Below are 70156 nucleotides of genomic sequence, written 5' to 3' on the forward strand. Positions count from 1 at the left end.
TTTTATTTCATCAATAACACATTGATCATTGAGCAATGTGTTCAGCTTCCAATTGTTTGCATGTTTTCACTATTGTTTTTGTTGTTGAGTTCTAGGTTTTTTTTTAATTTTTATTTTTTTATTATTCATATGTGCATACAATGCTTGGGTCATTTCTCCCCCCTGCCCCCCACCCCCTCCCTTACCACCCACTCAGCCCCCTCCCTCTCCCCCCTACCCCCTTGCTACCCAGCAGAAACTATTTTGCCCTTATCTCTAATTTTGTTGAAGAGAGAGTATAAGCAATAATAGGAAGGAAAAGGGTTTTTGCTAGTTGAGATAAGGATAGCTATACAGGGAGTTGACTCACATTGATTTCCTGTGCATGTGGTTTACCTTGTAGGTTAATTCTTTTTGATCTAACCTTTTCTCTAGTTCCTAGTCCCCTTCTATTGGCCTCAGTTGCCTTTAAGATATCTGCTTTAGTTTCTCTGCATTGAGGGCAACAAATGCTAGCTAATTTTTTAGGTGTCTTACCTATCCTCATATAATGCATTGTGATCAGATAGAATGCATGGGATTATTTCTGTTTTCTTATATTTGCTGAGGCTTTCTTTGTGCCCTAAAATATGATCAATTTTGGAGATGGTTCCATGGGCTGCTGAGAAGAATGTATATTGTGCAGAAGTTGGATGAAATGTTCTGTAGACATCAGCTAGGTCCATTTGATCTATGATGTGATTTAGTTCTAGAATTTCTTTATTGATTTTTTGTTTGGATGACCTATCTATTGGTGATGGGGGGGGGCGTATTAAAGTCTCCCACTACCACTGTGTTGGAGTCAGTATATACTTTTAGGTCCTTTAGAGTATGTTTGATGAAATTGGGTGCACTGACATTGTGTGCATATAGGTTGGTAATTGTTATTTCCTTTTGGTGTATTTCACCTTTTATTAGTATGGAGTGTCCTTCTTTATCTTGTTTGATCAATGTAAGTTTGAAGTCTACTTTGAGATAAATATTGGTACTCCTGCCTGTTTTCGGGGGCCACTAGCTTGGTAAACCTTCTTCCAGTCATTCATCCTAAGGCAGTGTTTTTTCCTGTCAATGAGAAGGGTCTCCTGTAAACAACAGATTGTTGGATCTTCCTTTTTAAACCAGTTTGCCAAATGTCTTTTGATGGGGTGGTTAAATTTGTTAACATTTAGTGTTAGTATTAATAGGTATGTGGTCATACCTAGGTATGTATGTCCTGTCATTTAGTTGTTTTTGTTGTTTAAGGGTTTGATTGTGTGCAGCTGAATCAATGTTACTCTCTACTTTCTTGTCTTTTCTTCTCCTGTGGTTTGGTACTGCCTGTCCTCTCATGGTTTTGTTTGCTTTCATTTTCTGTATGCAGGATTCCTTTAAGAATCTTTTGTAGTAGTGGCTTGGTGGTCATTTATTATTTTTTATTGTTTTTTATTGTTTTAGTTTCTTCTTATCATGGAAGACTTTTATTGCTCCATCTATTTTGAATGATAGTTTTGCTGGATAGAGTATCCTAGGGTCGAAGTTATTTTCATTCACTGCCTGGAATACACTCCATGTCCTTCTTTTAAGGTTTCCATTGAGAAATCTGCTGTGATTTTCATGGGTTTACCTTTGTATGTTCTTGGTTTTTCTCTCTTACAGCCTTCAATATTCTTTCTGTGTTCTCTGTGCTTGTTGTTTTAATGATAATATGTCATGAATTAGTTCTATTTTGGTAAGTTTGGTGTTCCTGGAGGCTTCTTGTACCTGAATGGGCATAGCTTTCTCTAGATTTGGGAAATTTTCTGTTATTTGTTTGTTGAATTTATTACAAATCCCTTTTGCTTGCACCTTTTCTCCTTCTTCAATGCCCATGATTCTCAGGTTCGATCTTTTGATGGAGTCTGTGAGTTCTTGCATATTCCTTTCACAGGTCTTGAGTTGTTTGACTATTAGCTCTTTAGTTTTTCCTTTAATTTCTATTTTATCTTCAAATTCTGAGATTCTCATATGATAAAGCGAGAGCACACAAGGGAGGTATGAGGATAGCTAAGATACCCAAAAAACTAGATAGCATTTGTTGCCCTCAATGCAGAGAAACTAATGCAGATACTTTAAAGCAACTGAGGCCAAAAGGAGAAGGGGACCAGGAACTAGAGAAAAGGTTAGTTCAAGAAGAATTAACTTAGAAGGTAACACACATGTACAGGAAAGCAATGCGAGTCAACTCCCTGTATAGCTATCCTTATCTCAACTAGCAAAAACCCTTGTTCCTTCCTATTACTGCTTATACTCTCTCTTCAACAAAAGTAGAGATAAGGGCAAAATAGTTTCTGACTGCTAGTGAGGGTTTAGGGGGAGTAAAGGTGGGGGTGGAAGGGGGGAGAAATGACCCAAACATTGTATGCACATATAAATAAAATAAAATAATAAAAATAAATTTTAAAAAATTCTGAGATTCTATCTTCCTCTTGTCCTAGTCTGCTGGAGTGGCCTTCCATTGTGTTTTGTATTTCTGTTTCATGCTTTTTTCTGAGGTTTTCCATATCATGGGTCACTTCCCTTTTAACATTGTCAATTTTCATCTTTAATTCATTTATCTCTCTATTTATAGTGTTTTCTGTTTCACTTTGGTGTTTATTTAGGGCTCCTATGAGTTCATTTATTTGTTTCTGTGTCTTCTCATATTCTTTATTTTTGATGTCTTGGAATTTCTTGAGTGCTCTTGTACATTCTGGTTGACCATCTCTAGTAAGATCTTCATGAAATTCTCAGTGATTACTTTCAAGATTTCTTCTTTGAGGCTGTTCTTGTGGGCATCGTTGGGTTCCTTGGCATCGTTTATCTTTGTTTTGTTGGAGTCTGGAACTGGGTATCCACTTTCTTCATTTCCCTCTGAATCCTGTATTTAGTTATTTTGGGGGTGAGAATGATTTCCACCCCTTTTTCTTCTTCCCATCACTCCTCTTGGTGCTGTGTAACTATGTTCTTGATAGGCTGTTGGTGATTTCAGTCCTTGGTTTAATTTTGTTTTATGGGTGTATTGGGTTTTTAGCTCAGTGTATGTATGCTATTTCTGTCCCTGGTCTGGGTGTAATTTAGTATCAACTAACTCACAACAGTAAAACTAACAAAACAAACAAACAAAAAAACCAAAAAATAAAAAATAAAACAAAGAAGTCCTGGGGGGGGGGGGAGATGAACAAACACAGACAAACAAACAAACACAAACAAACAAACACAAAAAAGCTCCAGGTTCAGGAACAATAGACTTTCAGTCTTAGTAGTTCTGGTGTTAATCCTTCAGCATCCAGTCCTGGTGTTGGTATTTAAACAGAATCTCTGTCTTAGTCTTGCCAGGTGGTTGGGGAGTCTCGCCAGTTTTTATTCTGTCTTCCAGTAGCAGCTGCTTAGTCAGCTCCTCCCTCAGTGAGGTGTGGCAGTTTAAGTTTATATGTTGTCCTCAGGTTCCAGAGATCAGCTCTGTAGCACACCAGCAGTCCTGCTTTGGAGGTGGTTTTTGCTGTTTTGGTTTATTGGGGGCTTGTTTCTTTGCCTCGCTCCCTTTCTCTGGGGCAAGATCAGAGATCTGTCATCCAGCTCCCTGCTGTCAGTATGTTGCTGACTGTTTTTCAATTTTGCAGTGTCATTTGACTTTGGATGTTGATCACTGGCTCAGGAGATGAGCTTTGCAGACTGCTACCTGCCCTATTTCAGGCAGCAGCTTATCACTGACCCACTGTCGGCCCTTCTTCCTTTCCAGCCTTTGTTTACTGAAAGTTCATGTGGATCAGCTCCTTGCTCCTCCCCCCTTCTCCGGTGTGCTTACAGCACCCTGACCCCTCTGTTTTGTGTTAGTTTTCAGTTCCTTGTTTATTGTTCAGCTTTTTTTGGGGGGGGGTAGGGGGTCAGTCTGCCCAGGGGCTATGCTGGTTTATCCCAGGGGTGGCTGGGGGAATGCCACATGACACTTGGCCAAAGGTCTCCCAAACAGGTTTGGAGCCAGCATCTGGCAGTGTGGGAGCCCTCCTGTTTTCTCAGTGTAATGTGGCATGGAGAAGCTTTGTACAGGTTAGGAGTTCAGGGTGTCAAAGTTTTGATTCTTTTTGGTGCTTTATTTCTGCCATTGTATGGCTTGAGCATCTCAGCAAGATTTTTAATTTACAGATCTCACGCTGCCTGCTTCTGTGCCCTAATAGCCATCTTGGATCCTCCTGAATTTTGAGCTCTTAATGCACACTTATATTCTTTGGCATGCCTAGGTCATAACATCTGTGTGTGTGTGTGTGTGTGTGTGTGTCTTTAGGATAGTCCCTAAACCACTTTATAAAGTTAATGTGTACAACTGTCTCAAAAGTTATTTAAAGTTCTAACCCCAACCAGGCCTAACTATTCTCTGCCTTAGGACTAAAGAAAATTTATGGACAATAATCTCAATCTCTTTCATTCTATTGTGAGTGTAATTTACATTTAATTCTTTTATAATTAGATTTATTGACCCTTGTGTCCTTGTAGATTGCTATTATTAAAAAAGATGGTTTAATTTAATTTTCTTACAAGTCTTTTAAGGTATAAGGTTACTAAGAGTTTTATTTAAAACAGTGTTATCTAAATTTGGGTTTTTACAAAGGTTTTTTCAAGATACAAATTAAGGTCTTAAAGCTTATAAGTTTATAATTAAAATTTGCCTAAAAGTTTTCTGAGGTCAAAATTTAAGGTACTAATGTGTATTTAAAAATGGGTTTCTGTTTTATCAAAATAACTATTGGGAATTTTTGGTGCTATAGGCTGATATGAAATTTTACCAAAACCAAACCAAAGTTCACCCTCCAGATGGGATATTGGGATTTCTTTCCTATCAATATCCAAACTATGACTCTCAGTCATTGGGTCTCCAACTTTATGCTTACTCCCTTATCTCTGTTTCTGTACTTAATCATTTGAGGTAAATGTACTTGTTTCCTTATTCCCAGTTTACAAGCTGAATTCGGCCCTGTGGCCTGATGTGAAAACTGACAACAAACCATGAGCTTGTATCAGCCAAGCTTACCTTTGTGCAATTTGGATTCTGTACTGGTTGCAAAAGTTCATATTAAGATGTTTCCCTTTTAACAATCAACAGATTGTCCTCCTTTATATTGTTATGTTTTCATTTTACATATTGTTTTTGGTATCAGCCTCTTTGCCCAGCAAAGATGTTTTAATAGTTGGGTTGGCATTCAGGATCAGCATCCCATTGGGAACCCTCATGCAGTTGTTCAAGAGACTGGCCCTTTGGCTGCTTGTTTCACAGAGACATCTGCCTTTAAGGCAAGCCAGGTATAGAGGACCTGCAATCGAGACTTTCAAGATATAAGGCGAATGCCCCAAATATCTTGGAATCGATCTTACTCTGTACCAAAGGGCAACTTTCTCCTTTCCTTTTGTGCTCTCTCTCTCCACCAGCCAGCATAGGGGAATCCAACATATTCACTTGACTGTATCCTTAAGTACTGGGAGATGCTTTGATCCTGGTAACCAAAAATAAGATAACAAGCTCTCTACATATCCCATTGGAAATTATTTACTATTCTTTACATCCTGCTTAAACCCTAGGTATTTTTCTAATAACACTAAAAGAGCTAAGTTTGTCTAAGTAAAAATTGTCTTAAATGGTTCTCATACTCCTAGTGCCTTATATGTGTATCTAAATGTCATAAAATCATTCATAGAGTTAGAAATGTATACGTGTAAACAGCTATAGTTCTTTTATCTAAGGTAATGTCTATCTAATAAAGTCTCTGACATTTCTGCTCTTTATGACAAATGCTAAATGTTCTGCTATTTAGGCCTCACATCTGTCTGTCAGATAAACAGGTTTATCTGACATCTGTTCATCAAGTAAACATTGGTTTATCTGACATTGGATAAACTTTTTGTATATATAATATGCAATTGAGCATCAAAACAGGGGCTATTTGAAATTACTGACACTGCCTTCCCTTAACCATTGGAAAATTTAGGGCTTTTAATTGTCAATACTATATTGACCATACTGACAATCACTAGCTTGTTACTTTACCTAACCAAAATTAAAGGTTTAAACTGCTACTGGCTCCTTTATATGTTATATGTGTCTTTGTCTTCAAGTATATAAGCCTTCTAAAATAGTTATAAAAAAGACACTACAATACCGTTGTATTAATTATATTAATTAGTACTGTTATATTAATTGCTAAACTATTTACCATGGTTACTTTAAGTTTAGTCATTACAGTTCTAATCCTATTGGGACATTTACACACAAGCCAATGGAAAATGACTCTTGACAAGTGCTTATCTATCAACCACATGAAAGCCTTTAGGACGAAATCATAAGGCAACAGGGCTATTGATCTCTACAATGAACGAGATCTTCATGAACAACCCAGCTCTCCATGAGAAACCTTCATTGTACTAAACAACAATTCAGACACCTTCTGTCCAAATGAGTCCCAAGGAAAAGAAATAGGAGAGACAATTTCCCCTTGTAGATAGGGTCTGCTGCCCTTTGTCAGCTTGAAGCAGATACTGAAGATGGACTGCCCCCCTTCAGCAACTCCCAAAAAACAACTTTTTGGAATATTGTGTCTTGGGGAATTTGACACAGGCTAAAGCAGGGAAAGTTCTGGGACTCATAGGAAAAATATTACATCTCAGATTAACCATGCTTTAGCTTGGGAACCACCCTCACCTTCCTGGGAACCACACATGCCCCTCCCCACTCATTAATTATTGGGTAAAAATCACCTGGTTCTCCCCTTCCCATAGGTTATTGAAGGTTTTAAAAGCACCTGAAGAGCAGAAACATGCTCACTCTACTTCCGGCTTCCACCTGGGCCCCACTATGCATCCCTTTGTATTTCTTTTCCCTGACTTTTAATAAAGTCCACTTACACTCATGTGTCCTGCCATGGATTCTTTCTGGTGAGATAAAAAGAATTTGGACGTCTTCTGATCACAGACTGCACCAGTGCTGTTAATGTAAGCACAGAAGATGAAGAGGTCTCGGAGGAGTAATATCTGTGTCCTGCTCCTGGACACATGAAAGTTGGCAGCAATCTGTTGGGAAAGTTTTCAGCATGGTTCCCCATGCCCAGGACCAGGATCAGGCCTGGGGGCACTGCCTGCTCATTCTCCAAGCTGCTTCTCTCCCAGCGTCCTGCAATTCATCTGCTACCAGGAGCACTGTGCTCTGGACCATTCCCCCCTTAAAAGAGTCTTAAACTAATTGCCTGGGCTGGCCCCAAACTTTGATCCTCCACAGTACCTAGAATTACAGCCTTGAGCCATGGGCACCTGGCTGGAATATTCTTTTCCTGAGGAATATTCTCATCAGAAATCCAGATACATTCAGAACCTTTGCTGTATCGGAGCATTTATCTTCTCTGATTGCTCTGTATCTAAGCATCTACCTCTGTTCTTTAAAAAACTTTTATTGCATTCTTCTTTTGTTTTGGTTTGGTTTTAGTTTTGCTGTTTTGTTTGCAACAGGGACTCACTATGTAGCTCAGGCTGGACTCAAATCTGAGCTCCTCCTGCCTCAGCCTTCGGAGTGCTGGGATTACAGGCTTTCACCACCACACCAGCTGAATAGTAAACGCTGAAAATTGTGATCTTCCCTGGATTCATGCTTTGCAATGGAATCCAGTTTTTCCTCAAGGGCTTTGCTATGCTTCCTTTTCCACAACATCAGGCCTAATCTCATCCTCTGTTTCTATTCCAATTTCAAATTCTCAAAAAAATTGTGATCTGGAACCATATGGTCCAAATGACTTGGCTGGGTTCAAGCCTGCTCCTGTCCAGCCTGAAGTCTAGTCTCTTAACCTCAGTAATGTACCTGGTGGCACCAAAGCATTCAGTAGAGCCTAAGCAGCCACTTGCAGAGCTGAGCTCCTGGCTTGAGTTGGAGTCACAGGGGTTCTCTGGTTTCTGGGGTGGGTTCTCAGAAGAAGGCAGCTGATTCCTAAAAACTCCCTACAGCAGAAGGGAAAGAGGCCAGGTTGAAAGATGCCTTCCTGCTTTGTTTTTTTTGGGGGACAGAGTCTCACTATGTTGGCCAGTCTGACCTCAAATTCCTGGACTTAATCCATCCTCCTTGCCTCTGCCTCCCTGATAGCTGGGACTGCAGGCTCAGCCCCATGCCCTCCCTGCTGCAATTGGCAGAGAGCAGAGGAGCCATACGAGTAGCTGAGCCTAGCCCAGGGTGCAACCTCCAAAATTCCTCAAGCCCTTCTCAATTTCCACTCATAATTTCCGGCCTTGGCTCTGGCTTTTTACTAGGCTAAAATCCTTTAACTGCAGGCACCCATCTTCTTCCATCAAAAATGGTGCTATCAGGGCTAGAATTGTGGCTCAAGTGGTAGGGAGACTGCCTAACAAGAGCAAAGTCCTGAGTTCAAACCTCAGAACCAACCAAAAAGAAGAAAACCTGCTATCTCTGGATACCTATGTCAAAAACAGCCCTCCTTTTATTTAGATGAATTAATTCCATGCTTTCACTTTGTTTTTTGGGTGTTTTTTTTTTGTTTGTTTGTTTTTGTTTTTGACAGCACTGGGGGTTGAACTCAGGGCCTCATGCTTACTAGGCAGGTGCTATACCACTTGAGCCACTCCACCACCCTTTACTTCTTATTTGCATACTCTTTATACCTATAGTAGTTATCACATTCTCCCTTCCTCAATAACTATGGATTAAACAATTACTGTATCCAGAAGACTGTATACAATTACCCCAGTAGGAGCATGAACCAACCAAGTCACTCACATTTTTTTTTGGTGGTATTGGGGTTTGAACTCAGGGTCTCACATTTGTCAGGCAGATGCTCTACCTCTTGGGCGACAACTCCCACACCTTTTTGCTTCAGTTATTTTTTCAGATCGGGTTTCACATTTTTGTCCTGGTCAGCCTGAACAGTGATCCTCCTATTTACACCTCTCTTCTAGCTGAGATGACAGGTACATACCAATACATCCAGCTCATTGATTGAGATGGAGTCTCCCGAACTTTTTGCCCAGGCTGGTCTCTAGCCATGATCCTTTTGATCTCCTCCTCCTGAATAGCTGGGATTCCAGGGCTGAGCCACCATGCCTGGCCTTATTATTTATTTTTTGAAAGTTGAACATAGTAGTTTGTGGTGAAAACAATTATTGACAATTAAGTTTCCCTATGATCTGTATGCACCTTTCTCAGAAAGATGAATTGTTCATTACTACAATGGGGCAAAGACAATGACTGAAAAATTGTGGTAAATTTTGGTACAGAAAGAATAATCCTAGTTTGCTATTTCAGGCTGCTAAACAAACAAAAGAGAGAAGAAGAAAAATAGAAAAAAAGTTGGGCGAGGCTGGTGGAGTGGTTTGAGTAGTAGAGTGCCTGCCTAGGTACCCTAATACCATAAAAAAAAAAGAGAGAAGATGCTATCTCCCCTTAATTCTGCTTGAATAGGGGGTGTGTTTATGATTGTGTGTGTTAAAGAAAAGGCAGAGCTGCACAGTTAAAGCAGGAAAAAAAAGATTTTATTCATAAAACTGAGCTCAATTCTGAACACAGGGAGAGTGGGAAGGAAAGCACGAGGTACCAAGGAGCAGGGGAATGGGGTTATCAGAGGATGGAAATATTACAAAGACAAAACCAACAATGATCTGCCGAGTGCAGTGGCTCATGCCTGTAATCCTAGCTACTTGGGAAGTGGCTACCAGGAGGATCAAGATTCAAAGGCATCCCAGGTAAAAACATCAGGAGACTCCATCTCATCACTGTACCAATAGCTGGGTGCGGTGGTGTAAACCTGTCATCCCAGCTATGTGGGAAAGCACAAATAGAATCACAACCCAGTAAGGTCCAGGCACAAAGCAAGACTCTATCTCAAAAATAACCAACACAAAAGCCCAGCAATGATAAGAGATTCCTGCTAGACTGAGTGAGATTTTTATGTGGAGGGGGATTTTTTGTGTGTCTAAGGATTGAACCCAGGGCCTCCCTCATGCTTCTTTTCACTGAGCTACTCCCCAGCCTTGAGCTTGCTAGGCAGGCACTCTACCACTTGAGCCACTCCACCAGCCCTATTTTGTGTTGGGTATTTTTGAGATAAGGTCTCATGAACTAGTTGCCTAGATTGGCTTGGAACTGTGATCCTCCTGATCTCTGCCTCCTTAGTAGCTGGGATTATTGGTTGCGTGGGTCACCAGTGCCTGGCTGCTTTGGTTACTTTTGAGACAGGGTCTGCTTCTGCCAGAACTGGCCTTATCCTCCAACCTGCTTACACTTTAATAGCTGACGTGACCCGCAATCACCACCACGCCCAACTTTTTGTTGAGATGAGCTCTCATTAACTTTTTTCCCCAGTTTTCCTCTACTCATGATCCTCCCAATCTCCACATCCAAGTAGCTGGGGAAGGCACTGTCTTTGTTTTGTTTTGGTAGCACGGGGGTTTGAACTCAGGGCTTTGCCCTTGTGAGGCAGGTATTCTACGGCTTGAGCCACACTTCTAGCATAGAAGGCATTGTTTTTCAGTAAACTCCCAGAAGGCACAATCTGTGTCTTGTCTGTCTTCCTCTCTTCAAGGTGATGGGGTTCAGGACCTTGTTGGTGAGCTAGGCAAGTACTCTACCAATAAGCCACATTTCCAGCCCTCCATGTTTATTTTAATATCAATATATTTTATGCTAATTATTATAGAAGTCAGTTTATGCCTTCGATTTGATAATTCCATATATGAAAATTTTCTAAGGCAGTGGGGACAAAGTGTGGACAATAACATATGAACATAGAGCTATAGCACACTTCCATCACGAAAATTGCCGAGTGGTGGAGTGGCTCAACTGGTAGAGCACCTGCCTAGCAAGTGTGAGGCCCTGAGTTCAAACCCCAGTACCTCAAAAAAAAAAAAAAAAAAAAACCCATACATGAAAATTACCAATGGCATGTCCACCAATAAACAGTCTTTTAATTATAGTATGCCTAAAGAATGACAGTGCAGACAAGTTAGGTAAATATCAGTGATTTGAAAAAATTCTATCACAGGCGCTGGTGGCTTGCACCTGAAATCCTAGCTACTTGGGAGGCTGACATAGGGAGGATGGTTCTGAGGCCAGTCCACATATTCTGAAGACCCCATTTCCCAAATAACCAGAGCAAAATGGACTGGAGGTGTGCTCAAGCAGCAGTGTCTGCTTTGCAAGTTCGAAGCCCTGAGTTCCAACCTCGGTCCCACTTAGAACTCTTTTTCTGCCATATCATATAATGATGAGGAAAGGAAAAACCAAAATTATTTGTACAGTGTGATCTAGATATGTGATTTAGATATCAGATTCTTCTGTTTTATTTTTCTCAATCATTTTTTCTTTTTTGGTACTTTGAGGTTGGGTCTCACTGAGGCAGTTTAGCAGGCAGGGAAAATACCTTACCAGGGACTCTCTTAAGCCCTGAACCATCTCTAAAGCATGAATCCCCTCCAAATTGTAAATACCCTGTCGGTCATAAATATATTTGCATGCCAGTTAGCAAGGGGGTAGGGGGGGAGAGGGAGGGGGCAGGGGGGTAAGGGAGGGTGTGGGGGAAGGGAGGAGAAAATAAATAAATATATATATTTGCAAGACAGAGTTCAGAATAGGGACCTTTGGGTCTGCCTTGTTTAAAAAAAAAAAAAATTACAGGCCTGACCCCAGTTTGACCTCCCAGGCCAAGTCCTTTTACTGAGGACCTCATGAATATGGGTCACATCTCATACAATTTAAGGCCAAAAATTATCATAAGCACATTTGCAGAATTCCTCTTGTTATGTGACAAGGCTGTGTTAATTAAACCTGCCACCCATCCTAGCCCCTCCCTAAGGACTGCCCAGATTTTTCCCACCTTAAGTTGGACTTAAACTAAGAAATCAATGCCTCTGTGCCACCTGGAAAGCACTGCTTCTTTCCTTTCTTTTCAATAAAGTTTTGCTAATCAATGCCTCCTTGCCATCAGGCAGGGGCCCTCTGCTTTTCTGGCAGTGCTTTTCTTCTCTTTTTCCTCACTCTTTCTTTCCTTTTCTTCCAATAAAGTCTTGTTACTGTTTTGCAATTTGTGTCTCTGTCCAGTTCTCTGTTCAGATGACACAAGAACTTGGAGTCTTCTGGACTAGTGTCTTCTTAGACCAATCAGCACATAGACATCTCTATGTAGCTCAGGCTAGCCTGGAACCTGCGATCCTCCTCCCTCTGCCTCTTGAGTGCTAGGCATGAACCACTATGCCAACCTTTTACATTTTTGACACATAACGGGAAACTTTTTTTTTTGTGGTACTGGGGCCTGAACTCAGGGCCTAAACCTTGAGCCACTCCACCAGACCTTTTTTTTGTTTTTTTGATTTTTTTGAGATAAGATCTCAAGAATGATTTTCCGGGGCTGGCTTTGCACCAGTTAGGATCATAGGTGTGACCCACTGGCACCTGGCAGAACTTTTCTTTTTTTAAGGCAACACTGTTAGTCCACGATATCTGCTAGGGAAAGCTGGTGGTGGCAGGAAAACTTATTTAACTTCTCTAAAACTCAGTTTCTTCATTTATAAAGCAGAAATAAGAAGGCCTATCTCAAAGAAAAATGAAATAACATTTGTAAGGTAACACATAGAATAAAGCCTCCTGGTATAAAAGTCTATCAATAACTGCCAGTCTCCTTCCTTCCCAAGTCTAATATGCCATCCCATGCATAATGAGTATGTTAGTGACATTGATTAATACTATTAGGTTCCAGGATTAGTGTACATGTGTGCTATTACAGTCATTAGTAATTATGACAGATTGACATTTCAGATCCAAAAGGTCATATGCAAGACAGTAACTTTATTGGAGGATTCGCTCTGAGAACACTCATGTCCCTCCTTCTGACATCCTACCCACACCCACATTCATCAACGACCATATCTTCATAATGTCGAAGAATGACATTGTCATTATTGTCTTGGTAAAGAATGGAGATGGGAGACAGCTTTGTGGGGATGCAGGTGGCCTGGGGGACCTCAGGGTCAACCTCATGCATCAGTGCTTGCATGAAGGCATAATTGGAGCTGTTCAAATAAGTGGTCAGTGAGAAGGGACAATCTCCATGACAGTAATTTGCCATAAACCCCTTGGGGGCAATGACCCATTTGTGCCAACCCAGATCCTTGAAGTTGATGAATAGCTGATGACGATGGCAGAGATTCTTGCAAGAAACCTTGGGGACAGGAATGGCTGCCCTCCTTTTTCGTGAAGAAGGCTGACACTGCTCAGGGTTAAGAGTCACCACCAGCAGGGAAGCATGAAAAGAACGTCTCAGCCTGGTGCAGATGTCCTCAAGCTGGAAATTTACACCTGACCCTCTGCCTTCTTGGACCATTATCTCCAAAAATAAGCCCAAGTTCTTTTGGGGGTTGCTGTTCCAACCCTGAACCACATCTTGCAGGCTGAAGCGAAGGGCGCCCTGAGGCCACAGTATGGACTGCAAAGCAAACCTTCTGCCTGGTGTAGGGGTGACTTGGCCCCACTTGTGAGGTTCCTGAACTACAGACAGAGCCAGTTCCAGTTCTGGCCCCAGGTTATAGTAGGAATTGGACCCCAAGTCCAGCCTCAGCTGGGCCATCGTCAATTGTTCCTTTGCTTTGATGGCAGACAAATTGAAGTAGAGGAGTTTCTGTAAACAATAGTCATCTTGGAATGGCTTCTTTAAGTAAAGAAAGAAACCTAGATGGGAAAACAGACATGGGAGAGTCACCATAGTATTTTTTTTTTACTTCATATCTACCTATATGATATAAAGTCAAAATATGCGGACACTGGTGGCTCACACCTGTAATCCTAGCTACTTAGAAGGCAGAAATGAGAAGGATCATGGTTCAAGGCCAGCCAGGGCAAATAATTCATGAGACCTATCTTGAAAAAACTCAATATAAAAAAGGGCTGATGGAGTAGCTCAAGTGGTAGAGCATCTGGAGAGGCAGAGAGGGAGGGGGAGAGAGAGAGAGAAGACATTGTGCTGGAGATGTAGCTCAGTGGTAGAGCACTTACCTAGCATGCACAGGCCTTGATTTGTGGCACTTCAGGAAAAAAATGGAAAAAAAAGACAGGCCACTCTTTCCCTTCTTCCTTGAAGACTGACCTTCTTTAGAAGGGTCCTGCCCAATACCCGGGTAGGAGAAGAGGTGATGCTACAGAGTCCAGAATCGGGAAGCTTTGCTGGGCTTCACCTCTCATTCTAATGCCATTAGACTTTTTTGGGGGGGTAGGGGTGGTACTGAGGCTTGAACTCAGGGGGACCTATACCTTGAACCACTCCACCAGCCCCTTTTTGTGATGGGTTTTTTTTAAGACAGGGTCTTGAAAACTATTTGCCCAGACTGGCTTTGAACTTCGATCCTCCTGATCTCTGCCTCCTGAGTAGCTAGGATTACAGGTGTAAACCACGGGTGCCCAGCTTCAACTACTCCTTTACAGTCCCCTACCTATCCTTTACCCAGAGGAGTTCTCTGAGCCTACACCATATCATACAACTCGTGGAAATCACCTCTTTGTAACTGTCTTCTACAAACACTTAAAAAGGACAGACTTCAGTGTTAATCTCTGCAAAGCCAAACCCAACTCCAAGTTCAGAGTAGTTATCCAATAAATACTTCTTAGACAAGTAAATATTCAAATCTTCTCTCTACCTGCTGTAAAACTAACAGCACCTCTCAATTCTACAACAGAACCACCAGGAAGGATGCATAGACATGTAGATTCTCAACCCCAACCCAAACTTTGAATAAGAATTGGGCAGTAGGGTGAGGGACTGGCATTGGCTGGAAGAATGACTTTTAGCAGAAGACCTGGGTAACTCAGTAGGTGGTGGGGTTGGAAACCATTGAACAGCCTTCACTCAGATCCTTATGTACAGAATGACAGTGTGTATGTTATTGCCCTGTATTCACAAATCAAGAGAAAAAAAAAATCTTGCACCCAACAAAAGTAATGGGAGGGAGGAACCTTGGGAGTGTGGCTCTGTGGCAAGGTGCTATCTAGCATGCACAAGGGGCTACGCTGGAACCCCAGAATACAAAAAAGAAGGGGGAGGAAATGAGCAAGTGTGGAGAAGAGCAAACTGTCATGAGTGTCAAGTGTGTCATGAGCAAACTGGGCTCGATTTTCACCTCTGCTTAGGTATACCTATAATCCCAACACTCTGGAGGCTGGGGCAGGAATATCCAGAGTTCGAGGCCTGTCTCAAAACAAACAAAAAAAAAAGTGGAAGACTGAGCTCCAATTCCACTCTCCTCTTTCTTCTGATCTAAAGCACAGGGTAATTGATTCGGAGAAAAAACTACTTTGAATTCTTGGTTCACACACTAGCTGTGTGGTCCTGACTGGGTCACAGGTTACCTACTGTCTGAGCCTTAATTTCCTGCTTGTTAAAAAGTTGATAAGGATACTTGTCTTTCTCTAGGGATTGTGCTTGGGATTACATGAGATAAATTGTGCAAGACACCAGCACAAGGCCTTCTACCACCACCCTTACCTGTTATTTCCGCTCCCTTTTTCTTTCTTCATACCACTCCTAGATTTTCCTCTGGAAACACTCCAAGTTCCTTACCTTGGTCTGGGACAAGTCGAAGTAAGTTCCCATAGACACCCAGCTCCTTCACGTAGCACAAGTCCTGCCAGTCCCCGGCGGTGGCTGCAGCTTCCCAGTCCTGGAATATTTTGTTCAAGATGGAAGGCACAGGCTGGAAGGTGCGGGGTAATGTCATCTTGTCTAGACCCAGAAACTGGAGAAAGTCATATTCCTGAAGTTGGAGCGTCTGGCCCACAGCCAGCGTTAACAGGAAGGCCAGAGGCAGAAGAGGCGAGGAAAGGAGCATGGCTTCTGGGTGAACAGAGGCAGCCACAGTGCTGTGAGGCAACTGCCCAGCCAGCGGTTCAGGTGCGGCTCATTTATCTGATGGAGGATCATCAAGTGTGAATTGCTCTCTTCCCAGCTTCTCTAAAGCAATTGGGTATGAAAAGGCTGCATTTTTTTTTTTCTTTTGTTGTTCTACTATCCCAGAAAAAAAAAAAAAAAAAAACTACCAGTGTGTGGACATAAATTCTACAACTACCTGAGAGTTGTCCTCAGTACACAAAATGCAAAAAACACCCACACACACTTATTCATGCAACAAACAGGTATTAAAGCACCTGTGATGTGCAAGGTGCTGACAGCAGGGCTAGGAGCACAGGAGAGAGTAATTCATTATAACAATTTTTTTTTTAAAGAAACAGTCTCCCTAGGTTGCCCAGGCTGGTCTTGAACTCCTAGGCTGAAGTAATCTGCCTATCTCAGCCTGTCAAGTAGCTGAAATGCCAGCATAGTCTAATGAGACAAACACTGACTGGCTGTGTAGCTCAGTGATTGAGCACATGCTTAGCATGTGTGAGAACTTGCCACACAAAAAAATGTTTAATTAAAATCACTTTTAAATAAATAGGTTCTAAAGATCTATATCCACTGTGTAGTGGTGTGGTGTGGGAAACAATGAAGCAATAAACTGCCCAAGGAAGTTAATCTTCACTCCCCATCTATTTTCACTTCATTCTTCTAACTGAACCCTTCGTAACTAAACATCAAGAGTCAGATTGGGGCTGAGGCATGGCTCACAAGGCCCTGAGTTCAAATCCCAGTACTGTGAAAAAGAAAAAGAGTCAAATTCATTGGCTTAGTTCTAGTTCATTACTTATTAGTCAAATGACATTGGGCACATCACCACGTCACTTAACTTCACTACAGTTTTGTTTTCTCAACTAAAAATAAAAAGGAGCCTAATCTGCACTGGAACATTGAAGAGTTTGTACATGGAGAGCCCTCCACACAGTGTCTGCCTTGAGGCATGCACACACAAAATGTTCGCAGAGGGAAACAAACAAAGGATGTCCACAGAGGAGGCAAGTCGAAGCACAAGCACACATTTTGTCAGTGAGACAATTCGGACTGTGTGTGGGAAAGCTGGGAAGGCCCTGAAAAGTTTAAGGAGGTAGCAATGACGAAGTTCTGATTTTAGTTTTTGTTCATTTTGGGTTTTTTGTTGTTGTTGTTTGTTTTTTCTGATAGGGTTTGAACTCAGGGCCTCACACTTGTGAGGCAGGCACTCTACCATTTGAGCCACCCCACCAGCCCTGTTTCTTTGGTTTTGAACAAATTAATAGTAGATTTTCAAATGCTATTTTTTTTTTCTTTTTTCTTTTCTGGGGATTGAACTCAGGGTCACCGATTTTTCAAATGCTATTGAAGAATTAACTAGGTTAAGTGGAGAGACGGCTCAGCGGAAGAGAGCTTGCAAAGTATGCATGTGTAAGACCCTGGTTTCATCCCCAGCACTGCAAAATAGTAGTTTGTTCCAAAAATAACACTCAAACCTTTTGAGAAGGAAAAAAAAAAGCATCTCATATTTAATAATTTCTGGTCACAGGCTAAAACCTGAACACCATAGCGTGGCCTTTGAGGACTTTCTTGGTCTGACTCCAGGTCCCTAACCACTCTCCCTGCTGATGTTCCAATGATATTGGCCTGTCTGAGTCCTCCTATGAGATGGGCTCATCTCAGAGCCTTTGTAAAGGCCAAGTTCAGATTCTCTTGTGCTACAAACACTTCTCAATTGGTCAAAATAGATCTAGATACTTCTCCTAATAAGCATTGAGTGGGCATCCACCATAACGTATCACACAGCACCTCCCAGACAATGTTCCTTCCTGTGAACAGCGAACACAACACTGCAAAGCCCATTGACAGTCTTACTATATGTAGCCCAAGCTGTCTGCAAATTCATGGTCCTCCTGTCTCTACCTCCTGAGGGCTGGGATTGGAGACAGACACTACCACACCTGGCCTAACTTTCATTTTGGTTTTATTTTAGTCATAAGCCTTTAGAACGAAATACATAATTGTCTTCATTCAAATTTTTTTCTATACTGAGGTTTGAAACCAGGGCTTTGCACATACAAGTCAAGTGCTCTACCACTTGAACCAGGCACCCAGTCCTGCTTTTATTCAAATTTATTGTACACAACTTCATCATTTTTCATGGCTATTTAAACTTCTTTGCTACTTGGTTTTTCATTTGTTTTGTTTAAGCTTTTTTTTTTCTTTTTTGCCATACCAGGGTTTGAACTCAGGACTTCACACTTGCTAGGGAGGTGCTCTACCACTTGAGCCACACCTCCAGCCCTTGGGTTTGGTTTTGTTGTGAGGTCGTCATTGTTGCTGTTGTTTTTGAGAAAAGGTATCGCTATGTAGCCCAGGTTGCCCTGGGATTCTCCTGATCCCCCTGCCTCAGCCTCCAGAGTACTGGGATTACAGATGTGCACCACCATACCTGGCCTTATTGAAATTTCTTTTTCTGCTAGAGGCATACCTCAAGTGATGGAGCACCTGCCTCGAAAGTGGAAACTCTGAGTTCAAATCCCAGTATGAAATTTCTTTTTGAAATTCCATTATCCACTTTTCTCTTCTGCTATTCACTTTTTTAAACTTTAGCTGGTTGTTGTGGCATGTGCCTGTAATCCAGCATTTGGGAGGCAGAGGCAGGGGTCCATTGAACCCAGGAGTTCAAATCCAGCCTGAGCAACTAGCAAAACCTTTTCTCTGAAAAACAAACAGCAGACTTAAAAACAATGATAATAATAGTAAAAGTAATTATAACAATAAGACATGAATGTTAAAGGAAGACTGTTGGGGGGCAGAGAGGGTAGGGAGAAGAAGGGGTAATGAGGGTGAATGAAAATTGCATAATGAACCGCACTAGAACTATAAAAGAAAAAAAAAGGGAAGTTGGACAAGGTGGCTCATATTTATAATCCTGGCTAGTGGGAGGCTGAGATCGGGCAAATAGTTTGCAAGACTCCATCTCCAAAATAACCAGAGCAAAATGGACTGCAGGTATAGCTCAAGCAGTCCTGAGTTCAAGTTCCAGTCCCACCCCAACCCCCAAGAAAAGAGATATAAATATATGAAAAAAATTCTGACCAGGCACCGGTGGCTCACACCTGCAACTCTAGCCACCTAGAAAGCAGAGATCAGAAGGATGGCGGTTCAAAGCAAGCCGGGGCAAATTGTTTGTGAGACCCTATCTTGAAAAAACCCATCTCACACACAATAAAGGGTTGGTGGAATGGCTCATGCTGTAGATCCTGAGTTCAAGCCCCAGAACAGCAAAAAATAAATAAGTTCTTTGCAGTGCTGGAGATCAAGCCCAGGGCCTCGTATGTAGTGGCAAGCACTCTTACAGTGAGCCACGCCCCACCCCCACTTCATTCTGTTTAATAACAAGATCCTGTTGCAGTCTGTGATTTACTGAGCTAATGCCCTATTGAGTTCCCCTGGGTTGTTTCCAGTTTCTCTTATTACAAAGCTCTTTGCTAACCCAGACCTCAAGTCTTGCCGTCTGGGAATCACTATTTTTCCCAGGCTAGGTCCCGTTCCACTCTCTAATCACAGTTCCCTCCTCAAACTTTTCCTCCTCTCTTACCTTCATTCCTTTTTTTTTAAGTCAATAAATTTTCATTTAACAATGCTTTATTTGTTACCTGTTATGATTGGTTCATGGCCCATCAAGATCATCTCTCCCTTTATAAAAGATGCTTAATTCAGTTGTCCCACCAGCCCTACTAACAAGCACAACAACTAGGAAGGAACCCTGCTACATACAATTACATGCAAATGTTACAGTGTTATGTTTGAAAGTATTTGACTATTGTAAAAAGCTCATTAGCAATGAAGTAGATATTAAAAAAGTCCTGTGAGGGCTGGTGGAGTGGCTCAAGTGGTAGAATGCTTGCCTAGCAAGCGTGAGGCCCTGAATTCAAATCCTAGTGCCACCAAAAAAGAAAAGTCCTGTGAACAGGCCAGGCATGCGTTCATGCCTGTATTCCTAGCTTACCAGGAGGATCAAGGTTTGAAGCCATCCTGGGTAAATAGTTCATGAGACCCTATCTCAAAAGAAACACATTTACAGAAAAAGGACTAGCAAAAGGGCTGACAGAGTGGCTCAACCAGTAAAAGCATCTGTATAGCCAGTGAGGCCCTGAATTCAACCCCAGTGTTGCCAAAAAAAATAAAAAGGAAAAGGGGAAAGTCCTGTGGTGTACACAGTTATTTCACAGGTTTTTTGTTGTGGTGGTTTCTTTGGGAGGACGGGGGGTTAGTGGCATTGGGTTTGAACTCAGCCTCATATTTGCTAGCTTGCTAGGCATGTACTCTGCCACTTCAGTCACTCAACCAGTCTTACAGTTATTTCTACTGGGTGATATTGTTACCAATAGGTTGATTGCTATCAAGGCAGCATGTAGAAAATCCGGTGGGAAAATTGTTATGGTCGTGTCCACAGCAGTTATTACCATTCTGAGCTTGCTTGCTTAAAGTAATCAAAAAAGAACTGGTTCGGGGACACATAGCACATTCCTACAATCCTAGCACTTAGGGGGCTGAGGCAGGAAGATTGCTTGTTTGAGGCCATTCTGGAATATACAGTAAGAACCTGGAGGGAGAGAGAAAGAAATAGACCTACATCCATTTGTGAACCTACACATTCTGCCTTCCTTTCACTGTAAATGAGCTCCCTAAAGCCAGTGTCTGGATTTATGCTGTGCCTATTTGATTACTCCTTGTCATAACTCAGAATTTCTCTCTTCAATTTCATCCATTTTTTTCCTCTTTACTGGATCCTTCCCAGTAGTATAAATCTTTTTTTTTCCTTTTGTGATGATGGGGACCAAACCAAGGGTCTCAAACATACCATGCAAGCTCTTTACTACTGAGCTACAACCCCAGCCCAATTTTTCCCATCTTAAAATTTTTGGCAGTACTGAAGTTTGAGCTCAGGGTCTCACACTGGCTAGGCAAGCACTCATACTGATTGAGCCACTCTGCCAGCTCTTTTTTTGTGATGGGTTTTTTCAAGATAGGGTCTCGGCCTCCTGAGCAGCTAGGACTACAGGACCATTGTAAACATTTTTTGGTAAATGTATTTTACAGCTGGGCGTGGTAGTACATGCCTGTAATTTCTGCACTCAGAAGGCTAAGACACAAGGATCTCAAGTTCAAGGCCAGGCTGGGCTACACAGTGAGACTGTCTCAAAAAAAAAAAAGTCACTTCTTGGACTTTTGCTTACTATCATGTGCAGTATATGTTCTTATCAGTTTAATAACTGATACATCCTCTATCTGAGGACAATATAGTAAATGGATTTGTGGAGCAGAGAGATGGAATAGAAGCTTGTTCTGTACACCTGTTAATAATTCTTCCCTGAAACTTCTGAGCTCTTAGAATTTATCCATGTTTCTTGACGTTTATGTTTTTAGTGTGGGTCACTGACAAGACTGTGAATACCACTGTACATTTTTTTCTTTTTAAAAACTAAATACATTTTAATAGAAAAGCACAAAATACTACTCACTTCAGCAGCACATATACTAAAATTGGAATGCTACAGAGAAGCCTGCGCAAGGATGAGACCCAAATTCGTGAAATGTTCCATATTTTTCTAAACTGTGCTGTCCCTTCCTGCTCCCGGCTGTGTCTCATCCAGGACTGTGTCCCTGGGCAGATGAAGAGGGGAGCAGAGCTGGAGGAAGAGTAGGGTGTGGCTTTGGGGTGAGAGAACCAGCTGGATGCTTGGGCATTTATAGCATGACAGTTATTTTGTATCACTCGATAATAAAAGAATGGAAAAAATACAAAATAAATATTTTTAGAAAACACTGTTATTCCACAAATTTGAACTTGCTGTATCTCTAGAGCGTAGTTTGATATGTGTTAATATACTTTTTATCATTTTTTACATTTATTCACACGTATATACATTGTTTGTGCCACGTCCCCCACTACCACACCCCTTCCCATGAATATACTTAAAATTTGTTTTACAGCGTGGTGCCAGGGACTCCTGCTTGTAATCCTAGCTACTTGGGAGGCTCAGAGCAAGAGGATTGCCATTTGAGGCCAGTCTGGACAAATAGTTTGAGAGACCCCTAGCTCCAAAAAAAATAACCAGGGCAAAATGGACTGGAGGTGTGGCTCAAGAGGTAGAGTACCTGCCTAGCAAGTGTGAGGCTCTGAGTTCAAACTTCAGTCCCACCAGAAAAAAAAAAATTGTTTTACAAAGTATTCATTAAATTAAGGTGGAGTAGATGGTGACAGGAGAAAATGATACTGAAAAGCTAACTCCTTAAATAAATGGTGGTTTGGAAATTCAACATTTTTCTAGTTCTATATTGTGATATACTATTTCTTTGATTTGAGACAGGGTATCACTATATAGCCCAAGCTGGCCTTGAACGTGTGATCCTCTTGTCTCAGCTTCCTGAGTGCTGAAATTACAGGTGTTCACCAGTACGCCCAGCACAAATTGCTCTTTTTTCTAATCTTTCTTTTCAGGGGAGAAATTTAATTCATTTAAAGTGGTGCTGGGGAGAGAACCCAGGGCCTCACACATCCTAGGCTCTCCCCCTGAGGTACAGCCCTAGATTTCTTTCTTTTTTTTTTTTTTTTTTTTTTTGGTGGGACTAAGGTTTAAACTCAGGGCTTCATGCTTGCAAATCAGGTGTTCTTGAGTCACACTTCCAGTCCATTTTGCTCTGGTTATTTTGGAGATGGGGTCTCCTGAACTACCTACCTTGGCTGGGTGGGAATCTGGATCCTCCTGATTTCAGCCTCCCAAGTTGCTAGGATTGCAGGCATCAGCCAATGGAGCCTAAACAGAAGAGAATTCTCAGTAGTAGTACAGCTATGGAAAGAATCTTTTTTGTGTGGGGGAAGGGAGGTTTGAATTTAGGGTTTCACATTTGTTAAGCAGGAGCTCTACCACTTGATTCACTTTGCCAGCCCTTTTTTATGCTGGATATTTTCCAAGATAGGGTCTTATGAACTACTTACCCAGGCAGATCTTGAACCACAATCCTCCTAGAGTAGCTAAGGTTACAGGGTGAGCCACCAGCACCCAGTGAAAGAATCTTTCTTATCATCACTGCAAGATTCCAAAATGTCCATCAAACCCAGCCCCCCCACTTCCAGAAACATGTCACCCAAGAGGTGAGTCTATCACCTAAAATTTCCCCCTCTCCCAATACACTGTGCTACCAAAACTCCAAGTTGCTGGTGGCATTCCTGAACAGCCACCCTTTGTCTCATGGAGTTTACATTCTCAAAGAAGGCTGATAAAATTAGGAACCAACAACACCAAAGATAGGAGAGGAATCAGAGGCATAATGTGAAAGTCACCCAGCCTAGAATGGAAGAATCAGGACTGCTTCCTGGAAAAAGTGACAGTAAGTGAAGACCTCAGGCATGGCTAAACGCATGGCTGCTGGAGACAGACCACCTGCATCTCACCAGGGCTCCACCATGACCTCCCAGGGACACAGAATGAGTTCTTTTAGCCTCTGTGTCCTGATGTTCTGTTTTGTTTGTTTTTGGTGGTGCTGGAGTTTGAACTCAGGGCCTCACACTTGTAGGCTAATGCTCTACCACTTGAGTCACTCCATCAGCCCTTTTTTAGGTAGGCTAGCCTAGAATTAACAATCCTTCTTATCTCTGCCTCCAGAGTAGCTAGGAGTACAGGCATGAGTCCCCAGCACCAGGCCTAGCTTCTTTTTTTGTTGTTGTTGTGGTACTGGGTCTTGAACCCAGGGCCTAACCAGCCCTTTTTTTGATGGGTATTTTGGAGATAGGATCTTGAGAACTATTTGCTTAGGTTGGCTTTGAACTTTGATCCTCCTTATCTCTGCCTCCTGAGTAGCTAGGATTACAGGTATGAACAACCAGCATCCAGCCTTAGTTTCCAGAGGGTCATTCTTGGGACAAGAGGCATGTGGAAGTTCAAGGACCTGACACATCCATAGTAAGTATTTGCATTTCTGTCCTAGGATTTGGGGGAGGGGTGGAGGAGGAATAGGTGTGCTCCCTCTTGTGGGGACCCCAGGGAAACAGGGATTGGAAGGTTTTAGAACAGAGCAAAGCATAAGCAAAACGTATGACAAGTGGTATCATGGAGAAGTTAAAGAAGGCCTAGAGCTTCTTTAGCTCTAGGGGCTGGTGGCTCATGCCTGTAATCCTAGCCTCCAGGAGGCAGAGCTCAGGAGGATTGAGGTTCTAAGCCAGTCCAGACAAATAGTTCGTGATTCCCTATCTTAAAAAATCCATCACAAAAAGGTCTGGTGGAGTGGCTCAAGGTGTGGGCCCTGAGTTCAAATCCCAGTTCCACAAAGAAGAAGAAGGCACCTTAGATCATGTCAGGGGTTTCCTCAAGTGGTAAAGTGCTTGCCTAGCATAGGTAAGACCCTGGGTTCCCAGTGTACAAATCCCTACTTGTGCTGCTAAAAAAACAAAAAAAAAACAGAATTAGGTCAAGGAAAATCATGTAACCATGTGGAAAATGCAGACTTTAATCTGTCAACTACATAGGACTTTGAGTTTTTGGTTTTTTTGAGACAGGGTCTCACTATATAGCCCAGCCTGGCCTCTATCTCAAAAGGTCAGCCTGCCTTAACCTCCTGAGTGCAGGGATGACAGTTATGTGCACAACACCCAGCTTGCTTTGAGAAGTTTAAAACAGGACTGGCATCATCCTGGTTCTCACATGGTCAGGACCTGTGTGATAGCACAGAGTTGCCTTTGTGCATATATATTTTTTAGTAAAAGTGATAGTAAAGTTTGTTAGGAAGGCAGTTTAGTATAACTGGATAAAAGTGGGGAGAAATGGATAAAAAAGGGAGGAACATTTCCTGCCCCCCATGCAGGAAGTGGGAGTAGAAATACCAAATATTTTTTATTTAGTTATTTAATTTGTGGTGTGGGGATCAAACCCAGAGTCCCATGCATGCTAGGCAAGCACTCTCCTGCTGAGCTGCACCCTAGCTCGTGTTTATTTTTTTAAAAGGTTCTCTCTCTGGACCACTGATTTGAATACATCTTCCTCTAACTAAAGTGTTCCATACCAGGGAACGGCCCAAACTTACCCCAATTTGCTCCGTTGCCTTTCTGCAGAAAACACAATGGCTCTGAATTTTTTTAAATGAATTGTAGGGGAACAAGTAACACAGGGAAGTCAGCCAGGAGACTTTTAGTAAATCAGGCTGGAAACCACATTGACCAAGGCCATGGGGACAGCATGGATAAGTACAATTAATTGAAACAGGTGACGAATACTTGGGTCTGATCTAAAGAAAGGATCCTCTATAGCAGTTAGGCTGTGGACTTGGACTGCTGAATGGATGGGATGCCAGTCATTGAGGCAGAATAGGCAGGAAGTGAGCAGGTTTGAGACTGGCCAAGCTGAGCTAACATCAAAGCAGAAATGTTGTAAGGAGGCTTGCGTCTACCCGTGAGGAGCTGAGAAGAGAGACCCAGTTGTACACATGGGTTTAGGAATCAGAGGTAAGATTGCCCAGGAAGCTCAAGGCAGTGGATTGTTAGCTTTTAGAAGTCATGGACACTTAGAAAAATGGAATGAAACTTATCTGCTCACCACCTAGACAAGTGGGTCTGGCTGGGGATGTAGCTCAGTGCTTGCTTAGCATTCACGAGCCCCTGGGTTCAATCCCCAGTGCTACAAAATAAATAAATAAATAAAATGGAAGTCCAAGTGGCTGAGTGGTTCTGTACCTAGGAGTAGAATTACTAGGTCATGAGGTAATTTGATAGTTAACTTTGTTTTGTTTTTTTTTTTGAGGTGGGGGTCTCTCTAGAGTCCAGGCAGTGATTCTCTTGCCTCAGCCTCCTCAGTGCTGGGATTACAGGCATGTGCCATTATACTGGGTTAGCTTTGTTGATTCCTATAACTCCTCACCCAGTACTCTTTGTGGATTTTCACTGCCTTTGGTAAATAATCACATTGACTTGTCTCATCTTCACATTTCTCAAGGATCAGCTTCAGCTCTTGCTATCAAAGACAGAAGCATTCTGCTACCATATGCACACTTTGCCTCTCCCTGATAGATTTTATTTCTCTTTTGGTACTTTTTTTCTTTTCTTTTCCCTTTTCACATTTGCATATCTGCTATATGGAATGTTTTTGCACCATGATATAGAATCAAACAAAAAAAACAAGTATCCAAGTCTAAGAAAGCGAGCATCCCATGGGGATCTAATGAAAATTGTTGTGGAATTCTGTGATGTCTTTGTTTCAGTAAAATGCCCTCCATTGGGGTAAGAGGGCAAGGATTTCTGTTCTTTTTCACTGGTTTAATCCCTCTGCCTGGATAAACCATGTTTGTTCTCTTTTCTGCACTGGGATCGAACCTAGGGCCTCATGCACACTAAGCTGTAGTACTTCCGCTGAGTTACACCTGCAGTTTGTAGGCATTTGTTGAATGAATGAACAACTGACAGCAAATCTCAGTCTTTCATCTTGGTCTACTGTTCATCTGACATAGGTCTAGGGAAAACTTTGTGTTCGTGATCACTGGCATTTTAGCAAAAAGATCAGTTCTTTTCATTGGTGATTTGTTCCCTTGGGGTTCAAATGTACACCAATGTGTTCTATAGCTAGTGATATGGAGTTATCTTGATCTCTGCCTAGGTGACCTAGATGCCCTAATCTTGTTTATCTCTGAGGACAGGATGCCCAAAGGCTAGAAGTTCTTCTGCAGGAAGCTAACCAAAATTGACTGGATCTAAGATGGCTGCCAGAATGACCTCCAGACAACCTCTAACTTCATTATAATCCTATCTGCATGCAAAGTGTCACACCTTCCAGTGCCATGACAGTTGACAATTATCCTAAAGACACTGGAAAGGCTCATAAAAGGAGGAAAAGAGACGGTGCTGGAAAAAATCTCCACTCATTTCCGGAAAAGTCCTTAACATTCCCCCCACCCTCATTTCTTTCTTTCTTTCTTTCTTTCTTTATTTTTTTTTCTTTTGGTTGAACTGGGTTTGAATTTAGGGCTTTGTGCTTGCAAGGCAGGCATTCTATCACTTGAGCCACACCTCCAGTCCTTTTTGCTCTGGTTATTTTAGAGATGGGGTCTCTCAAACTATTTGGAACTATTTGCCTATGCTGGCCTTGACTCTTGATCCTCCCAATCTCAGCCACCCAAGTAGCTAGGATTACAGGCATGATTCCCAGCCCCTCATTTCTTTTACTCCATATGTATAACCTCCCAACTTTCTAAGGGTGGAGAAGTTCTCCAATTCTATTCTTGCTCAGTAATCAAAGTCTCCTTCATTGTTCATTTGGTGCTCTGTCTGGTTTTTGGTTCCATGTTGCCAAGAGAGAAAAAAAAAAAAAAAGTTGGGGACAGGCACCTATGGCTCACTTGCAATCCTAGCTACTCAGGAAGCAGAGATCAGGAGGATCATGGTTCAAAGCTGTCCGGGCAAATTGTTCCTGAGACCCTATCTCCACAAAACCCATCACAAGAAATGGCTGGTGGAATGGCTCAAGGTGTAGACCTTGGATTCAAAACCCAGTTCTGCAATAAAAAAACAAAAAACTCTGGGGGCAAAAAATGGCCACAAATAGAGCACTTTACCTTTAATCAACTTTTTACCAGATTTTTTTTTTTTCAGTACTGGAAGGCAGAAGCTCAAAATAGGTCTCACTGGGCTTTAAAATGCAGGTGGCAGGCAGACAGGCTCGCTCCTTCTGGACAGCACGGAAGAGAATGGTTTCCCTTCCTTTTCCAGCTCTGAGCAGCAGTCCTCATGCCTCAACTCCTGCCACTGCTCTTTCTTCCTCTGCTTTTGTGGTCATGTCTGTAGCCTTTTCTCTCTCTGTTCCTGTTGCTTCTGTCCTATCAGAGCCTTTGTAATTACCTTGTGTCCACCTAGATAATCCAGGATAATCTCCCAATCTCAGGATTCTTGATTATGTTTGCAAAGTTCCTTTTTTTGTTTTGGTGGGGCGGGGAGGGGAGGGGGTGGTGGGAAGGGAGGGGAGGGCGGGCACTGGGGTTTGAACTCAGGTCCTCATGTTTGCTAGGCAGGCACTCTACCGCTTGAGACACTCCACCAGCCATTTTTTGGTGTTGGGTATTTTCGAGATAGGGTCTCTGGAATTATTAGCCCAGACTGCCTTTGAACTGTGATCCTCCTGATCTCTGCCTCTCCAGTAGCTAGGATTTCATGCCTGAGCTACTGGCGTCTGGCTCAAAGTTCCTTTTGTAGAATAAAGTAACATACTCACAGGTTCCAGGGATGAGGATATGGGCTTCTTTGCAGTCTGTCACATGACTTCTGAAAAACCTTATGTTCTGTAAAATTACACATACACGCATGCATACAGAAGTGCCAATGCATGCAACATGGTTCTTAAGGGCGAGGAGCAAGAAACACTCAAAATCTGTACAACTACACACAGCAGTAACAGATCTAATGCAAACATCCTAGTGCTGTTAGAAGATGGACACAATTGCTAGTAAAGATGAAGGGAAGTTGGTGAAGAGCAAGAGAGAGAAGGCTGGGCTGCCTACTTTATGTGGGGGACAAAAGGCAAAGTTCAGGGATGGAGCTCAATGATACACACTTGCCTGACATGCTGGAGGCCCTGGGTTTGATTCCCAGCACCACCAAAGAAAGGTCAAATTACCTGTCAGGTGCTGTTACTTGATAGTACAAAACATCTGATAAGAAGAAATGAAGAAAGAAGGAGGAGGAGGAGAAGAAGGAGGAGGAAGAAATTGCAGCCTGTAATCCTACCTACTCAGATCAGGAGTTTTGTGGTTCGAAGCCAGCCCAGGCAAATAGTTCACCAGATCCTATCTCAAAAACACGAAACACAAAACAGGATTGGTGGAGTGACTTAAGCAGCAGAGTGCCTGCCTAGCAGGCCTGAAACCTTGAGTTCAAGCCCCAGTCTGGCCAAAAAAACAGCACCAACCATCTACATGATTAGAACCACTAGCATCAACATGACAGTAAACTAGGGCTGAACTGGAGGTCTCTTCAGAGTAGAACAGAGCAGAAATAATCTTTTGTTTCTGAATTCATGCCCTTTCTGCAAAAGAAAAGCAAAGCAGAAAAATCAATGATGCAACAGATGCAAACAGAAAGTTCTACTTGGACACGCCCCACTATCATATACCTATTGTGCTGTGAAGAGCCCCCAAAATAGACCAAGAAAACAAGTGTGTCCTGAAATCCCATCTTTGTTAAACTAGCCTGGGAGTGCGGAGGGTTCTCCACACCCTTCTCTGATAGGCCACATTGACCAGCAAGCCTTGGTCCCATAGTTTCACTCAAACAGCAAATTTTGGGAAATCTCCCACTGCTATTTCCCCTTTTTTTTTTTTTTACCAGAACCACTACTCCTGACCAGCATGCTCCTCTGGGGTGGGCTGTCATATTGTGAAGTTGTCACTAAATGTCTTCCATGAGAACATCATTCTGAGTGAGGTTAGCCTGGCCCAAAAGACCAAAAATCATTATGTTCTCCCTCATATGGCAACATCAGATCAAGGGCAAACACAACAAGGGGATTGGACTTTGGTCACATGATAAAGCGAGAGCACGCAGGGAGGTATGAGGATAGGTAAGACACCTAAAAAACTAGATAGCATTTGTTGCCCTCAATGCAGAGAAACTAATGCAGATACTTTAAAGCAACTGAGGCCAATAGGAGAAGGGGACCAGGAACTAGAGAAAAGGTTAGCTAAAGAAGAATTAACTTAGAAGGTAACACACATGCACAGGAAATCAATGTGAGTCAACTCCCTGTATAGCTATCCTTATCTCAACTAGCAAAAACCCTTGTTCCTTCCTATTATTGCTTATACTCTCTCTACAACAAAATTAGAAATAAGGCCAAAATAGTTTCTGCCGGGTAGCAAGGAGTAAGGGGGGGAAGTGGGGGAGGGGCAAGGGAGGGGGCAGGGGGAAGGGAGGAGAAATGACCCAAACATTGTATGCACATATGAATAAAATAAAAAAATAAATGTCTTCCATGAAGCTACGAAGTAGTGAGAGGATTGGGGTGTAGCTCAGAGCCTAGTATGAGCAAAGCCCTGAGCGCCATCTCCAGCATTGAAATAATAACAACAGGCAGGAGTCTACCTCCTGTGATTACTGATTTCTCACGTGGAATTTCAAGAATTAAGGTGAATCTGAGGAAAGGAAGGCACCTTGTGTGCAGAGGGTGGTGGGGGGAGCTGCATGGCAAGGGAAGGGCAATGCTGGACCCACCTGGCCCATGGGACTTAACTGTAGGAATCAAGAACTTAAAACCTTTCTAGCCAGATGGAAACGACACAACGTTCCAGAACATGGTGGAGGAAGGTCATTGAGAGTGAGTGCAAAGGGAAACCGAATTGGGGTGGATTCCCAGGGTGGGGGCAGGCGGAGGGACCCAAGCCACCAGGGCCACCACCCCCTCATCCTCTGTCAGAAAACAATGGAGAAAGCCAGGTAGCTCACACCTATAATTCTAGCTACTCAGGAGGCAGAGATCAGGAGGATCACAGTTCGAAGCCAGCCCAGGCAAATAGTTTGTGAGACCCTATCTCGAAAAATCCTTCATGAAAATAGGGCTGGTGGAGTGGTTCAAGGTGAAGGCACTGAGTTCAAGCCCCAGTACCAAAAGAAAGAGAGAGAGAAAAAAAAAAAAAAAAAAAGCAAAGAAAATGATGGAGAAGAACAAGTAAAACATTAACTGTGGGTCTGGGTGAAAATTTTAAGAGATTAGCCTGTCTGGCATCTCCCAGGCATACCTCTCTTAGGAATCCAGCCCTGTATTTTGGATCCATGATTTGTTTTCTGGTCCCCACTAGAATGCAAGCCCCAAAAAGGGGAAAGTCTTATTTTGCCTTGGACAGTACTTCCCTTTCTGAACTAGAGAAGACTCCTACAAGGTAAAAAAAAAAAGATGAATACAAATGATAAGAAAGTTTAGCCAAGATATCCATGTCAACATCAATTTACATTCTGGGGTAGATTAGAATTTAAAAGTGCATTCTGAAAGCTCAGTTCAATGAACTTTCCTCCAACCAGGCCCACAGATAAAGGCTTTCACTCCTTTGCTTGTGGGTTTGTTTTGGCAGGGCTGAAGTTTGAACTCAAGGCAAGCCACACCCCCAGGCCCATTTTGCTCTTGAACTTGCTGGGTGTCACTTGGAGTTTAAGAGTTAATCTCAGGGGTTGGTGAGAAGTTTGAAATTGCCTTGGACTGTATTTTCTTCCTTTGTCTTACCCCTGACATTTACTCCAGGGAAAAGGCCCAAGGAACACCTGGGAGCCCCCACCCCAGCCCATCTGAATGCAGGCTGCACACTTCCAGAAGTGAGTCTGTAAATACTCTGTGCTGCACACTATTTTCATCTCACCATTTTCTCATTTCTTCTCTTCTTCTGCCAGTGGAGGGACCTTTGTAGCCCTCTTCCAGTTTGGGGAAATTAATTACATTCCTTTTCAAAGGTTGGAAGTCAAACAAATCAGGTCTTCCCAAATCTGTTTAATTAGTGTCTCCCTGGGAATTTTCTTCTGGTCATTTTGGAAATTTCCAGTCCAAGGTTGGACCTTCTGTGAAGATTTTTGCCTGAGGCTCCTCCAAGGTAATTGGGACAGCAAGGTACTACTGACAGCGAGGCTCCCAAATTGATCTAAAAGAAATCCCAGCATTTGGGAGGTTAAAGCAGAATTTTGAGCTCAAGGCCACTTACAACAGCCAGATGCTGTCTCAAAAAAGAAAGAAAGACAAACAGAAAGAAAGAAATTAGGGGGGGAAAGGGTGGGGGAGGGGAGCAGGGGGGAGAAATGACCCAAACAATGTCTGCACATGTGAATAAATGAATATTTTTTTTAAAAAAAAGAAATTGTCTCATTGACCCCAATTTGAGTAGAATTCACAAACTCAAATTAAATTCCTATGTTCCACTAGCCTACCAACTAAGCTCAGCTGTAGCTCATTTATTTTTGTAGTGCTGGGGAACAAACCCAGGGCCTCTCTGGGTGCTGGTGGCTCACGCCTGTAATCCTAGCTACTTGGTACTTGGGAGGCTGAGAATGGGAGGATCACGGTTTGAGGCCAGCCCAAGCAAATAGTTCAAGATACACTATCTCAAAAATACCCAATGCAGGGGCGGGGGGGGGGGGGGGGTGGAGGGGGGGGAAGGCTGGCAGAGTGCCTCCGGTGGTAAAGCTCCTGCCTAGGAAGCGTGAGGCCCTGAGTTCAAACTCCAATACCACCAAAAAAAAAAAAAAAAATTACCTGGAAGGCTTGATGAAACATTGATGGCCAGAGTATCTGATTTGGAAGGTCTGGGTTGGAGTGTGAAAATCTGCATAGCAAACAAGTTAACCAGATGCTGTTGATAGGGGCTGGCTGGAGACCACACTTTGAGAACGCCTTGACCAAAGTGTGTGTCATGGTATATATCTGGCTATTCAACCCCTACAAAAATATTTCTTGATTGCATAATTCAACTTTTGCTTTTACCCCAAATGAACAAGATTGGCTTTCAGGATTTTCTCATGTGTTTCAGTGACGGGGGAGTGGAGAAGGTTATATATTGAGAATAAGACAGGAAATGAGGCCTGTGTGCTAGGTTATGCTTGTGATCCCGGTGCTTGGCGGTTGAAGTGGCAGGATGGAATTTGAGGCCAGCCTGGGCTGTAGAGCAAGACCCTGTCTAAATAAAGAAAAAAAAAAGAAGAAGAAGGAAAGAAAGGGAAAGAAAAGAAACCAACAATGGGGTTGTTGAATGTGTTGGGAACTTGTTCTTCCACTTCTGGAAGTCAATCAATGGCTAGTGTTGGTATGATGCCAGAACTCAATGCAAGGATTTTTTGGTAGGCAGATAGTAGGAATTCATAAAACTAGAAATGTTAACTCAGAAATGTTAGTTGCAATTAAATTCATAGTCTGAAATACAGCAAAATTATGGCTAAAAAATACATGCCTAGAATACATGCCTGTAAATATCCAACCATTAAGGTGTAAATAAGAGATACTTGTTTGTTTTTCTTCTACTTCTCCTTAGTAGGAGACAAGTCCCAAAGATTTTAAGATGAAACAGGAAAGGAACTTTCTCAGTTGACTTTTTTTTTTTTTTTTTTTTTGCAGTACTGTGGTTTAAACTCAGGGCTTACACCTTGAGCCACTCTACCAGCCCTTTTTTGTGATGGGTTTTTTGGAGGTAGGGTCTCACTTGAACTATTTGCCCAGGCTGGCTTCAAACCATGATCCTCCTGATCTTTGCCTCCTGAGTAGCTGGGATTACAGGTGCAAGAGCCACTGGTGCCTCTCCTCGTTGAGTTTAATTGGGCGTTGACTGGCAACTGCCTTTTTCTCTAGAACATTTAAATTAAGTTCACAAGCCAGTAGCCATGCCCGGGAGTGGAGTTTGTAAAAAAAACCCTGATCTTAAGGCAATCACAAGAGAGGCTCTTGATCCATTCTCCAGCTGATTTGACCCAGGATAGGATTCTTTTAATGCAAAGCACATGAAGAGTTATGTTATCAATCCAGACTACCGCCCTGTCCTCTGCGTCACGTGAAGGTTGTAATCTCTCCTCATTGCATCTTTAGCATTCAAATAGCGTGGACTCTAGGTTTCTCTGTAGTTTAAAGGAAACCAGGCCTAAATTTTTAGGTTCCCTTATTTCACCACCATTTATTGGAGTTTGGAGTTTTAGGGTTTTTCAGAACTACATTTTTTTTTTCTGGCCTGTTCTGGAGTAATTTTTCCTCAGCACACCACCAATGGAGCCCTCGCAAACATTTAACCCAACCTTGACAGCAGAATCTTTTCAGATGGCCTACGAAGAAAATTCCCCAAGAGATTCAGGTAAGCCAGACACTGAGCCCCTCCAGGCGGGTCGGGAAGCCCAAAGGCTGCCCTCATTTCTTAAACTGTCTTTTCAGGAAGAATTCAGCCAAGTAAACCTCTGAAGCCAGAGGAGGACCAGGGAGTATGGTCTCCTCCAGAGAGGAAACAGGGAGTTCAAAGGGGAGCCAAGAGGGCAGTGGGGTGAGAAATGCATTATTTGCCCACTGCATTAAGGGCACTTTTGACCCCAAGACCAGTTTCCGGGGGGGGGGAAAGGGGTTGCCATTCTCCTGGGACCCAGATTACAGCAATTCACGCAATAAAACAGTTAAAAGTACTACAAAGTCTGGTGGAGTGGCTCAAGTGGTAGAGCGCCTGCCTAGCAAGCATGAGGCCCTGAGTTCAAACCCCAGTACCACCAAAAATAAAAATAAAAACTACCAGAGACTTAAGCTTCTTTTACCTAGACTTTTTAGAAAATAGCCTTCCAGTTAAATTCACCCTTGAGGAATGTTAAAAGCAGGCAAATGGCTTTTCAGGGGAAGGAAATAAAAGGAAGAAGACTTATAAGAGCCAGGGCCCCTTCCTGGGGTCCTCCTGTGGCGGGACCCATTTCTTCTCCCTCAAGTGCACAGGTCTGGCCATAGCTACGACAACCTAGCCTCTGGGTTTGAAACCCTCTCACCCTAAAGGCTGCTGCACCCTTTCTCTTGCTGGATCCAACCCCCCCATCCTGAGAAAATCCCCGTGGTAGGTCTGAGGGGTAAAGCAAATGTACAGAGACAATGTAGGAGCCAACGATTACCTTATCTCCGTATGTACAATTCTCTAGCTTTGTTGTTAACTAATGTTACTTGTTTATTTGAGGTTGGGGCTTGAACTCAGGGCCTACACCTTGAGCCACTCCACCAGCCCTTTTTTTTGTGATGGGTTTCTGATACAGAGTTTATTTAAAGACTGTCTTTTTTATTATTATTATTTATTCACTTAGTCACATGAATAAAGACTGTCTTGCTTTGACGTTAAGGCTGGTTTTGAATTCTCCATCCAAACTCTCCTGCCTCAGTGTTGGGATTACAGGCGTGTACCACCACACCCTGCTAATACTCTCTCTCTCCCCCCCCCCCACTCATTTATTTTTCAGTTCTGGGAATTGAACCCAGGGTCTTGCTTATGTTTGGCAAGTGCTCTGCTATTGAACTGCTTTCCCAGCTTCTCCCACCCCTTGGCAGTACTGGGGTTTGAACTCAGACCCTCACACTAACTGGTCTTCTTTGCCTTCCTTTTCAGCAGGCTCTCATCCAGAAACCTTGATAAGGGACCTTCACAACTTGACCCTCAACCCTCCTCCCAGGTTCCCTTCCCCTCTCCCAGAAGGTCCAGCCCAAGTGTCAGACAGAAGCGAAAGGGTCCTACAGGAGACCAGAGGTGATACTCCCTATAGGCAGAGAGGAGTCCGGACCTTGTTATCCGCAAGGAGAGAACGCCTGGCCAAGATGAGAGCTCTCCTAAGCAACAGATACTCCCGGGTGAGTCAGTGCAGGTGGGGCTAAGGGATCTGCTCAGGATGACACCCCCACAGGTTGAGATGTCAGCAGTGGTGAGCAGCTGTCACCCACGCTGAATGTAACACATTTTTAAAGTTCCCAACTCGACTTCTTCTGTCATGGTACTTGTAACTTTTTTTTTTTTTTTTTTTTTTTTTTTTTTTTTTGCAGTACTGGGGTTTGATCTCAGGGCTTACACCTTGAGCCACTCCACCAGCCCTGTTTTTATGATGAGTTTGTTTGAGATAAGTTCTCACAAACTATTTGCCCAGGGCTGGCTGTGAACCCTGATCCTCATCTCTGCCTCCTGAGTAGCTAGGATCACAGGTATGAGCCACTAGCACCTGGTGTAACTCTTGCTTGATAGCATTTTAAAACATTTCTTTTGTCTGTTTCTTCCCATGAAGGCTCGAAGAGAAAAGCTAAGAGATGGGATTAAAGGAGTTCAGGTAATTTGGGCTTTCTTTTTTTTTTTTTTTTTCCCCTGTATGAGTGGGTGGTATCTGGTTTGATTCTGTTTTGTTTGGAGAAGAGGAAAGGGAATAATTGCACTGACCTTTCTCAATCTCCAGGAATTCTGGAGAAATCAGCCCATATATGTCCTTTTGTTTTGGGATTTTAGTGTCCTAAATTGTCCAATCCCTAATTGTCCTAGGGACTGAACCCAGAACTTTGACATGGTAAATCACTTACCACTCAGCTACATGCTTAGCCTCTGTTCTTCTAAGTCTTTCTCACAGCAAAATTGAGGACAGCCTCAACAGAATCAGTTACATTTACGGCCCTCAAAAAAAAACAAGACTGGTATTTTTTTACTGACAGTGTGCATCTGTTGCCACTATAAAATAACCTGGTATTGTTAGTACCCATGTATTTGAATCTTTATTTTTTCCTGGTACTGGGACTTGATCTCAGAGCTTCCCACTTGCTAGGTAGATGCTCCACCACTTGAGCCTCTCTGATAGCCCTTGAATCCTGTTTCTCTCCCCCAAGATTTTTTTCAGTGCTGGGCATGGAACCTGGGGCCTTGCATGTGCTGGCAAGCCATCTACCACTGAGCTACATTCTCCAGCATTCCCTAAGTGTTGCTTCTGTACCACCTCGGCTCCACCTTTCCTCATCTCTTTCTCGTTTTGGTTATTTTAAGTCAGATCTTTCTGTGTATGTAGTCCAGGCTGTCTTAGTGAACAACAGATTTGAGGATTTATTAACCTTTCTTTGGGGTACAATATCTCAATTAATTGATTTCATTGTTTCTTTCAGAGTGAACCATTCAGTGTGCCGTTCCAATGCACCTGCAGTTACTGCCTGTACCATAGCTGGGATCCTTCTGAGAATGCTAGACTAGGGAGTGATTATGACAGAGTAGAATCAATTTAGGCTTAAATCTCTCTCTCTCTCTCTGTCTCGGTGGGACTTGGGAGTTTGAATTTAGGCATAAATCTAAATTTATCAGTTTTCCTGCTGGTAATTTAGTGAGCATGTTGAGAGCTACATACCACTAATTTTGAATAACTGATGTATATGATATGACCTTCTTATCTTGTATTTTCACTCCCTCTATGATTAATTTATGAGGGAATTGTGTAATTTGTATATGAATGACTTTAAAATACTTTAGTTCTACATTTTGATTTGAACCAAGAAACACCAATAGGTCTCAAGTTTTTGTTTTAGAAGCCTAAAGTCTGTGAAATGAAATATAACCCGAAGGGGTGTGAGGAGAACATGGGGTGGTCTGGTTAGAGTGTAATAATTTGGGTAGGTAACTATATTTTTTCATTTTCCAATATTCGGGTTGCCATAAAAGGAATTCTGATGTTATTTTAATTTCCAGTACCAAATAAATGTGTATATAAAGGAACTTGTTAAAATTGACCTGAGGGTTTTTTTGTTTCTGTTTTTTTTGTTTGGTTGGTTGGTTGGTTGGTTGTTTTTTTTTTTTTTTTTTTTTTGAGACAGGGAGCTGTTCTGTAGCCCAAGCTGCCTGGATCTCAATCCTTTTACCTCTGCCTCCTGATCATTGGGACTATTGGATGTATACCTAGCTTTGTTTTTCACTACGTATCCCAGGTTAGCCTTGAACTCAAATCCTCCTGTCTCAACTTCTTGATCCTTGGGATTATAGGTGTGTGCCACCATGCCCAAGTTCAGACAATTTTCATGTCTTTTTTTGGGAGGTGGGACTGGAGTTTGAACTCAGGGCTTCAGTTTGCAGAGCAGGCAGTCTACCACTTGAGCCACACCTCCAGTCCATCTTGCTCCAGATATAAGTGGTGAGTGTAAAGTTCATACTGCCCATGGTCAGGAATCCACTGGGCTTTTGCAATGGATTCCGTATTCATAAGGGGAGCTATTGTATGTCGGGAAATGGGAAGTCAGGCCAAAACATCTCACAGTATCACAGGAGGGAGTCGAAAGACTCCAATGGTGTTTTACTTGTTACTTCCAACAATATGTGTACCTCAACCTGACATTCTTTTGGGATACCAAAGCTATGTAACTTTTGTCCTCTGCCCTCCAACTATCATGTGTTAAGAATGATAAAATCAATACTTAAGAGAAAAGCAGCTGTTGAGCTAGGGTGAAGAAGTACTATCATCCATGCTAATAAGATACGTAGGAACAAGTGAACTGTTGGTATGCAGTTTAAGGTTTCAACACAAAGTACACACCTATAGTGTTGGTTGTAATAATGGCAAAGTTGCCTTCACAATCTTATAAATAAATAATATTAATAATTCTACCAAGTTTGGTCATTTCTAGGCTGGCCTTGAAACCACCCCCCCCCCAGGCCTCTGCCTCCCAAATGCTATGATTATAGGAGTGTGTCACCACACCCTGCCCAAATTTGATCTTTAGTGGTTGCCCTACTCATGGGGGGATTATAAAATAGTTGTAGCTCTCGGATGTAACTCAGTGGTCGAGCACTTATCTAATGTGCACAAGGCCCAGGTTCCATCCCAGCACCAAAAAAGACAAAGTTGTATGCCTTTGTCTATATTTTGTTTTTTCTGAATCACCCTGTTTTTTTCTGGCAGTACTGGGGTTTGAACTCAGGACCTCACACTTGCTAGGCAAGCATTGTACCACTTGAGACACACAGACCCAGAATTAAGTTTTGTTGTGTAATCTGAATATTTTCATTGTGGTTTTGTTTGTTGGTTTGTTTTGTTATTGGGATTTGAACTCAGGGCCTCACAATAGGCACTTTTACCACTTGAGCCACTCCATCAGCCCTTTTTTGTGATGGGTTTTTGTTTGTTTGTTTCTTTTGTTAGTTTGCAAGATCCAATCTCAAAAACAATTTGCCGGGTGCTGGCTTTAAACCTTCATTCTTCTAATCTCCGCCTCCTGGGTAGCTAGGATTACAGGCAAGAGCCACTGGTGCCAGGTAGAAGCTAGTTTTTTAAAACATTATAGAATTAGAGGTGTAGCTCAGTGGTGTAGAGCACTTGGATGATATGCACCCAGGCCTTGGGTTCAGCCCCCTGTCTCCAAATACAGCACTCTGAGGTTCTGAGGGCTTCAGCGTGGATTTTGGAGGAACATATAGGTACTAATGTCCTAGTTATCAAAAAGAGCTTAGGAGAGTCATGCTCCCTGTTCTGGTATGTAAAGGGGTCCCCATGGTCACTGACACGTGGGAAATGCTCGCTCAGCATTTGTTTAGCAGAAGCTTGCTAGATAAGCAAGTGCTCTACCACTGAGCCCCACCCCAGCCCCAGAACTCATGAACAAATGAAAGAGTATGACACCTGATTCTATCACAAGTGCAACTGGTGAGACCCCACTGAAAAGTTTAATGACCTTCCTGGTGCAAATCTTACCCATACCTAAAAAGAACAAACTTGCTATCTATAATGGCGGGGGGCAACCAAAACCATTCCTGTGAAAGTATTTCACAAGCAGATCTTCGTCTCGCAGACTGACTTCAGGGGTATGTGGCAGTGCACATCATTCCAGCCCCAATGTCTACTCTCTTCTTTACGAAAATTCACTGCCACACAGCGCTCATCAAGCATATTGGGTTCCTTAGTGTGCCAGAACCTGAAAGGAAGAAACAGAATTGAGTACACTTTGTTTTTTTAATTTTAGTTTTTTGGACAATACTGGGGTTTTATTTCGGGGGATTTTTTGTTTTTGTTTTTGTTTTGGCAGTACTTGGGTTTGAACTTGGGGCCTCACACTTGCTAGGCAGGTGTGCTCTATCACTTGAGCCACTCTGCCAGCCGGTTTTTGTGTTGGGTACTTTTCTGAGACAGGGTCTCTTGATCTGTTGGCCCAAGCTGGCCTCAGACTGTGATTCTCCTGACCTCTGCTTTCCAAGTAGCTAGGATTATAGGTGCAGCCCCAGCCTGGTAGTACTGTGTTTGAATTCAGGGCTCCTGCATATGACTCCAGCCCTGTTTTGAGACAGGGTCTCCCTAAGTGGTTCAAACTAGCCTGGAACTCACAATCTTCTTGGCCTCCCGACTGCTGGAGTTATAAACGTGCACCACCATACCAGGTGAGAGTTTTTTTGGGTTTTTTTTCTTTTTTGCAGTACTGGAGTTTGGAGTCAGGACCTCACACTAGGCAGGCACTCTACCACTTGAGCCACTCCACCACCCCCGATTATGCTCTTGTCATTCTTTAATTTAGAGACATATACTCAGATAAAATGGGGTTTTTTTCAAAAAGTATTGTGACTTTTTTTATTTGCTTGCTTGTCTACTAGCTGACAGAACATCACTCCCACATGAACAGGACCCAGGATCCCTCTGTGTAATCCTGTACTCACGTGGCACTTTGGTTGTATGGTGTCTGATCAACCCATTGCCAATGATTCTGACCCTCTGGATCCAAGAGCCCCACATAATAATCAGAATCTATATTCAGATTTTGGATGATGAAATCCTGAGGGAAGAAAAGGAGTTACAGCCTCGAAGATTGAGTTGAGAGGGCTGTTTGTGGCTTTAGGGAGAAAAAAGAGAGGATTTAGGAGCAGCCTCACAGGGTCTCCTGTGGCTGAGCAAGCCAGACCAGGATCACAGGCATGACCGTGAGCATGCCTAGCTGGTACAGGAATGCGTTCTAGCAACGAATTCTTACATCTGACTCCTTTTTGGTAAATAACAAGACTCTTAGGAGAAAGTGGGTTGGGGGCAGGACTGGGCTTTGTTAGGCAGGCACTTTATACTTGAGCCACTCCACCAGCCCAGGATACTTTTTTTGTTTGCAGAGCTGGGCTGGAACCCAGGGTCCTGCACATACCAGGCAAGTTCTCTACCAGTGTGCTACACCCCAGCCCTCATTGACTCCCAACTGTGGGTCCTCACAATTTGCTTTTCTCAGGTCTTCATAACATTGCTTCTTTGTGAGATGATTAATGAATCCTAAGCCTTTTTATATAAAAGCATCTTGTTTTCATCAGGGCTGGGTTTTTTTTTTTTCTTTTTGGCAACACTGGGATTTGAACTTGGGGCCTCCCGCTTGCTAGGCAGGCACTCTTACCTCTTAATCCACTCTACCAGCTATATAAAATCATTTTGGAGATTGGGGGCGGGGTCACTCAAACAAACTATTTGCCCAGACTGGTCCCAAATCAAGATTCTTCCAATCTAACCCTCCTAAGTAGCAAAAATTACAGGCATGAGCCAAACTTTTTTTTTGCGGTACTGGGGCTTGAACTCAGGGTCTACACTTTGAGCCACTCCAGCCCTTTTCAGTGATGGATTTTTCGAGACAGGGTCTCTGAATTATTTGCCCAGGCTGGCTTTGAGCCTCAATCCTCCTCATTTCTGCCTCCTGGGTAGCTAGTTCTGAGGTTGAACTAAATGCCTTATGCTTGTTAGGCAGGCAGTTACCACTTGACTCATTCCACCAGCCCGGGGGCCAGACTTCTTTATGAATGTTCTCTATGTCCAAATATTGCACCAGGTTTACATAAGTTAGTTATGTATGTGTGTATTTATTTGCAGTACTGGGGTTTGAATTCAGGGTTTCATGCTTACTAGGCAGGCAACTCTTACCCCTTGAGCCACTCCACCAGCCCTTTTTTTGTGATGGTTTTTTTTTTTTGAGATAGAGTCTCACAAACTATTTGCCTGGGCTGGCTTCAAACTGAGATCCTCCTGATCTCTGCCTTCTGAGTAGCTAGGATTACAGGTATGAGCCACCAGTGCCTGGTGTGAACATTTTTTTTTTTTTTGAAACAGGGTCTCATTACATAGTCCAGGCTGACCTTGAACCACAATCCTCTTGTCTCCCCAAGTATCTGGGATTATAGATGTTTAACACTATGCCCTGCTGGATATTAAAGAAACTTTCAATTGTATTAACTTAATGTAGGGTTTCTTGTATCAAGGCATATGGCAAGAGTGAATAAATATTTTTGGAGACAAGCATGGTGGCGTATGGCTGTAATCACAGCACTTAGGAGGTGGAGGCAGGAATGGTTATGAGTTTGAGTACAGCCTCAACTACATAGATCATGTTTGAGACAAAAGAGATGGAGAGGATTTACTATGAAGAACTAATATATACAACTGGCACAACATTTCATAACTAATAAATATTCTTATTTTTCCATTTTCAAATTCACTATTTGTTAACCTGACCCTTTTTTTTTTTTTTTTTTTTTTGCCATACTGGGGTTTGAACTAAGGGCCTTCACCTTGAACCACTCCATCAGCCCTATTTTTGTGAAGGGTTTTCTGTCCAGGCTGGCTTCGAACCATGATCCTCCTGATCTCTGCCTCCTGAGTAGCTAGGATCACAGGCATGGGCCACCAGCACCTGGCCCTGTTTACCTGCATTTTGTTCCCATGTTTATTTTATTAAAGTCACTGCTCAGTTCCTTTTTTTTTTTTTTCTGCCTTTAACTTTCAGGGCAATAAAGACTTTTCATTTTGTATAATATTTCACGCCCATAATCCAAGCAGTTGGGAGGGTGAAACAGGAGGAGCTCAAGTTCTAGGCCAACCTGGATTACATAACCAGACTCTTTTTTTTTTTTTTCAGTACTGGGATTTGAACTCAGGGTCTACAACTTGAGCCCCACTCCACCAGTCCTTTTTTGTGAAGGGTTTTTTCAATAGGGTCTTGAGAGCTCTTTGCCTGTGCTAGCTTCGAACCATGATCCTTTTGATCTCTGCCTCCTGTGTAGCTAGGATGACAGACCTAAGCCGCCAGCACCCAACAGACTTTTCTTTCTTTCTTCCTTTCTTTCTTCTTTTCTTCCTTCCTTCCCTCTCTCCCTCCCTCCCTCCTTCCTTCCTTCCTTCTTTCCTTCCTTTCTTTTTATTTCCTTTTGTGGTATTGGAGTTTGAGCTCAGGGGTTCGTGCTTACTAGGCACTCTACTTACTAGAGTCACTCAACCACCCCTTCTTTCTTAAAAAATATGACAGGTGCCTGTGGCTCATATCTGTAATCCCAGCTAATCAGGAAGATTAAGGTTTGAAACCAGACTGAGCAAGTAGTTTGTGAGACCTCATCTCAAAAAGACTCATAATGGAAAAGGGCTGGTAGAGTGGTTCAAGGTGTAGCCCTTGAATTCAAACGCCAATGCTGCAAAATTATAACAATAATAATAATAATAAGACTCTCTTTCCCCATCAAGAAAGGAACTAGGCTAGCTGACCCTCTGCCCATCAGAAAGCACCTGCTCATTCTTCGTGGTGATCACCACCAGGTCAGCTCCCATAGCGAGGCAGCTATTCCGACTCTCAGCCCAAGACAGTAACTCAGTGGAAATAAAATAACAGCTAGACTGAAATGGCCTCCAGAGGGTTGGGCAGCAGTCCCAACTTCCTAGAATGAATACAGAGGGAAAAAAAAAATAAGAACACACTTCACACAAAGTTTTAAGTCTCACTAGGTTTGATCAGGTTTTATTAGTTATCACCATTTATTTTCCAAAACTGAATCCACTTACTGTGGTTGCCTCTCTCTAAGTTATTTTACTCTACACAGGAACTGGCAAGCTTACTGCAAAGGGTCAGATAGGAAATATTTTATATGTTATAGCGATATGGCCATTGTCATACTACTCAGCTCAGCTATTGCTGTATGGAAGTAATCACCAACAATATGTCCACAAATGAACATGGCTGTGTTCCAAAATTTTATTCACATAAGCAGGAAACCGGTTGGGTTTTATCCATGGACATTAACTTTCCAGCCCCTCCTTTAAATCCATAGATATGATTTTACAGGGGCTGGGAATGTAGCTTAGAGGTTGAGTGTTTGCCCAGCATGTATGAGGACCTGGGTTTGATCCCTAGCACCACAAAAAAAAGAAGATTTTACAGACAAATACTTCTGTTCCAATCATTACTTTCATTACTGATTCATATGTAAACCATCTCCACATCTTTGGCCACAGGAAAAAAAAAAAAAAAAGGCTGGCAGAGTGGCTCAGGTGTTAGAGTGCCTGCCTAGCAAGTGTGAAGTGCTGAGTTCAAACTCCAGTACTGCCACAAAATAAAAAATGTAAAAAACCTTGTCATTTTCTATATCTTAACAATAGATGTAAATATTCAACATTCAGCAACCCATCACAGAGAATGAGCCTAGAATAAAACAGACCTGAGTTGCAACTTTGTTGCCTGCTCTGGAATTTTGGAAAACTTATTGAGCCACTCTGAGCCTTAAGTAGTTTTCTTTTTACTTGTCAATGGGATGCTTCTTAGAATTTTGAGAGGTTGAGGTAACATAATATATGCAAAACATATTGGAGCAGTTAGTGTTGAAAAACACCATTCTCTGGGCTGGGGATGTGGTTCAGTGGTAGCACACCTGGGAAGCAGGTGTGAAGCCCTGGGATGGATCCCGAGCATTGCAAAAAAAAAAAAAAAATTTAAATTAAAAAAATTCGGTGGACACTGGTTGCTCACACCTGTAATCCTAGCAACTCAGGAGGCAGAGCTCAAGAGGATCATAGTTCAAAGCCAGCCTGGGCAAATAGTTCTTGACACCGTATCTCAAAAATACCCAACAGGGCTGATGAAGTAGGTCAAGTGGTAGAGCACCTGCCTACCAAGCGTGAGGCTTTGAGTTCAAACCCCAGTACTGAAAAAAAAATTTTTTTTAAACTTCAAAAGAGAGTATATTTCAGCCAGGTTACTCAGGAGGCAGAGATCAGGAGTATAGAGGTTTGAAGCCAGCCAGGCAAATTATTCTTGAGACTCTATCTCGAAAATACCCAACACAAAGAGAGGCTGGCAGAGTAGTTCAAGCAGTAGAGTATCTACCTAGCAAGCTCAAGGCCCTGAGTTCAAATCCCAGTACCACTAAAAAAAATTTTTTTTAACTTCAAAAGAAAGTATGTTTCAGCTAGGTACTGGTGGCTCACACCTGTAATCCTAGCTACTCAGGAAGCAGACATCAGGAAGATTGCAGTTCAAAGCCAGCCTGGGCAAATAGTTTTCAAGACCCTATCTGGAAAATATCCAACACAAAAAGGGGCTGGTGGAGTGGCTCAAGTGATAGAGTGCCTGCCTAGCAAGCATAAGGCCCTAAGTTCAAACACCAGTACTGCCAAAAAAAAAAAGAAGAAGAAAAATGTTTCAGCTGCTGCTGGTGGCTGATGTCTCACACACACCTCTAATCCTAGCTACTTGGAAGACTGAGTTCAAGGTTAGCATAGGCAAATAGTTCATGAGACCCAATCTTCAAAGTAAACCTAGTAAAATGAACTGGAGATGTGAATCAAGTGGTAGAGGCCTGCTTTGCAAGCCTGAAGACCTGAGTTCAAACTCCAGTCCTGCCAAAAAAAGGGAGTATGTTCCAGGTGAGGTTCAGGACATTTATATAAGGGGTTCTGACCAGTTGAATTTTAGATCTAGGCAATAACAAGTCTCACTAAACTACCTGATACTAATTGTGTTTATATTGTTATATTCATCCAAGACCAAGGAGTAACCTACACTAAAGAAAGAAGCTAAGATCTTGCATTCATGAGGTTTAGTCACTGAATTATAGAATTTTCTTTTGAACAAATTCTGTTGGCTTTGGCTCTGGTGATGATAATATATTTCATAAAATGAGGTAAGCTCAATAAAAGTTTCAATAATAGAATGTGAAAAAATGGTACAATGTTTATTGTTTCAGAAATAAGTCATTTTAGGACTGGAGGCGTGGCTCAAGTGTAGAGCACCTGCTTTGCAAGTGCAAAGCCCAGAGTTCAAACCCCAATTCCACCAAAAAAAAAAAAAAAAAGTGAAAAAAAAAAAAAAGAAAGAAATCATTTTAGGTTTGAGGGTGGAGCCCAAGTGGTGCAAGGATTTAGGTTCTATCCCCAGCACCAAAAAAGAAAAGGAAAAGGAGAGAAAGGAGGAAGGAAGGAAGGCAGAAAGAGAGGGAGGGAGGAAGAAAAGGAAAGGAAAGAGAAGAGAAGAGCCAGGCACTGGTGGCTCACACCTGTAATCCTAGCTACTCAGGAGGCAGAGATCAGGAGAGTCAAGGCTTGAAGCCAGCCGGGCAAATAGTTCTTGAGACCCTATCTCAAAAAAACCTATCTCAAAAGAGGGCTGGTGGAGTGGCTCAAAGTGTAGACCCTAAGTTCAAACCGTAGTACTGCAAAGAAAAGAAAAAAGACAACAAGTAATTTTCTTGTCTTGAGGTTGAGGTTGGACAAAAGGAAAACTATAAGAAATCCTAGACCTGGGCTGGAGGAGTGGCTCAAGTGATAAAGTGCCTTGCTAGTGCGAAGCCCTGAGTTCAAATCCCTGTACTTTCAAAGGAAGGGGCAGGGGGGTGGAGGAGGAGGAATCTTCATTGTCTGAGCTCTTTGGAAGACTGAGGCAGGAGCATCAGATCCTTGGTCCCGGCAGTGTGGGGCCAGCCCAGGCAGCATAGCAACAAGACCCTGTTCAAAACTCGATCAAAAGCTAAGGAGAATCCACAAGACTTGTTTCATAAATACTTTGTCCTTGGGAGTCAATCCTTTGGCCAAATTACTGAATCATTTGAGAGGCCCTTATTATTTTCTCTACCAGGGAAAAGACTAATAATCTATTAGAGGTTAACAGAATTTGCTTGAACAATGGCTGCTTCTGTCATGTCAAGAATTCATTGACTTTGTGTCTTTCAGTACAGAGAACTATACAGAGTGAAATCTAGAGTACTGTTTGAAGAGGAAAAAGGAAACTTTCTTCTTCAGAAAGCAAAGAAAAGTGAAAGCCTTCATGGCTCTGCTCCAAATGTCACAGAGAACGAAAAGAGCCAATTCCAAGAGGTTAAAATTGTAGTTGGTGCCTGCCATCTTAAAGGAAAAGCAATAGAATAACATAAAATAGGAAGGAATGCAGTTGAAAGAAAGGAGGAGGAGGAAGAGGAGGTGGAGAAGGAGGAAAGAAGAACAAGAAGGAGGAAGATCAAAAGGCAGCAAATGTTCCCCCTGAGCGTGGAGCTAAAATTTTCTTGGGAACTTGATGTGGATGGAAGCAGAGAGATGTGAACAAGAGCTAAGAGAGAGTGCAAATTTATAAAGTGAGCTTACAGAGCTGCCTGGTTCTGATAAAAAATAAGAGATTCACTACAGCTGAAAGATGGAAACAAGCCAAGTATCTAGCAACAGGTGAGTGGATAAACAAAACGTGATCTAGAAGTGAAATAAGGCAGACACAAAAGGGCAAATAGTGCTTGATTCCACTCAGGTTTATCTAGAATAGATAAATTCATAGAGACAGGAGGTAGAACGATGGCTACCAGGAGAGATGCAGTTTAGTATTTAATGGCCACAGAACCTCAATTTGGGACAATGAAAAAGTTCTGGAGATGAGTAGTGGTGCAGGTTGAACAACAATGTGAGTGTACAATTAAAAGTAGTTGGGGCTGGTGGAGAGGCTCAAGCAGTAGGGCTCCTGCCTTGCAAGAGTGAAGCCCTGAGTTCAAACCACAGTGCCGCCAAAAAGAACAAAAATGTATTCCTTTCCTAGTAAACTTTACTATCACTTTTACTACAAAAAAGTAGTTAAAATTATAAATTTTATATTATATATATATTGAACATCTATTAATACATTATGCATATATTACACAATGAAATGAAATGTAGGGTTGGTCTTTTTGAGTTTGTTTTTTTTTTTGTGTGTAGGACTGGGGTTTGAACTCAGGGCTTTGCACTCACAAAACAGACACTCTATCCCTTGAGTCACAACCTCCAGTCCATTTTGCTCTGGTTATTTTGGAGATGGAGGTCTTGCAAACTATTTGCCCAGGTTGGCTTTGAACTGTGGTTCTCTTGATCTCAGCTTCCCAAGTAGCTAGAATTATAGGCATGAGCCACACTGGCCCCCAACAAATTTATTCTTTTTTATTGTTATTGGTTCTGGGGTTTGAACTCAGGGCCTCATACTTGCTATGTAGGCGTTCTATCACTTGAGCCACACCTCCAGTCCCATTTGTGCTTTGTATAAAGAGAATTTCAAGCTGGACATGGTGGTACATGCCTTAAATCCCAGCGCCTGGGAGGCTGAGACAGGAGAATGTTGGGTTCCAGGCCATCCTGGGCTGGACAATATAGTGAGATCCTGTCTCAAAAAGTAGAAATTTAGAAAGAAAAAAAAAAGGTGAGAAAAGAGAGAGATGATAAGAAAAGAGAGAGAAGAGAAAAGAGGGAGAAGATGGGAGGGGAGAGGAGAGGAGAAGCAAGCACCAGGGGCTCATGCCCAAAATGCTAGCTACTTGGGAGGCAGAGGTCAGGAGGATCTCAGTTCAAGGCCAGCCCAGGCAAATACTTCATGAGACCCCCATCTCCAAAAATAACCAGAGCAAAATGGACTGGAAGTGTGGCTCAAGCGGTAGAGAGCCTGTTTATAACATGAAGCCCTGAGTTCAAATCCCAGTCCTATGAAAAGAAGAGAAGGAAGGAAAGAAGGAAAGAGAGGAAGGGAGGGAGGGAGGGAGGAAGGAAGGAAGGAAGGAAGGAAGGAAGGAAGGAAGGAAGGAAGGAAGGAAGGAAGGAAGGAAGGAAGGAAGGAAGGAAGGAAGGAAAGAAGGAAGGAAGGAAAGAAAGCTTTCGGTCAGGCTCAGAGGTACACACCTGTGATCCCACTACTTGGGAAGCTGAGACAGACGGATCACTTGAGGCCAGGGGTCAGAGGCCAGCCTGGATCACACACCAAGACCCCATCTCTTTAGAGAGGGAGAGAAAGAGAGAAAGGAAGAGTGGGAGAAGGAACACTTTAGGTGGGATTAATTTACCTCACAGGTCCTGAAGGAGCTATAACTTTGAAAAACCTCTTCAAAGTGGGTAGTAAAAAGTATGTATTCTTGCCAGACACCAGTGGCTCACACCTGTAATCCTAGCTACTCAGAAGGCAGAGATCAGGAGGATCGGGTTCGAAGCCAACCTGGGCAAATGCTTCATAAGACCCCCATCTCCAAAATAACCACATTGAAATGAACTAGAGGTATTAATCAAGCAGTAGAGTGCCTGCTTTGCAAGTGCAAAGCCCTGAGTTCAAACCCTAGTACTGCCCCCGCCCCTCCCCCAAAAGCCTATAAAGGACATCATGAGAAAAATCTGCTTTTAACATTCAATATTTCTCAAGAGTCATGAATTTGAGTCCAGCCTGGGCTACAAAGCAAAACCCTGTCTCAAAAAAAAGAAAGAAAGTCATCAAATTTCTCTCCTTGTCCTTTTTTCTCTCTCTCTTTCTTTAAACTCAGGTCCTCTTGCTTGCTAGGCAAGCGCTCTACCCCTTGAGTCATGCCTCCAACCTTTTTCTTTTCTCTTTTTAGAAGGGGTCCTGCTGTGTTGTGCAGGCTGGCAAACTCCTGGGTTCAAACAATCCTCCTGCCTCAGCCTTCTGAGTAGCTGGGACTGTAGACATCAGTACCTCCCCTAGTTCTATGCTATTCCTTTTAAGTTCATTGTGAATTATTTACTAAAACAAAATTTATCAATCATATCATGAAATTTTATGCAGATTACAGTCAATATTCTTGTTTTACCTTTTCTAATGTTAATTATTTTAACCTCTAATAACAAAAAATAAAATCATATGCCAGCTGCTGGAACAATTAGAGATACATTCCTTCTTTGTGCATTAAAAGGAGGAGATTTTGATCATGTTTACCAAATTTAGTAGAACTATTTCTGAATTTGTATGTGTTTCCATTTAATTATCTCTTAAACCAAATTAATCATAGTTCCAAATTGTATCAATGTAAATACATTTCCCAACATAATATTGTTACCACATTCCAGTTACTGGACTTGGGCACCAGAGAGTTCTTGGTCTTGTCAGAAAAAGAATTCAAAGAGGGACACAGGAGAATTAGCAGGAGCAGGTTATTAATGCAAAGCAAAGGAAAAGTGCACCTTCCAAGTGGGAGAGTGGGTAGGCTCAACAAGCAGCACTGTGCTGGAGGTCCCAGGAGTTCAAGCTTTTATTTGGGTCTGCTGATTCAGGGGTGGTCAGTCCTAGAAAACTGGGTTATGTGTCATCAACTCCTCCCATATGTCAGGAGAGGATGTTCTTGATCTTGGATGCTCACAATGGGGATGTCATTTTCTGTGGGCTGTGGGGCTATGGGTCAGCATGACCCTGCTGTATGTCACAAATCATTGCATTAACATCAGCAGGATGTGATTCCTTATCAAGATACAAGCCATCGTTCTCAGCCCTCAGGTCTTCTAACTCCTTACCTAAGTCATCAATATGGTGCCTAGTATCTCATTTATTGCTTTGTATGAAACATAACATTATAAGTTAGGTAATGAGAACTTTTATAGTCTTCAAAAATGGCCCAAACAATGTATGCACATATGAATAAATGAATAAAGAAAAAAAAGGACAAAATTATATTAGAGCTTCCATAATTTAAAGTTGACTTCTCTGACATTGTCATGGATGGTGCATTCAGAGTTTCTTGGTGTGTTGTTTTGTTTGGCACTGGGGTTTGAACTCAGGGCCTCAGGCTCACTAAGCAGGTGCTGAACCATTTGAGCCACTCCACCAGTCCTATTTTGTGTTGGGTATTTTCGAGATAGGGTCTCTCAAACTATTGTATGGCCTGGCCTCGAGCCACAGTCATCCTGATCTCTGTCCCCTGAGTATCGAGGATTACAGGTATGAGCCACTAGTACCCATCTTCAGTGTTCTTTTTCTTTCCAAAATGCATACTAATGTAGTTATATGAATAGAAATGTTAGACCCAGTAAGTCTGATTTGACTGAATGATTTGATAGTAAGGATAAACTTTGCTAGTTAAGCTATGTTGTAGATATTGTGAAGACAGATGTGAAACTAACAAAAAGAAAAGAGGAAACCATTGTCTCTTCCCCTATTTTTGCGACAACTATTCTTTCCCTGTCTTATGGTTAGAATTGAAGAAGGCCCTCTTGCTGTTTCTTTTTCTTTTTTTTCTTTTTTTGGTGGAACTGGGGTTTGAACTCAGGGCTTTAAACTTTCCAACTTGCAAAGAAAGTACTCTACCACTTGAGCCACATCTCCACACAATTTTGCTCTGCTTATTTCTGGGGATGGGGGTCTCAGAAACTACTTGCCCAGACTAGCCTTGAACCTCCATCCTCCCGATTTCAGCCTTCTGAGTAGCTGGGATTACAGACAGGAGCCTCCACACCAGGCCTCCCCAACTCAGTTCTTTTTTCTTTGGCAGTACTTGTGGTTGAACTCGGGGTTTTGTGCTGGCTACCACTTGAGCCAGGACTCCAACCTTCTCAACTCAATCTTGAAATAACAAGTCTGACATTTTTTAGATTCGATTTTTTTTTTTTTTTTTTTTGCTGTACTAGGGTTTGAACTCAGGGCCTACTCCTTGAGCCACTCCACCAGCCCTTTTATGTGATGGGGGTTTTTTTGAGATAGGGTCTCACAAACTATTTGCCTAGGTTGGCTTTGAACCATGGTCCTCCTGATCTCTGCCTCCTAAATAGCTAGGATTACAGGCATGAACCACTGGAACCCAAGTAGGTTGGAGTTTCTTTCCTGGAGAAGATAATGCCATTGAAGCTCTTCTCAGTTGCGTCTTGCCAATTGGCTATCAGCACTAAGCTGAGGTAGTCCCCCGTCTGGATAGAACTAACCTCTAGGACACAACAGGCCCAGGCTAAAAAGCAACATTGTGGCCATATTCTAAACCCAATTTCACCGTTCAGATTTATCATCAATAACGCTGATGATTTTATTCTAATCAGAATCCTGCATATATTTATTTCTCAGTTAATTCAGAACTCTAAGGGAGAGGAATATTGTTTACTGCTCCATTTGGTGATGAGTTGGATGGGGGGGCAGGGCTGAGGATACCAAGTAAAGAGCGACTATAAACCCAGCATGGTGGTTCATATCTATAAACCCAGCTCTCTGGACTGAAGCAGAAAAGCAGAGAATTCAAGGTCAGCCTGGGCCACATAGAGAGACCCTGTCTCAAAAACCAAAACAACAATAAATCAACTATGGGGAATGATTCCCAAGTCTTAGGCTAGAGCAATGATGGGGCAGGAATAGGAGAGTGAGTTTTGAGGTATAATCTAGAGCCTTGTTTGAAACCTAAGTTCTCAGACAACTATTTAAGATCTCCAAGTAGATAGTTGAATAGAGCAGCAGGAAAAGCCAGGCTGGAGCTGGAACATTTCAGGACCAGCAACATAAGCTATCTGAGCAGGAGTTGGATTAATGATAAAGAAGTCTTGCTTGTTCACAAGCTGTACCTTCTTCCTCCTTTCCTTTGATGGTGCAGGTCAGACTTGAATGATATTTTCGACACTCTGTTAATTTAGATAGCCTCTTGCCAATTTTGCTGTACATGGAACTATTGTGAGTCACTAGGAAAGAGAAAGAAGAATTAGAGGAATTTAGTTCTCATTGTGTGTGCGTGTGCGTGTGCGTTTGCGCGTGCCGGAGTTGTGACATCCAGGGCCCACACATGCTATGCAAGCACTGCACCACTGACCTACACTCCTAGCCCAGTTCTCATTCTTTCAAGTGGAAAGAATGTTGGGTTGTAGAACTTCATGCTCTGCTAAGGCAACACTTAGCACTTTCTCTCCCATCTCCCTTCACCAGCACCCTTTTCCTTTCATGCTTCTTTCTGTAGAAGCCCAGCAAAAATACACCACCAATGCTGCTGCCTTGTACTTGAAATATATTTATCCTTTTTTTTTTTTTTTAATACAGAGTCTCATTATGTAGCCCAGGCTGGCCTTGACCTCGTGATCCTCCTGCCTCAGCCTACTGATTGCTAGGATTACAGATATGTGCCACCATGGCCAGTGTTCTGTATATCTTATTTGTTTATAAACAAGATTTTACAAACACACACACACACACACACACACACACGTACTTTTTTTTCTTTTTTTTTTAAGATAGGGTCTTGCTTCATAGACTAGGCTGGCCTGGAACTTGAGACTTTCTTGCCACAGCCTCCCAAGAGCTGGGATTACAGGCATAGGCCACCACTCTCGGCTTTCATTTAATTCTTCTGTTGGTTTTGTCCATCGAGGCATTTTATTTGCTTGTATGTTTTGTGTCCCTAGAAAAAGAATCCCAGGATTTTCCCTCCAGTATGTTTTTGTTTTCATCTTGCTTCTTCATGGTCCATGAGGCCAGCTAAGATTGTCAGTATAATGAATCTAAACTGTCAGGAATGGGAGAAAATTATTCTGCCATTCCTCTAGGTTTCTGAGCTGCACAATAAATGTGGGGTTATCACTCCACACTAGTTTACCCTGCCTGTGAGGTCACACCTGATTTTCCAATCAGAGGGTTTTTGGTTTTGGTTTTGGTTTTGTTTTGGTACTGGAGTTTGAACTCAGGGCCTCAGGCTTGTTAGACAGGTTCTCTACCGTTTGATCAACTCTGTCAGCCCTTTTTTTTGTGTGTGTGTTGGGTATTTTTAGGATAGGGTCTCAAGAACTGTTTGTCTAGGCTGGCTTCAAACCGCAATCTTGATCTCTGCTTCCTGAGTAACTAGGGTTACAGGAGTGAAACACCTGTGCGAGGTTATGACCATGCTTTCTCATTACAATTAGAAACTAGACAAATAACTTTAGAGCTTGGCCTAATAAAGACCTGCTTTTGCCACTCTTTTCAGCATTGTTAATAGTTTTAGGGCATCAGCCAGGACATCCATGCTGCACCACGATGGGGACATGGAAAGATGGCAGAAAAAACTGAGTGCCATGGCTCACAATTGTAATCCTAGCTACTTGGGAGGCTGAGATCAGGAGCATCATGGACAAATAGTTTGTGAGACCCCCATCTCCAAAATAACCAGAGCAAAATTAACTAGAAATGTAGCTCAAGTGGTAGAGCACCTGCTTTGCAAGTGCAAAGCCCTGAGTTCAAACCCCAGTACCGCAAAAAGAGATAGAGGGGGTGATCTAACCAATGTACAATGTATGGCCATTCAGAGTTGCCACAGTGAATCCCCCCTGTACAACTAATGTATCCTAATAAAAATGGAAAAGAGAGAAAGAAGAAAAGAGAGCAGAAAGAATGGGAGGGGAGAGAGCAGGCAGTTCACTTAATTATTTAAGTATTTTGCTATTTTGATTGGTTTTTTGTTTGTTTGTTTTGGGTTTTTTTTGTCGGTCCTGGGGTTTGAACTCAGGGCCTCACACTTACTAGGCAGGGGCTCCATCACTTGAGCCAGTCCACGAGCCCTTGTCATTCTGATTTTGAGGCTAAATCCACACTCCTCTATCTTTCTTTTAACTCTATCTTTAAGATCCTGCATGGCTTTTTTTCCCTCTCAAATAATTAAATAACTATCCTTTTGCACCTTCCTCTGTTTCCTTGGCGGTAATAAGTGAAAAGACTGGCTGGATGTGGTGTCCATTGGTGATGATGACTCATTTCTGTTTGTAACCACCATATCAGATAAGAGAGAAGGTTTTAACATCCAGATAGTAGAAGATAGAGTGGAGAAATTTCTGATGTTTCATAAAAATATAAAACGTAGCCTAAGGAACAGCAATTAAATAGCTCATTTCCTTTATTTATCCCTGGTGTTCCTGCTTGAGTAATTTTCGAGGTCATGCCGGAAAGACTCCTACATGAAGATCAAATCCCTGGGCTAGAGGTGTCACTCAAGTGGTAGAGTGCCTGCCTAGCAAGCTCAAATCCCTGGGTTCAAACCCCAGCACTGCCAAAAAGAAAGAAAAGATCAAATCCCATAGTGTTGCAATCATAAAGTCGTAGACGGAATTTTTTTTCCTTTTTCTTCTTTTTTGGTACGGGGATTAACCCAGGGCCTTGAACATTCTGAGCACATGTTTTACCACTGGGTAACACCCCAGCCCTAAAAGAGAGATTTTAAAAATAAAGCAACAGATCAACACTGGCGGTCTAGTAACCTAGTAGTAGAAGGTGATATTTATCTCTTTTTTTTTTTCTCAATATTTATCTTTTTTAATTTGCGGTGCTGAGGTTTAAACTCGGCCTACACCTTGAGCCAGTCCACCAGCCCTTTTTTGTAATGGGTTTCTTCTAGAGTCTCCGTGAACTATTATGCCTGGGCTGGCTTCAAACAACATTCCTCCTGATCTCTGTCTCCTGAGTAGCTAGGATCATAGGCGTGAGCCACTGGTACCTGGCTAGAAGGTAATATTTTAGGTAATGACTGCAAGGGCACACACAAAAGTGGAGATGCTATAACAGACTGTACTGTCACCCTAACATTCAAAATTTGGAGTCCTAACTCCCAAATTAATATTATTTGGAGATGGGGTAGGGTCCTCATGAGAGAATTATTACTTTTGTAAGAAGTGACACCAGAGCCACATGCCAGTGATTTATGTCTGCAATCCTAGCTACTTCGGAGGCTGAGATCAGGAGGATCTCAGTTCAAAACCAGCTTGGGCAAATAGTTCATGACGCCCCATTTCCAAAACAACCAGAGCAAAATGGACTGCAAGTGTGACCCAAGCAGTAGAGTGCCTGCTTTGCAAGTTCATGGAGCTCTAAGTTCATACCCCAGTCCTATAAAAAAAAAGAGAAGAGATACCAGAGGGTTTGCCCGCTTCTCCTTGTCCTTCTCCTTTTTCTCCTTCCTCTTCCACTTTCTCCCTCCTCCTCCTCTTCCTCCTCTTCCCTCTGCTCCTCCTCCTCTTCTTCAAGGTACTGGGGATTGGACCCAGGACCTCACACATGCTAGGCAAGCACTCTACTCTTAGGCCAGGCCTCCAGACTACTTGTGCAGTCCCTTCCTTTCCAAGTGAGGACATAGTGAGGTGACAGTGTCTGCAAGACAAAAAAGAGAACCTCACCAAACCCCCCTATGTCATCCTAATATCAAACTTGACTTCCAAACCTGTGATAAAACCCATTTCTGTTGCTATAGCAAGCCAGTCTACGGTTTTCTGTTTATGATTACATTTGGGAAACTACAACTAGACCTAGGTGAAGCAAACCTCCAAGTACAGACAATTGTCCGAAATAATGAATAATAAAATGATAATGTGTTCCTTGAAAAGCATGATATTTCCAGCTGTAGGTGCCATTTTATGTCAAGAAAAGGGGAGCTACTTCTTCAGGAAATCTATAAAATATGACTAGGAAGAGGATGGAGAGAGCAGTGCACATGAGCCAAGAACTTACCCAAAGAACTCACAAGGAAACAGGCAGTGAGCAGTGAGATGGATGTCATAGCAACAGACCAGACCTTAACCTGGAACCACCGCAGTTCTTTGTCTGTTGGATCAGCAACATAAATGTGGTTATTATCTCCACTGCTGGAGGACCAGGGAAGCCAGCCTGGTCCTCCCAGGACCAGGATAATAGAGTCAGGCTAGGAACAAAACTAAGTTAAATAGAAAAAAATGTGAAAGCAAGACGAGACCACAGAAATTCCCTCAACAATTGGCCTAGAGTCCAAGACAAGTCAGGCAAAAGTCTCCCTGTGTCACCTGCACTTCCGGATTCCCTATTCTCTTTCTCTTGGAGTCTCACTCTCTTCCCATGATTCCCTCCATGTCTCCAATATCAGTTTGTCTTCAATTTCTCACCTCTTTGTATGGTCAAATTTATATTTTTCAAAGCCTTCTAGGCTTGAATTGTTTCATTTTGTCTTCTTTTTCTTTTTGGTGGTACTGGGGTTTGAACTCAGGGCCACTTTAGCCGTACCCCAGCACTATGAGTTGTTTTGTTTTCTCCTTTCTCCTTTCATCTTGGGTCCATACTTATTTCAGTACTGAAGTTAATATGACTTCACCATTCCTTCACAAGTACTTGTCACCCTTATGCCTATTTTCTCCCTTCTCCATGTTCTTGCTAATTTCTCTAGACTTGAGAAGATGAAAAATGCTCACCGTTATCTTGATTCTGTCCTTCTAGAGCCATTGCTTGTGCACATGCTCTTTTGTGTCCCTCTGGTCCAGGGTTCAGAAGTTCTTTCTGGACATCTGTCTCATCCTGGGCATCTGGCTTCCTTCAAACATGCAAGCTCATAGATCCTTCTGTACTGCTCTAGCAAATGTAGGAGATGTGATTCAGAAGACTGCAGTGAGCTAAAACTTCCATTCAAAATACACATTGTCTTCAGAAATGAGGAAGCAAAAAACGGAAATTGAGAAATCCATGAAAACTCTTCATGGGCATTTGTCTGATTATTTGTTCCTTTCCTTTCCCTTCTTTCTTGAGTTTGAACTTAGGGGCTCACACTTACTAGGCAGGTACAACACCACCTGAGCCACTCCCCCACCCTGAAATGTTTGTTTGTTTACTGGTACCGGAGTTTGAACTAGGGCCTTAGTGTTTGCTAGGCAGGCACTCTACCACTTGAGCCACTCCATCACCCTTTCTTATGCTGGGTATTTTTGAGATAGAGTCTCTCAAACTGTTTGCCCAGGCTGGCTTCCAACCATGATCCTCCCAATCTCAGCTTCCCAAGTAGCTACTATTACAGACATGAGCCACCAACACCCAGCTGAAGTCAGGAATCTTACACATTTTTGGCTGAAAGAAAGAATAGGGTCCTGAGGCACAAAAAACAGTAGCACAAGGCTGTATGGTCTCAGAGGAAGTCTCCCTGGGTATCAGGAGTTTGGGGATTCTTCCAGATACTGGTTCTACTAAATCACAAGATAGCAAGATATTCTCAGAGTAAACTTTTTTTTTCTGGTGGAACTGGAGTTTGAACTCAAGGCTTTGTGTTTGCAAAGCAGGCACTCTACCACTTGAGTCACATGTCTAGTCCATTTTGCTGTTGTAATTTTGGAGATGGAGTCTCACAAACTGTTTGCCTGGCCTGGCCTCAAACTGTGATCCTCTCATTCTCAGCCTCCCAAGTAGCTAGGATGATTGTTAGGAGCCACTGGCACCCAGCTCTCAGAGTAATCTTAAATAGCATAAACCCATCACAGCCCATGCTAGTCAGACAGATGTTTAGATTGAAGAATGCTTATAGCTAGCGGTGAAGTCAAGGCTGAGAAACCATCTGAGGTATTCTGAAATTATGCCTAGAAGTCAAGTGAAATTTTGCCTGAGGTTGTTGCTCAGGTGGGGAGCGCTTACCTTGCAGGTGTGAGGTCGGGGCTTAGACCCCAGCACTGCAAAGCAACAACAACCACCGCAACAAAAACTACACAGATGAGCCTTAACAATAATAGAGGGAAGGGGCGGGAAGTGTTGAGTTAAAAGCCATCCACTAAGACATTTTGGAATCAGAGCAATGAGAAAAGATGTCGCATGCTGAAACAACTGAAGTCCTGTTTAGTCTGCCACCTCCCTGCTATTTATAGCTTCCCTACCATCCCTCTGGCTCCGCCCACTGGGATTCTCCCTTTTCATCCCTCTGGCTGGTACTGGGATGTAAAGCGTTCAGCTATGCTGAGGAAAGAGGAGCACAGACAAAAGTGAGAACAATTATTAGAAACAAAACAAATCAAAAAAGCAGGAAGAATCACAAATCATTTTTTCAGAATAAAGACAGAATTGTGTGTAGGCCCAGGTCAGGTATAGAAATTCCAGAAGAGTACTTTAGTGTGACCAGAGAGTATTGCAAAAGCTATAAAAAAGGGGAAAAAGACAAATCCAGATAAAAATTGGGACTGGGATGTAGCTAAGTGGTAGAGCACTTGCCTGGTGAAAGTGCTGGTTTAATACCCAGCACTATGGAAGAAAAAAAGAAAAAAGCCTCTCCAGATAAAAATTGGTAGGCACCACCAGGTGCGGTGGTCTGTGCCTTTAATCCCTGCACTCAGGAGACAGAGGCAGGAGGACCATGAGTTTAGGCCAGCCTGGGCTACATAGCAAGACCCTGTCTCAGAACACAAAAACAAAACAACAACAAAAGGATTGGTAGATGTTTTGCTCAATTCCTCTTCACCTTGTTGGTGAAGGAGGGAGTCCTACCCTAAGGCTAGGAGAGGGCTGGCCACACAGTGCCCCCTGCACAAAGGACACTGACAGTTTACTCTGCCGCATACTTACAGACTAGGGGAGGAGGACACAGCACACACAGAGAGATTGGAGTTGGAGGCGGAATAAAGAGGCTGAGATGGTGAGAAGCAGGATTTATTTAACACAAGACTGAGCTGACCTGTTTGAATAATTCTGTGGGCTGCAGGAAAGTGAAAGCTATTTTCTGAAGGACCAGATGGAGTGCAGGTGGCCCAGGTGACATGAGAACCATCTGAGGGTGTGGAGGAGCAGGTGGGGCAGAATAGAGGAACTCTTGGTTAAGCCTTTGGCTCCTGTAAGTTTCAAAGATGTCAAGGCAACACAAGAGATCTTAGTCCTTACGGTATGCTAGAATTAGGAAACACGGACTCCACAGATACTTCTTTTTTCTTGCAGTGCTAGGGATTGAACCCAGGTCCTTGCCCATGCTAGGCAAGTGCTCTACCACTGAGCTACATCCCCAGCCCCAGATACTTCTTCTGTAAGAGACAAGATATATGATGAATCAACATTTGAACTTCCCTAAGTCTGTAACAGGGGCTTAAAAACTGCTTTTGCTGAGGAACACTGATTCCTCACTTGGGCCCAGGAATTAACTAAAGGCAGGAAACAGTTAGATGATTGTGACACCTCTTTTCCATAGAAAAAAGAGGTACACTGATGGCTCATGTCTGTAATCCCAACCACTTGGGAGGCACAGGTCAGGAGGACTGAGGTTTGAAGTCAGCCCAGGCAAAAAATTCGAGAGACTCCGCCTCAAAAATACTTAAAACATAATAAACGTTCTGGTGGAGGAGCTCAAGTGATAGAGCTCCTGCCTAGCAAGTGCGAAGCCCTGAGATCAAAACCCACTATTGCCAAAAAAAAAAGAAAAGGAAAAAGAAAAAGAAGTGGAAGGAATAAACTGACAGTGGGGAGACAGGCACCTAAGGCTCATGCCTATAATGTTAGCTGCCTGGGAGACTGAGATTAGGAAGATCATGATTTAAAGCCAATCCAGGAAAATAGTTCCCAAGACTCCATTTCCAAAAAATAACCAGAGTAAAATGGACTGGAACTGTGTTCCAAGGGGTAGAGTGCCTGTTTTCCAAACACTAAAACCCTGAGTTGAAATCCCAGTCCCACACACACAAAAAAATTTGCCAGTGGGGAAAATGTAATGGGGACTACAAAAGGGAAAACTTTCGGTGTAGCCAGCTTGCATACTGGCCAATTAACTCTGCTTGTTAAGCAAACTGTCTGCATAGTGGACAGTTACTCTTCAATTAAACCAGGAGGTCTTCTCCCCACTCTCTCTGAACACCAGAGAAGTAAACTTGACATCCAAGACATACAGCTACAGAAATGTGACTCCTGGAGGCACCAGGAGGCACCTGGAGAACCAAGGTCAGCACCTATTCTGGGACACGTGTTTGGTCATGTACTCAAATTGAGCCCCTACAGTCCCCTTTAAAAAGCAGACATTTTCTCTCAGAATGGGGACGGCAAAGCTATGAGAGGTTGACTCTCCCTGACCTCTTTGTCTGAAGAATAATAAATCTAATTTTCTTTTCTTTTTTTTTTTTTTAACTGGGGCTTGAACTCAAGGCCTTCACCATGAGCCACTCTGCCAGCCCTTTTTCAAGACAGGGTCTCTCGAACTATTTGCCTGGGCTGGCTTCGAACTCTGATCCTCCTGATCTCTGCCTCCCGAGTAGCTAGGATTACAGGCGTGAGCCACCAGCACCCAGCTCTAATTTTCTTTTCCACAAAAACCCTGCTCTTGTTATTTGTGAATTGGCACTGAGGCCAGGGGACAGTCTTTCTGCACATGTGCAGTCAAAACAGAATGCCCCAATGCATTCTGTTATAATTAATTATTTTGGGTGGTACTGGGGTTTGAACTCAGGGCCTCTCTCTTTCTAGGCAAGCTCTCTACCATGATCCACTCTGCCAGCCTGCATCCTGTAATGAGGTGCAGTTCATATGTATGAAGTTTTAAGGAAGAGGTGTCTCAAAGGTCATCCAAGGACAGGTTCCCCAGTCCTCAGAACAAACATCCTCTTTATCACCATGTGGTGGCTACTGAGTTAACCACAAAAAGGACTTCTACAATACCAGCTACACAGAAGGTAGAGATGGGAAGGATCAAGGAAGGTTCAAGACCAGCCCACACAAACTGCGCATGGAGGCATAAATCTGTAATCCCAGCTAAGAGGGGGGTGTAGGTAGAAGGATCTTGGTCCATGGCAAAAAGCACAAGACACTATGTGAAAAATAACTAAAGCAAAAGGGACTGGAGGTGTGGCTCAAGTGGTAAAGGGCTTGCCTAGCAACTGCTAGGCCTTGAGTTCAAACACTGGTACTGCCAAAGCGGGGGGGGGGGAGGAAAAAAAGCAAGCACTCTCTTACACTTAAAACTTAACATTTATGACCAACCCACACTGCTGTACTCTAACATCATATAACATCAAACTCAGACCTGTACACTTAGACAATTCAAGGAGCAAGTCGCAAGAGATTATGCAATCCCTCCCCCAAAACAGTTCAACTCACTCAGGAAAATAATTTTCAGAAACTAAGTTAATCTAAAGGATCTCCTCCTCCTTAACATAGGGCCTATCCTTTTACCTAGGTTTACACCCTGGTCTTGACACTGTGGATTTCAAGAAAAGTCAAGGAAAATAGAATGAAAATATATTGCTTCACCTCCTGGAGTGGAATGGGTTCAGGTGTCCCACTGTCCGCCCTTTCTCTTCCAAATGGTGGTGTGGTAAGTCTCTGTCCTCGTGGTCATCCCCAGGCCTGGGCCTTGCATATCAGCAGTGAGAAACAGGAAAAGCACACACCATGCAGAAGAAAAGGTATCTGAAAGGAAAGAAGGAAAGAAGAGAGAGAGGGAGGGATGGAGGGAGGGTTTGTGACAATCCACCTCTGTATATAATCTTTTTTTATGGTTGTGGGATTTGAACTCAGGGCCTACACCTTGAGCCACTCCGCCAGCCCTTTTTTTGTGATGGGTGTTTTCTTCAAGACAAGATCTTTCGAACTATTTCCCAGGGCTGGCTTCAAATCCTGTTCCTCCTGATCTCTGCTTCGAGAGTAGTTAGGATTACAGGCATGAGCCACCAGTGCCCGGCATTGTATGTAATCTTTATAATTCTACTCAAAGCTTAAGTTTTAACCTACACCCTGTTTGTGCAGCCCTGAGGACCAGAATTTTTTTCCCTCTTAGTCTATATAAAAATGCCTCTTGAAGCCGGGTGCCAGTGGCCCATGTCTGTAATCCTAGCTACTCAGGAGGCAGAGATCAGGAGGATCGTGGTTCAAAGCCAGCCTGGGCAAATAGTTCACCAGACACTATCTCGAAAAAAATCCATCACAAAAATAGGACTGGTTGAGTGGCTCAAGGTGAAGACCCTGACTTCAAGCCCCAGTACCACAAAAAAAAAAAAAAAAGCCTCTTGAGCCAGGCACCAGTGGCTAATGCCTGTAATCCTAACTACTTGAGAGGCTGAGATCAGAAAGATCTCGGTTTGAGGCCAGCCTAGGCAAAAAGTTCCTGAGATGCCATCTCCAAAATAAGCAGAGAAAAATGGACTGGAGGTGTGGTTCAAGCGATAAGAGTGCTTGCTTTGCAAGGAGGAAGCCCTGAGTTTAAACCCCAGCCCCCCCTCACCCCCCAAAAAAGAAAGCTTTTTATATGGAATCTAAAGAAGTCAAAGTCATAGAAAGAGAGTATGGTAGCTGACAGGAGTGTGGGAAAGAGGAAGTACCAGGATTTTGGTTAAAAAGCACAGTTTCTATTGTAAGATGAACAAGTTCTGAAGATTTAATGTTCATCATGGTAACTGCCTTTAATAATAACATATTGTTGGGCTAACAGAATGACTCAAGTGGTAGAGTGCCTGCCTAGGAAGTGCAAGGCCCTGAGTTCAAATCCATACTGTAATAATAACAATGTATTGTATACTTAAAACTCTTAAGACAGTAGATATTAAATGTAATAGATATGTTAATTGTGGTAATCACGTCACAACATATGCCAAAACATCTCATCGTACCTCTTAAATATATATTTTTTAAATTCTGGTTTTTTGTTTTGTTTTGCTTTTTGGTGCTGGGGATGGAACCCAGGTCTTGGTCATGCTAAGCATGTGCTCTACCATTGAGCTACACCCCCAATCCAAGTCACAATGGGGGAGGGGGGTGAGATAGAGTCTTCCTGTGTAGACTAGGCTGGCCTCAAAACTCAGGATCATCCTCCTTTTACTTCCCCAGTGCTGAGATTACAAGTGTAAACCACCATACTGGGCACCAACATATAATTTCTAATGTGTAAAAATGAGTAAATGCACTTGGGAGGCAGAGGCAGGAAGACTGAGAGTTTGAGGCCGGCCTGGGCTACATAGCAAGACCCTGCCTCAAAAAAAAGAAAAAAAGAAAGTCATTGCAGTGGCTCAGTGGTACAGCATGTGTTTAGCATGAGAAAGGCCCTGGTTTTGGAATATATATATATTCCAAATTATATGCATATATAACTGCACTGACATATTTATAGAATTCTGAGTGCTTGTTTTCTGTTTTTGTTTTGTTTTGGGACAGGCATTTGAACACAGGGCTTCACACTTGCAAAGCAGGCACTCCACCACTTGAGCCACACCTCCAGTCCAGATTTTTGAGGTTTTTAAACTAAGATAGTTGAAGAGATGATGAGAAAGGAGATATGGATTTGAGAGCCATATGGGAAGTACTGATTACATCTCTTTGTGATCTAGGGTGGTGGTAAGTAGGAATGTATCAAAAAGGACTTTAGTGACTCTGGCCTTGCAAGTGATGAGAGACATCACCATCAGTAGGAAAAATGGGCATTGCCATCCTCTGGTATAAGACATACCAAAAGATGAAAACGTGTCCTGTGGTCCTCCTGCCAGATCTTGTGACCTGCTCTCAGCCATGTGTTTCCCAAAATACCGGGTCAGAAAAGTCAAAGGAAGACTGAGGAACTGTACACGTGTCTCCAGTTGGATATTATTCTCCTATACTCTCTATGATTCTGAAATTATATCAATCTGGAAAAAAAATGCATCTTAGGGCAGAGCACTTGGGATGAGAAATCCTGAACTCACATCAGGGTAGTGGTGTTGAAACTCCATGGGCTCTGGACCTACTGTGCTGATGAGCCCAGAGAACCTTCAGATACACGCATAAATACTGTAGCACACCTTATTTGCAGATTTAACAATGAGGTTTTGAACCAGCCTGTTCAAATAAATAATTTTTTAAATGCAAAGAAATTTCAAAACCAAAAATTTTAAATTTGCATGCACCTTCCACAGCTCAGTGGATGGAAGAAGCTTTCAGTCAGTCCCACATCATGGTCGGTTGTGTTGAAATCATTGTGAGATCTGCTGAGTGTTTCCCTGCTCCTCATTTTGGGAAAATCTGCCTCCCAAAAGGCAAATGGTGGCCAAAAAGCAAGATAAAAGTAAATGTGCTTGACTGAAGTGATCAAGTGACAATTTGAGATGTGTTGAAAGGTGTCATGTCCTTAGCGGAAGTTGGGTGGTGATGTGGGAAACATGAACCAAGCATCTGCAGCACAGAACTGAATGCTATGCAACTTCAGCATTCAAGGTGTGTCCTCAACAGCAGCCACCTTAGAGCTGCAGATCCAAGGACACCAGGGGTTTATTGTACAGCATATTCACTCTGCCCAAGGACAAAATTACAAGTTAGTTTGAACACTTTTTTGGGGGGAAGAGAAGGTTGAGGTGCTGGGGATGGAACCCTGGGCCTCATTCACACTAGGCTTTACCACTGAGCCAAACCTTGACCTGTATTTTGCACTTTCTAGAAATAAGCAACACTTAGCTCTGGAACTCATAGTAAGTAGTCTCTTGAGGGTTGGGCAGTAGAGGTTGATAAGAAAGGGTTGAAAAAAACAGAAACAGAAAAAAACCCAGAATTGGTCACTTCAACATTACTTTTCCTGTGTGGCTGGGATGGGAGACAAAACAATAGGAAAATAACAGATTGGCTAACATCAGCTTACTTTTTTGTAAAGATTAAAACAGAGGGAACTTCATTATCAAACTGGTTGAAACTGGTCTGTGTGGGAACTTTGGTGATCAACCTCCTGACTTCTGTGTAGGTCAGATAACAAACCAGTGTGGTTGCAGTTTGGAGAAGTGAAAATTTACATGAATAACTCCATGTTTTTTCTTTTATTTTATTTATTTTTTTCTTGTTTGGATGACTCCATGCTTTATTGTTGTTACTATTATTATTATTTTGGCATCACTTCCCGTGGAAGAAGGCAGAGGGCTCAGAGGGGCCCTCATACTTTTTTAATTAAAGAAGAGTGTGGAAGTAGACCTAATAAATGTTCCCTCTGGCAAAACACATGTTTTTGCAGCCTACTTACCATGTCACGTGTGCACTGGAGTTATATAAGGGAATTGGCTGATTCTCTAGGGACAGTGGCTTTTGCATTGTTTAGAAGGTTCTGCTTGGGAGAACTGACCTTCAGCCCCACAAGAAACCAGAGAGATTGTCTGCAGTTTGAAAGGCAGAGAATTATAACCTCTGGAGCAACTGCAACTGAGATTACAACACACCATAGCTGGGGCTGTGCTAATGTCAATTTTTACTGCTTTAAGAATTTAGGCTTTTATCTGGGGGTGTGGTTCAAGTGGTAGAGTGCCTGCCAGGCAAGCTAAGCTCAAATCCGAGTACCACCAAAGAATTTATGCTTTTAAAATAAAAAACAACAAAAGGGGAGAAAAGAATTTAGGTTTTGTTTATTCGTTTATCAAGTATTCACTGAACACCTGTCCTGTGCTGGGCACTGTTCTAGAAGCTTGTGATACAAGCAGAAAATAAAAGTGCTCCAAGCCCTTCACCACTGTAGTGAACAAAGGTCTTGCATTACAGAGCTGTGGAAAAGACATGGTTTTTGCTACAATGACACAAATGTAATGAAAGATTTTAAAGATCTGTCATATAGTGATTTTTCTCAAACATTCTAGTAACTCCTCAAATTCGGGTGTGACAGGAGGACGGTGTAAATTCAAGGCCAGCATAGGCTATACACCAAGAACCTGTCTCAAAACAACAAACAAACAGTTCCTCTACCTACCATGCCTTCCTAAAACCAGTGCCACCCAATAACCAGCAGAAATACTGATGTATTTTCATGTAGGCTGGTGAGAGGTCTGGGTATTGCAGCTACTGGAAGTTCCTCTGAGACGGTTTTATGAGGAGGAGACGCACTCATTTCATGATATTAATCAAATTCTAATTGAGAATGAAAACTTCATAGCAGCTTCAATCTTGTCTCTAAATGAGGAAAGGAGAACATCTTTCAAAAGCTTTATTCATACCGGGCACCAGTGGCTTACTCATGTAAACCTACTTTAATAATAGAAAAAGAGCTGGTGGAGTGGCTCAAGTGGTAGACTGCCTTCCTAGCAAGAGCAAGGCCCTGAGTTCAAACCCCAGTACCACCAAAAACAAAACAAAATAACAGAAAAAAAAAAAAGGGGGGGATTACTAATTTGAATGCAAAATACGTTTTTCTGTGAAACCATGGAGACAATGTATAATTCTGTTCCACTGTGGAACACATCCTGGTTGGTGAGAGACGGATGGTCCCCATCAGTGGTTCTGTAATTGTACCTGACCAGCAGCACTGCTCCCTTGAGCACTTGTCAGACATGAAGGTTCTCAGGTCCTACCCCAGGCCCCCTAGATCAGAAACTGGGAGGTAGGGGCACAGCTGTCTGTTTCAACAAGCCTTCCTCATGACTCCAATGCAGCCTGACACTTGAGAGCTGCTGCTACCAAGCAGAGGCTTGGAATGTACCTGACGAATCCAACTGTTTCTGATTCCCACGAAATCCCAAAACAGATGTGCTATGCGCACATCTACATTTACTACACATGCAGAGAGAAAATTTTAAAAGGCCAAAGGGAAGACGCCACTCAGAATGACTCATTTCATGTAGTTGGAATTTTATTTTATTTATATATTTTATCTTAATTACTTTTTTTTTTTTTTGCAATACTGGGGATTGAACTCAGGGCTTAGCACTTGCCAGGCATATACTCTATCACTTAAGCCACACCCCCAGTCCTTAGTTATGTATTTAAATTTTTAAATTTTCTTCATTTTCTTTGCATTTTTCAAGTCATCCACAATGAAATGAAATACATTTAAGGATGTTTAAAAATTATGATTATAGCCAGATGTGGTGGTGCACACTTATAATCCCACCACTCAGGAGGCAGAGACAGGAGGATTACAAGTGCCAGGCCAGCCTGGGCTACACAATGACATCCAACCTCAATCTCCTGCCCTCAAAAAAAGTATGATAGCATACTTGATAGATAACAGCATGATAACATGTTGATAGACTTCCACTCCTAGGAACAACAGAGGAGAAGGGGCTTTTTACTTGAGAGGGACCAGTGACTCACTGGAAGAGGAACTCAGTGGTAGAATGCATGACAGTGAGGATCTGGGTCTAATCCCTAGCACCTTTAATTTTTTTTTTAAAGAATAAGGTACAAATGCTGATTTTAGGAATGAAAACACATGACATTTATCATAGAAGCTTAAAAACGATAACAACAACAAAAAAAAAGAGGCACATTCCTTACCCCGTAACTTAAAAAGCTTTTACAAAAATGAAAAAATTCCTAGGAAATCACAGCATACTAACTCTGTCTGAAGGACAGCATCTGTAGAGTTGTATGTATATGCCTTTTTAATTGACTGTAATTAAAACCTTATCATAAAGGAGTGTTAGGAGTGTTGTTAACGTAACAACAGCCACAGACTTAAAGTGTAAATAAAACAACACTGGGCCACAAATGCTACTCACTCCTCAATCCAGGAGGATTCCGATAAAACACGGAAAGGAGGGAGAAGTATTTTCCTGTTATCACTATCACTTAACTTTGCAGTGTCCTAAGGTGGGAAAGATGGCATGCAGTTCCTCTTACTGGCAGCAGATGGCGCTACCGGGGTATGCACAACTTGCTAGAGGAAGAAAGTTCAGTGTATTTGGTCAGAGATTGTTCTGATAGATTTAAAGCAGGAACCAGGGCCGGGGGTGTAGTTCAGAGCACAGCACTTGCCCACCATGTACAAGGCCATGGATTTGATCCCCAACACTGAAAACAAAAAGAGCATAGCAATTTAATTTTGGAATGTTCACCTCCTAGCCACACCAAAGTGAGAGTAAGCTGTGCACTGTGGAGAAGCAGTGTTTTATTTAGTGTTTGGATCCACACCCAGAATGAACATAAAAGGGAAGCTGTGGGCTCATGACATGTGTGACTAGACAAAAGCCATCTTTCACACCTACCAAAGAGAAGCAGGAGAGCCCTAGCGCTGTGCACAGACAAGAAAGCAGCCAGGATAGGCTCAAAATACCCAGTGGAAATCACAATTGCTATTAAAAGAGAAATGTTGGCACCAATACCACTGCTACCTTCACTGGTTCTGATAGTCACCCTTGGCATGTGAGCTCAGTTTTTGGAGAATTAAAATATCTGCTTTTTTTTTTTTTTTTTAACTGTTCTGGGATTTGAACTTGGGGCTTCATGCTTGCTAGGCAGATGCTCTAACACTTGAGTCTCTCTGCAAGCAAAATACCTGCTTTTAAGGGGAGGAAAATTGCCTGAGTGTGGTGACATGCACAGAGGCTGAGGCAGAAGGATGTCTGGGCAATATAGTAAGCTCTCTTTTCAACAACAAAGGAGTAAAGAGGAAAATCATCTGATCAAAATGCCCCAGTTTGAATCAAGTAAGTATTCAAGATGCTCAAGATATGTGCACCTAAAAGACACAAGGTTTTTTTATGGTGGTACTTGGAGATTCATGCTTGCTAGGCAGGTGCTGTACTACTCAAGCCACGCCTCCCACCCTGTTTTGATTTTATTGTTGCCTTTTTACAAACCATATTTTTTTGTTTTTATTTTTTGGTGGTACTGGGGTTTGAACTCAGGGTCTCACACTTGCTAGGCAGGTGCTCTACCACTTGAGCCACTCTGACAGCCCTATTTTGCATTGAGTATTTTCAAGACAGTGTCTTGAAAATATTTGCCTGGGCTGACTTCAATCTTAATCATCCCAATCTCTGCCCAAGTAGCTACAATTACAGGTGTGAGCCGCAGGCACCCAGCTTACAAACCATCTTATCACTTTGTTCATATTAACAGGATAGTGGTATGTGAAAAAAATTTTTAAAAGAATGTATTCCATAGTGTGCACTAGTGTACACCCAAGGTGCTCTCCTCCACCTGCTATCTATGTACACGTGGAAATCCGTCTTAGAAAAGTTCAAGGGTTGACTTGGATCACGGGTGACTAGAACGTGGAGAAACTTAAACCATATCTGACTGTTCACACTGTGCTATGGATTCTCTCTGGGAGAGTGTCTAATGTGTGCTTGAAAGCCAGGAGACAGCGTGGGGACCACATCTGGCCTGGACTGGGCTGTGCTAACACCACAAGGTAACCTCTCCTTTATTGCTGCCATTATTAGGCTCTGCGGAAAACCATCCCCCTCAGAAATGAAAAGGGTGTGTCCATTTCTCAGCTGAAACATCTCTTCACCGTTTCTAACCCTGGAGCAAATAAAGAAGCAGTTTCCGTGTTAAAATCCTGGTTAATCAGTGTAAAAGAGAGAGAAGGAACTACTTGGAAGATCTGAGCTCCAGACAGCCTAGGAGAGGCAAGAAAGAACTAGTTAACTCCAGTGGTTCTAACTAGGGGAGATGTTTCCCAGGGAACATCTGGCAATGCCTAGAGGAATTTTTAACAGTGATGAAACAGAGGAAGAGACCCAGAGACAGAGATGGGGACACTGCCACCTAGTGGGTGGAGGAAGAACAGGGAGTAGGATGAGGCAAGTAAGGCAGGGCAATGTGGATGAATCCCTCAATATTCAAGATAAATATTTTCAAGCACTGTTTTTTGAAAATCAAAATGAATGCAAAAAAATCATTATGGACTGTATTTGTTACTTTTTTGGTTGCTGTGACAAAATACTTAACAAGCAACTTTAAGGAGGAAGAATTAATTTTGCTCAGTTTTAGAGTCTGGTTGCTTGGACACATCAGGGAAGCAGATCATATGGAAGAGGAGGTTGTTGACCTCTCAACAGACAGGAAGCAGGTGAGAACAATAGCAGGAAGGAGCCAGGGCAAGACATAGTCCCCAAGAACCTGCCCCCAAGGACCTACTTTTTCCAACCAGTTCCAAAACCTCCCAATAGTCTATTCAAATTTTGAATCTCTCAAAGGATTAAAGCCTGTAATCCTAGCTACTCAGGAGGCAGAGGTCAGGAGGATTGTGGTTCGAAGCCAGCCTGGGCAAATAGTTCTTGAGACCCTATCTTGAAAAAAATCCATCAAAAAAATAGGGCTGATGGAGTGGCTCAAGGTGAAAGCCCTGAGTTCAAGCCATAGCACCACGGGAGAAAAAAAAAAAAAGCATGCATTGGGTCAGAGTCCACATGATCT

General features: G+C 42.6%; 3 protein-coding genes, 2 non-coding genes and 1 pseudogene across 9 annotated transcripts; 4 read left to right on the forward strand and 2 right to left on the reverse strand.

Moving 5' to 3' along the window:
• Positions 1–12815: 12815 nt before the first annotated feature.
• On the reverse strand, positions 12816–15923 carry Gdf3 (growth differentiation factor 3). The gene is made up of 2 exons (XM_020160362.2): positions 15597–15923; positions 12816–13714 (listed from the first exon to the last, which is right to left on the reverse strand). Exons 1-2 carry the CDS (start codon positions 15862–15864, stop codon positions 12885–12887), a joined length of 1098 nt encoding a protein of 365 aa, XP_020015951.1. The 5' UTR covers positions 15865–15923; the 3' UTR covers positions 12816–12884.
• A 5198-nt stretch (positions 15924–21121) lies between these two features.
• LOC141424366 (U2 spliceosomal RNA) lies at positions 21122–21312 on the forward strand. The gene has a single exon (XR_012449312.1). It is a non-coding gene; the product is annotated as a U2 spliceosomal RNA (small nuclear RNA).
• Positions 21313–21422: 110 nt separating this feature from the next.
• On the forward strand, positions 21423–21517 carry LOC141424448 (U6 spliceosomal RNA; annotated as a pseudogene).
• Positions 21518–33493: 11976 nt separating this feature from the next.
• Dppa3 (developmental pluripotency associated 3) lies at positions 33494–37145 on the forward strand. The gene is made up of 4 exons (XM_074076119.1): positions 33494–33752; positions 35028–35263; positions 35689–35730; positions 36545–37145. Exons 1-4 carry the CDS (start codon positions 33668–33670, stop codon positions 36659–36661), a joined length of 480 nt encoding a protein of 159 aa, XP_073932220.1. The 5' UTR covers positions 33494–33667; the 3' UTR covers positions 36662–37145.
• On the forward strand, positions 34083–34155 carry Trnaa-agc (transfer RNA alanine (anticodon AGC)). Its single transcript has one exon. It is a non-coding gene; the product is annotated as a tRNA-Ala (tRNA).
• Positions 37146–39061: 1916 nt separating the features above from the next.
• Positions 39062–58764, reverse strand: LOC109684120 (C-type lectin domain family 4 member C-like). 5 transcript variants are annotated; one of them, XM_074076117.1, is made up of 7 exons: positions 58673–58764; positions 56551–56707; positions 55841–55933; positions 51949–52062; positions 42928–43076; positions 40065–40180; positions 39062–39331 (listed from the first exon to the last, which is right to left on the reverse strand). In XM_074076117.1, the coding sequence occupies exons 2-7, from the start codon at positions 56579–56581 to the stop codon at positions 39184–39186; spliced, it is 651 nt and encodes a 216-aa protein (XP_073932218.1). In that variant the 5' UTR covers positions 56582–56707; positions 58673–58764; the 3' UTR covers positions 39062–39183. The 5 variants fall into 5 exon arrangements, with proteins under 5 accessions (XP_073932218.1, XP_073932217.1, XP_073932219.1 ...); XM_074076116.1 differs by lacking the exon at positions 58673–58764 and having other exon boundaries at positions 56551–56788; XM_074076118.1 differs by lacking the exons at positions 51949–52062; positions 58673–58764 and having other exon boundaries at positions 56551–56789.
• Between the last annotated feature and the right edge of the window lie 11392 nt (positions 58765–70156).

The sequence above is a fragment of the Castor canadensis genome, chromosome 6 (assembly GCF_047511655.1).
Source record: "Castor canadensis chromosome 6, mCasCan1.hap1v2, whole genome shotgun sequence".
NCBI lineage: Eukaryota > Metazoa > Chordata > Mammalia > Rodentia > Castoridae > Castor > Castor canadensis.

Bases quoted from the DNA above. Each gene is read 5' to 3' on its own strand.
- Gdf3 (XM_020160362.2), bottom strand. From the start codon at position 15,864: ATGCTCCTTTCCTCGCCTCTTCTGCCTCTGGCCTTCCTGTTAACGCTG. The intron at 13,715-15,596 runs GTAAGGAACTTG...TTTCCCATCTAG, and splicing joins TCGACTTGTCCCAGACCAAG to GTTTCTTTCTTTACTTAAAG.
- LOC109684120 (XM_074076115.1), bottom strand. From the start codon at position 55,392: ATGTGTGAGGTCCTGGGTCCAATCCCCAGTACCTTGAAGAAGAGGAGG. The intron at 43,077-51,948 runs GTACAGCTTGTG...TATTCATTCTAG, and splicing joins CAAAGGAAAGGAGGAAGAAG to GAAGTTGGGACTGCTGCCCA. The intron at 39,332-40,064 runs GTGAGTACAGGA...TCTTCCTTTCAG, and splicing joins CCATACAACCAAAGTGCCAC to GTTCTGGCACACTAAGGAAC.
- Dppa3 (XM_074076119.1), top strand. From the start codon at position 33,668: ATGGAGCCCTCGCAAACATTTAACCCAACCTTGACAGCAGAATCTTTT. The intron at 33,753-35,027 runs GTAAGCCAGACA...CCTTTTCAGCAG, and splicing joins AAATTCCCCAAGAGATTCAG to GCTCTCATCCAGAAACCTTG. The intron at 35,264-35,688 runs GTGAGTCAGTGC...CTTCCCATGAAG, and splicing joins TAAGCAACAGATACTCCCGG to GCTCGAAGAGAAAAGCTAAG.